Consider the following 72089-nt stretch of genomic DNA (forward strand, 5'->3'; position numbering starts at 1 on the left):
CTGGATTAGTCAGCTATTTATGCAAACTAGAAAGTTTCACTTTCATTTCAAGTTGTCAACTAGGGGAGAGGTAAATGCTAAATTATGTTCCCTTGAACCAAAGAACTACTTTAAATACATAGATTTGTTGGCATAACTGGCATTGAAAAGAGTGGGCCTGTCTATTTTACTTGAATGTGTTACTGCTGTTGAAAACCTCATTGGCCGTGGAAGGCATCAGCCTCTTAGCCAAACAAATCAGATAATTTTCATAATTTACAAAACAAAATAAACTTTTTCTTCGTCGCTTACCGACAGACTGACGTTTTTTTAGATTTTGCTTTGGTAACATTTTGTGAGTGAATGTGGGCTGCTGGAATAGGCTCCACATTGAGGAGATGCATAGCGGGAAGTTTGGACATGAAAATACAAGAAAGTGTATTTTCTTCTTTTTACTTCTTGTACTACTACCTTCACAGCAATTTTGAGCTCATCAGAATTATAAGAAGCTAGACATAACTATTATTTCTTCAAAATCTTTGAGTTATTTCACAATACCAATTGCTATTGGATTACATAGAGTTGAGGCTCAAAGTAACATAATTATATTCTAATTTCTCTCTCTGCTTAATGCAGAGGTATTCCTCTTTCATTTAAAGTAGGTATGTAAAAGTAAAACGTGTCATGGGGGAGTCAATAAGGACTGGGTTGCCTGTGCTGCACTGTCCTGATGGAGGTGGAAACAGCTAAATAAATGATCATTACTGCATTGCCCCACTGTGAACTTCTGTACTGATGCACAGAGGCTCTCACCCATCCACAGAAATGAGCACGCACACATACACCTCAGTAGTGGTGTATAAAGTACCCAAAAGCCATACTTGAGTAAAAGTACAAATACCTTACTGGAAAATTACTCAAGTAAAAGTAAAAGTCACCTTTCAAAATACTACTTGAGTGAAAACTATTAAAGTATTTGATCTTTACTGTACTTAAGTATCAAAATAAATGTTCTGATATTAAATGTACTTAAGTATTGAAAGTAAAAGTACAAGTAAATGCTGTTAATAAAAAAGCAAAGGGTCAGAATTTTGAAAATTATGAACTTTATTCAGACTAAAATAAGCAAACTTATAAACATGGGCTGATTTGAACACAACACAATAGGCAATACTAAAGCAGCACCGAAAGTAACAACCAAATCATTACTTAAAACTGAAAAATGTCCTGTTTATCTTCAATAGACGTTGGTTCTTCAAATTGTGAGAATTCAGTCTCACTCTTCTTGAGCTGAAGACTATGAAATAGTTTCAGCAACATGCACACACAATAACGTTACTAGCAGCTATCTTGCTCCACACTGCTACGTTACTGTTCTGTAGGCTATTTTAGATTGTCACCATCCTAACTGGCAAGATAGATACCTTGCCATCGATGGAATAAAGAATACGAATAAATAATCTTTAAAGGTTAAAAGCTAGCTTGAAACAGGCACGGCGCCAGAAATTCAGCTTCGGGTGGGCCATAACATTTTTGGGTGGCACTTCATAAACATAACGTCGTCAAAAACATGTTGACCCAATAACGTGTCTGATTGTCACTGCAAGTCTAGGTGGCACTGCGGCCCGAATCTATTTTCAAGCATCACGCGACTCTTCCATCACTTTGAAGACTTCTACAATGTTTCAAAACAAAACCATATGAGCCCAAGTAAATGTGCCACAGCAGTGGGCAAAATAAATAACCAAACGTCCTACCTTAAAACTTTGTCTTGATAGCAGGACTTCTTGCGATTATTCCATTTTAATCCAGACACGGTTTAACACAACCAGCACTGCTAGCGAGCCATGTTGATGATGTGCTAACATTTCACTGCTACTTCACATCTGTTTTCTTCTGTTTATTCAGACATTAGCCTACCCACATCCAAAATGTGTCACATATAACATGTACAGCCGCGGAAAAAATTAAGAGACCACTTCAAAATGATCAGTTTCTCTGGTTTTACTATTTATTGGTAAGTAAAATGTACATTTTTGTTTTATTCTATAACCTACTGGCAACATTCCTACCAAATTTCAAATAAAAATATTGTCATTTAGATCATTTATTTGCAGAAAAATGACAATTGGTCAAAATAGCAAAAATGATGCAGTGTCTTCAGATCTCAAATAATGCAAAGAAAACAAGCTCATATTCATTTTTAAACTACACAACACTAATGCTGACACTTAGGAAGAGTTCAGAAATCAATATTTGGTGGAATAACCTTGATTTAAAATCACAACTTTCATGTGTCTTGGCATGCTCTCCACCAGTCTTTCACATTGCCGTTGGGTGACTTTATGTTACTCCTGGCGCAAGAATTCAAGCAGCTCGGCTTCTTTTCATGGCTTGTGACCATCCATCTTCCTCTTGATCACATTTCAGAGGTTTTTTATGGGATTCAGGTCTCGAAATTGGGCTGGCCATGACAGGGTCCTGATCTGGTGGTACTCCATCCACACCTTTACTGGCCTGGCTGTGTGGCATGGAGCATTGCCCTGCTGGAAAAAACATTTCTCAGAGTTGGGGAATCTAAGAGGGTGCGTTGTGATGCAGACTTGCGGGCCATTTGCAATGAATTGATGGACTGTCAGCTCAATGAACTGAACACTCGATTCCACAGTGACACTTATGGGCTCATGGAATGCGCCAATCTGTTGTCAACTAGGCAAGTCGGCGGTGACTTTGCCAGCATCGTCGAACGCCTCAATGACGTTGGGAAGCGTTTCCACATCACCTTGACAGAAGCAGAGCTGACAGTCTTTATGCAAATGAAAGAGCGGGCAATTGACAGAGGAAATACTTTCCAAAGCCTGGTAGAGGTGTTGGACATTTGCAACCAAGATGTGTTCCCGAACATCCATGGCTTCCTGCGGGCTCTGATTACGCTCCCGATGACATCCTGCACTGTAGAGCGCGTCCCAACGTCATTGAGGCGTTCGACGATGCTGGCAAAGTCACCGGCGACTATCCTAGTTGACAACAGATTGGCGCATTCCATGAGCCCATAAGTGTCGCTGTGGAATCGAGTGTTCAGTTCATTGAGCTGACAGTCCATCAATTCATTGCAAATGGCCCGCAAGTCTGCATCACAACGCACCCTCTTAGATTTCCCCAATGAGGTCAGGACCACACTTCCCTCAAGTCGCCCTGGAAGTTTTCTTGAACGAGGGCGCACAGCAAATGAATCCCAACTATCGATGTCATTTTCTGCCATCATCGTATTGGTCTTTCCCAGCATCTTTGTGAAGGCGCTGTCTCCTGACCGCATGTCAGTGAAGGCTTGTTTCAGAGTTTCAATTAAATCAACTGTGTCAGACACAGATATGTTTACGGACTGCAGGCCCTTGGTGGCGAAGTCAGACTTACTGAACAACTCCTTGAAAAGCACGAGTAGGAATATGAATTTCTTGGTTCGAATTTGTTGTAGCAATGACTCGGCTTCAATTTCACTCTGCCCCTTCTCTGCATACTCTGCCAGTACTTCCAAAATGACGTCGTAGAGAGTGAAGACCTAGAATAAAGACGAGTACTTTAAGTAATCCCGAAGGAAATTAAGGAGTCTGTCAAATTAGGCCTACATAAACACACAAATAGGCCTACAAAACACACACAAAGACCTACACGTAATTGTACATTAGAGTAAACATTACTCACCTTACTCACAGCTGTTGAGGACCACCGGGTGTCACATCCTCTTTCCAGTTCAAGAGGTCTGTCGTCAGGTCGCATCTCTTTTTGCATATCCAAGAAGCGCGCATGTCGCTCGCAGCCACACATAAACGTGTGCAAGGTGTTCAGGGTGTCAAAGAACTTTGACGCGTCCGCTGATGTCCGTGCCACTGCTGCCAGGACCAAATTCAGTCTGTGCGAGTGACAGTGGACGTATTGCGCCTTTGGATAGGTTTCTTTGAGGATGGCTTGAACGCCTCCCCTGTGCCCAGCCATCACCGAAGCTCCATCGAAACCAAACCCAACACAAAGTCGGGGGTCCAATTCGAACGGCGTCAACACTTCCTTTATCTTCCTGGCTATTGCAGCAGCAGTCATGTCACCGGTGTCCACCAGCCCAACAACTCGTTCCCTCACGGTTCCCTTGTGCACGTATCTTAAACACACAGCCACTAGTTGTTTTTTAGATATGTCCTTGCACTCGTCAGCCAGAATGGCAAAGTATGTCCCCTCTGTACTAAGTTCATCCTTGATGCGGCGCAGAAGGAGGGTGGTTGCTGCATCCAATAACTCATTCTGTATGTCATGGCTGAGCATTTTCGCGTTGGCTGGGATCGTATCCATGCGCTCTTGGATTTCCGGACAGTGTCGGCAAAGCAATCTGATCAGTTCTCGAAAGTTTCCTACATTTGTGGATTCGTCGTCCGGGTTTTCTCTGTCTCCACGCAGAGGTATCTCTTGCTTGGCACAGGTCAGCAGCACGTCCAAGATAACTTTGATATGTGCGCGCTTTCGTTCAATAATGTCCCCTCCCACGTTGAGGATTTGATGAACGATCGTGCCACGTTCAGACAATGACGACTGTTTGAAGTTATTGAACTTCTCTACAGAGAACCTGTGCCCCTTGCTGTTCTGATGTTTGTAACAGGCCTGGTGCAGGTGTTTCCAGTCCTTGTATCCCTCTCTGAACTTCTCCTCTCTAGCCCCCACGCCAAAGTGCCGGCACATCTGGCAAAACACAGAGTCTTTCTGAATGCTGTATTCCAGGAATCTGAATTTTTCGTACCATTTTGGTGAAAAGCATCTGGCCTTGTTTCCAAACATTGTGTTTGGAAAGCTCCTCAGTCTCGGCTGTGTCGGAGGCTCGTCAATGGCAGAAAGGTCATCCACAGCAGCACTAGCGCTCGCACGATCCAGGGTCTCCGAATTAGCAATGCTAGCAGCAGCTTGTCCTGAAGCTCTGGATGGACCCTGGGTTGTGACAGTGACTTCACCGACTTTTGGCTCATTTTGTGGTTTGAGCGTTTTGAAGTATCGCAATAAAGTAGCCATAGGGCCTACTTGTTTGGCACTGAAATCAAAACACACTAAATATGCACACAGGAGAAATACCAACTTCCTAAAGCTCGACTGCTGCTCTGAGGTAGAACGCGGCAAAACATTCAAATGACGCTAATGACAAGACTTGGTCCAGGTCGCATAAGCATCACTTTTTTTAATACAAATTATATCCACACAATTCGTACATGCTTACAATTTCTTTGATCGTAGACTTGGAAAATATAATACATTGTATAATCTTGTATATATATTTTTTCCTTCTTTGAAAGATTCGGGTGGGCCTGGCCAGAAATGGGCGGGCCCAGGCCCACCCAGGCCCACCCATGGCGCCGTGCCTGGCTTGAATTATTATATACAGATCTGACCCAGCGGTGAAAGAAAATGACTAGTTTACAAGGTTGAGCTGGTGGCATTTAATGAAGAGGTCGTGGTGTTTCTAATTTTTTGATTTGAGACCTGCATGCTTTTGCTTCGATTATTGTTGCGTCCCCTTCGTTGTTGATATTAATGTTTTGGATACATCCCAATCATTTTTCCTTGAGCTGGAGGATATCGCGGAGATATTACTCCAAAAAGAATCACTGACACTGACAGATATAGCGCTTGTCTTCGTCCTAGCCATGCTTTTGGGTTGACAGTCCTAGGAGTTTTGTCCGAACTAAGGGGGCTTTTGCGAACGGTCAAAAGCGCATTAACGTGCGCTAGGACCACTGATTCACCAAACCTGCTTGCAGTCTGTGTTCTACCACAATCCCCGACGATGGTCTCATCACTCTCATGATACATTTTTTTTCTAAAGATGATTTGATTTTGTAACGAGTAACGAAGGTTTCAGGGGAAATGTATTGGAGTAAAAGTATCAGTTTTCTTTGCAAAATGTAGCGAAGTAAAAGTAAAAGTCAACAGGCATATAAGTAGTAAAGTAAAGTACAGATATCCCAAAAAACTGAAATAACTGTTGACCTCCTCACTACAGCTGAAGCTGAGATCCCACCTAAGGCTATTTACGGCCTATACATCATACATCATTATCATCACTACTCACTGCTAATTCTAAATTTTTCTACATAAAAAGAAAAAATGTTTTAATCCATTTTATGTTTATATACTCAACAGTGTAGAGTTCATGTCCTGTATTTTCTTCCTGAGACTAATGACAAACAGCTCAAAGTCAACAAGTCAAAACAAAGATTAGCCTATGCCGTATGAATAGCCTTGTTTCCACTATCGGGACAAACCTGGGCGAGTTAGTGTTTGCCAATGCCAGTTCCGTATCCATTGTCACTTCAAGGGCTTGATCGGGCCTTCTCTGGGCATTCTCAGGGTTTACAGTCAGGGGCTTTTGGTCCGCAGATTACCCTTGGGCCAAGCAGGGCTAACTGGTGCTTGAGGTGGTGTCAAGGTGAAAGGTAAGTCAGGTAAAATCAGTTAACTAGTCTATATAATGTACATGCTACCAAATAACCTTAACAGTTAATGAAAATGGAGAATCATTGGAGCTGGTTAGCACACAACATCAGATCTCTGCTTAATATTTGGGCTATCAAAAATGTGCAATGGCAGCTTGATCCATAGGGGAGACTGAATAACCAACACGATTATAACACTTTTGATAGGTGTCCGTTCACACTCAGTTGATGAGCATAAAAGCTAAGAAATGTAAAATTGCATGACTAACAGGGTATGCATCAATTACTACCCAAGTCTGTTACAACTTTAAAATCTCAATACATATATACAATCTATACAGATAGGCTCTGTAGGTTGTAGGAGCCTGGGACCCAACCTTAATCACATGATATGTCAACTTGAACTTCCCACTCGAAATGGTCCGAAAATCAGACCTTTTCTTTGAAAGTGCTACTATATGAAGAGAAAGAGAGAGAGAGAAAGGGAGAGCGAGATAGAGAGAGAGATGGAGAAAGAGAGGGAGACAGAGAGAGAGAGACAGGGGATGAAGGGTGGTGATAAGTGAGAGGCGAGAGGCAGAGGGAGACACACCAGGGGGCCCAGACTTGTGCATCTGATTCTGAAATCTGAGATCTGGCTTGGTCAAGGACGCATTAGCCATGGTTCCACTACTGGGCCAGTGTGAGCTAGGCTAATGGGGCCTCAAGCCGCAAGAACAAAAGAGACATTTTTACAAGCGACTTATGGGCAGGTTTTAGGGCAATACTGCTAGGCTATCAGGCCGATAGTAAAAAAGCAAATGTTTTTTGTTCTTGCGGCTTGAGGCCCCATTAGACCCGGTTGGCCTAAAGATAGCCTAGCTCACACTGGCCCAGTAGTGGAACCACGGCTAATGGGTCCTTGACCAGACGCTAGGGCCGGATTAAAAAGCCCAACGGGCCGTACTTTGCCCATGTCTGGTCTAGACCAAAGACTAAATACTGGTACTGTTTCATACTATATTGTACCATCACTTCATTGATTGAGTTATCAAGTTCACTCATGCCTCCTGAGTCTTTTTGGTAGAAGGATGTGCCCACTTTAAATGGCATTGCCTTTAAGTAATCTTACAGCATAATGTATAGTGAGGTATGGCTTCTTTGCATATCTGCTAGTGTTTTTGCAAGGCTTTATTTTAGATCATGTAAGAGGTGTCTTAATTGATCAGATTGACCTATAATTTAGTTGTTTATTGTTGAAGCAGATTTGGGCCTAGAGTCATGTTAAGGAATTATCCACTTAGGCTATATCATCTACCTATATGTCATATCTATCTTACAGAATTTGGATGTATAATTAAGCTTACATTACGCACAGTCTACTCTCAAGTCATACACACACACACTCACTGTAAATCACAGTGGGATGACATCTATTATACTTTAAACATTAGCATGGTAATTATTCTTTAAACAGTGAGGAATAAGGTAAGAGTAGGAAAAAAGATACAGGGGAGAGAGGGGGGGAGAGAGAGAGAGACAGTCTACGTACATAAACTGTCTGAACATTCCCTAAGTTTACTGAAGCGAGAGGCGGGATGTAGTCTAAAAGCAATCTGCCTGCATTTAGCTGGGGCTTATGTAACCCAGCTCCGTCTGAGGACTACATCTGTGCAAGTGATTGAACTGGAGTGGCTACAATGCTATTATTTTCTAAAACACTGCCTCTGTAAACCTCCTCTCTGCCTGTTACACAGTCACAAGTGCATTCACTCCAACTTTACTTTCATGGATGAAGATTTCACTTATCCTTTACTGTAAATCATTGACAATGCTGCCATGTACGTGAGAGCTGTTTAAAGCTATAAACCTAGTCCATGATCTTGTGATATTTTTTTTAGTCTGCTTTATTTTATTCTGCTCAATCTTTGTCATCAATATTTTCTTTGGAATTAGCATTAGAAATATTTTCACCCCGGAAATCACATTTCACATTCATCTGTTTGTTACAAGAAAGAGAGACTATTGAAGTAATGCTGATAAACAGCAGCATGTCTCCCAAATCAGACAGTGGAATATTAAGAACAAGAAAAATGCCCAAATATTTGTGGAAGCAAAAAATATAAAATACTGCACTATGAAATAAAAAATGATGATCTAGTGGTGAGAGAGCTAGTGGCTTGACTGTGAGGTTGGAAGTTTGAACCTGAGTTTCTTCCTTTCAAAAGTTATAACATCATACTATCACCACAGGAACATCATCAAACAGCAAATTCAGCCTAGCTAGCTTTGCCGGCAACAGCATGATTAGCAATTGCATAGTAATGTTGCCATGTGAAAGACTAGGACTGAATGAAGTGGAATGAACACGAATGTGTGTGTGTGTTTTTCTGATTCAGCTACTCAGTAGCTCAGTAGCTGCTACTGGGTGTAGGGCCCCATAAAGCTGAGGCATTCTCTTATGGGGAATTCAGAAAAACCTGCGGTGCAGCATTCAAGCTCACAACCGCATGGAAAGATTGGATTTTTGTTTTCATATTGCAGCACTAAACGGACAACAACAACAGTAATGTTCCTCTGTAGTGCTGAACTAATAAGTTCATTTACTGAGCGACTCTGGGCTTCACACTCAACTGAGCACAAAAGAGATAAAGAGGTGGGAGTTCAACTGAGAGAGAGATGGAGAGAGAGAGAGAGAAAGAAAGGGGGGAGGGTGTTCCCGGAAAAAAGGTTTGCTGAGAGATAAAATGCAATGTCATCTCTCCCAAAAGGTAAAAGAGAACAGCGATGGAAGAAAACTATGAATGATAAACTAAGGATATTAAAAGACATTTTCCTCAAAAGGGCAGCGCCGTCACTGTAATTTAAAGAGATTACAAAGGCTGGGGAATGCAGGGATGTAGTGGCGGCTCAGTGATAATGAGTGCGTTCAGTAACTTGCACACCCAGACAGGGATCAGCTTAGCACCCAGTGATGCTGTGCCAGAGGCAGCCTCTGTGTGGGGAGATTGTTATGACTTGAATTGGAGATGGGACAGCTATTTGGTCACATGCACAGGAGCACGGAGATAATGGGATGGCTCTTGATGAGGGTAACATCCTTTAAAACCAATGATATCAGTGTCCTCGATATCTTGCTCCACCATCAAACCTACCTGTACAAATCGTTGTCACTCAAGGGCCAGTAATTGGCTCTGAGCAAAATGTGCCGTGTTTCCATTGTCGCTGCCAAATGTGAGTCCCTGCCTGATGTGATCCGCATGCGTCACTTTGCGACACTATTGTAGTACAACGAGCCAGGTAATGCTGGTGGTGTAGGCTACAGCATGAAGTGGAATGACAAGCGCATTTGTTTACGTTTGAAATCCACCAAGGTTTATGATGTTAAGCTTCATGTTTATTGAACTATAAGTTAAGCAGTGCATTCATTACTAGTAACAGTAATACAACATAGCCCCATATGTTGACGTTGAGCCTTATGCTGATAACCGTTTATAATACAATTAAATATAACATTAAATGTACCGGTATTATGCGTTAAAACCAGCCCCATATGTTGACGTTGAGCCTTAGCTGTTCACCGTTTACAACACAATTAAATATACCAGTAAATATACCCACATTATGCGTGAAGACTAACCCCATATGTCGACGTTTAGCCTTATGCTGTAAACCGTTGACAAAATTATAAAACACTACGTTAAATAAACCTACATTATGCGTTAAGAGAAGCCAGATACGTTGATATTAAACCATATATGAGCATGAGCGTCTTGGATAGTTTGCTCCTGAGCCTTCTGCCATAAACCGTTTGTGTTTGCGCATGCGGACTCACATCAGGCAGGGACTCACATTTTGCAGCGACATCCATAATGAATTATGCAAAACCAGGATTCATCAAGGCGAAGAGGGAGCAGGGTGAGAGTTACCCAGGTAAGGTAACCTTTGGCCAGACGGGCACATTCCTGAAGAGAGTCAGTGCAGGGGAATGATTAGGGGTAGAATTGCAGTGCAGGAGTATATTAATGTCCTGCTTTGAGAGAGTGGATTTGTTCAATATAGCAACAAACTAATGCAGTATCACTGGGTGATTCACTGCCTTTACTACTATAATCTGTCATGACGTGCTAATGGTCCTTATTATGAAGAAAGCCTCCCATTTTATATCAGATCTGCTGCCTAGTTAGAGCCTTTTAAAAATGGACAAAAAAAATCACAATGGCATTCTCTGGATTTGAATGTGTTGTCGTGCTTTTTTGTGTATGTTTTCTCCAGTCTGAGGTTGTGTATTTATTTGTGCTCATAGCATATGTATTACCCATTTCCCTTTTATCACTTTGGCTTGCTTATCTGTCTTTTTTCCTGTTTTTTTTATTTTTATTCCTTTTACTCATACACATCCCTTTAATTTAGTGTTTATTTTTATGCTATTTTGTCTTTTATTTTTTCCACTTTATTTATATATATTTTTTTTCTATATGTAATATCAGTATATTTACCTTGACTGGGAAGCACTTTCCAAATCACTAAGGGCAGTATCAGTAGATCTATAGCAATATTGTAACAGTAGTTACGATCTTGTATCCCAAAAATGATTTCATAGCTGACACCCTTAATCTAAGATGACATTGTCAGCTGTGGATGTATAGCCTGCTATTTACTCTTTTTGGTATCCACATGCGTGGGCAGTTAAATAACTTTGAATTAAAACAGAATTTTTGAATAATAAAAACAATCTTTAAATAATCCTGGATCGTTTTAGTCATAATTCATGCATGGAAGGGTTAAATGTGCTGCACAAATAAAGTTGACTTGACTTGACATAAGCATCGGCTCTAATTGCCACACATCCCAAAGTTTATCACTGTGGTCAATAAACAGTAGTAGGAGGAGTAGATAAAAAGATGAAAGTGACTGTAATTTAAACGGCACAGATGGAAACCATGTGCCTTTGACCGAGTGTCTGTGACAAAGACTCTGCTGCTACTGTCAGGCCACCCGGCAATGCCAGAAGCTGACAAATAGTACCTTGTCCTAGCATGTCCTGGGTCTTAATTAGTAATTCTGGAGGAATCCATTTTGATTCTCAGCGGCCAAACACGCATTCCCCTTTGGAGTTATGCCCTAAGTTCCTCCTTCAGCGTGCCCAGAACACTACTGTCTTGGCTTGAATGAATGATTGACAGGAGGATTGAGTCCTGATTGCCTCTTTGGCAGCTGGTTTGTTTGCTTTTCCTCTCACATCCAGCTGTACAGACCCTGAAGCAAGTACAGGGAACAAGTTTTCATCCGAACATACTGTTTTTTCATGAACAGTAATTGTAAATGGGAGGCCAACTTTGTCAAAAATTAATCTGTTCTGAATTTGCATTTTTGCTGCGTCATTCCCACATGGCACAGTTTTACCTCACGGGCATCCAGATTTACAGACATTTGACATAAATAAAAGGTACAAAACATTACATAGCAGTCTGCCTTTGGTAAAGGCCCCGTCACACCATAATGTTTTGGTCAAAGTTCTCTGAACATCCTAATCGTTCAATTTCGATCGTTCTAGGGCGAGGTGGACACATCTGCCGTGTGACTAGCGTGGGACTGACACATGACTAGCGTGGGACTGAGGCATGAGGAGGGTGTGCTGACGTGTCATTTGTGCGCGACAAACGTAAGTTATAGCTTGGCCTCTGGAGATAAGACATGGTCAACTAGTCCCTGAGAAGCAGAGGTGCAGAGACATCACACATAATTAATGTCTTTATTGGGCGTGAAAGATCAGATCCCATGACCACCTGTGTACCACGAGGGCCCACGAATGACATCAGTGAGGGAAGGCTTTAAGGTGGTCATGGGATCTGTGATCTTCTACACCCAATAAATACTTTAATTATGTGTGATGTCTCTGCACCTCTGGTTCTCAGGGACTAGTTGACCATGTCTTATCTCCAGAGGCCAAGCTATAACTTACAATGTAGCATAGCTCACATTCCATTTGACCAGTTTGTGGCAAAGGCCGTAACTGCCTGTTCTTTCTAAGCTCTGGCCACAGAGAGACAATTGAAAGTTGGATGGCACAATAAACCAAATACACTATATTGAACTGAATTTATCTTACAACACTGAACATCGTACCTAGCCTGGATACCAGCCCGAATCCGCCCACAAAATTCAGGCTACATCGTACCGACAAGACGAAAACAAATTGTGAGGGGGGCTTCTGCTACTAGCGCTGCAAGTAAGAAGAATGCAAAGCCTCGTTCTTCAGCAATGTCTTAAGAAAGCAGGTAGAGAAGGAATACTTGCTTGATGTGAGGTGAAGTACATTCTATTGAAATGCTTGTGGAATATTTTTGGATTGCTGTTTAAAACTAGTAAGCTTGTTTTTAAGTACTGTTTAAGAACTTACAGCCGCGGAAAAAATTAAGAGACCACTTCAAAATTATCAGTTTCTCTGGTTTTACTATTTATAGGTATGTGTTAAAGTAAAATGTACATTTTAGTTTTATTCTATAACCTACTGGCAACATTCCTACCAAATTTCAAATAAAAATATTGTCATTTAGATCATTTATTTGCAGAAAAATGACAATTGGTCAAAATAGCAAAAAAGATGCAGTGTCTTCAGATCTCGAATAATGCAAAGAAAACAAGCTCATATTCATTTTTAAACTACACAATACTAATGCTTTAACTTAGGAAGAGTTCAGAAATCAATATTTGGTGGAATAACCTTGATTTAAAATCACAACTTTCATGTGTCTTGGCATGCTCTCCACCAGTCTTTCACATTGCCGTTGGGTGACTTTATGCTACTCCTGGCGCAAGAATTCAAGCAGCTCGGCTTCTTTTCATGGCTTGTGACCATCCATCTTCCTCTTGATCACATTTCAGAGTTTTTTTTATGGGATTCAGGTCTCGAAATTGGGCTGGCCATGACAGGGTCCTGATCTGGTGATACTCCATCCACACCTTTACTGGCCTGGCTGTGTGGCATGGAGCATTGCCCTGCTGGAAAAAACACTTCTCAGAGTTGGGGAACATTGTCAGAGCAAAAGGAAGCAAGTTTTTCTTCCGGGACAACGTTGTACTTTGCCTGGCTGAGGTTTGTAAAAGACCAAAAGGATTGAACCAAAGCGGACTGGAGGGTCTCCTAGTTCGTCTTCTCTGATGAGTCCAATTTTCAGCTTTGCCCAACACATGGTCGTCTGATGGTTAGACGGAGACCTGGAGAGGCCTACAAGCCACAGAGTCTTGCACCTACTGTGAAATTGGACTCATCAGAGAAGACGAACTAAGAGACCCTCCAGTCGGCTTTGGTTCAATCCTTATGGTCTTTTACAAACCTCAGCCAGGCAAAGTACAACGTTGTCCCGGAAGAAAAACCTGCTTCCTTTTGCTCTGACAATTGTCACATGATGGCTCTTTCATGTGACATGAACGGGAGTTCCACACGCAAGGTTGTATAAAATAATGACATTTATTAAAGTATAGTACAAACAGTCAGTGTAATTGTCTAAAATCAAAGTGTGGTGCAAGCGGGTGTCTCAGTAGTAGTGTACACATGTTAAGCAAACAAACATAACGACACGTCGAGGAGAGGGAGCCTTTCGCACACTGCTCCCAGGCCTTCTTATTCAGGAGCTCATCAAGGCCTCATTTGGCACACCTGCTTAGACTCTGCTACTCAGCTGTAGAGAATAGAGAACACTGATAGCAGGGGGCGGGGCAGACCAGGCTGGGTCGTGACACCCCCCCTCTTAAGACAGACGTCCCACCTTAGTGAGACGTCTACCACAAGAGTAAACAATCATAACAAACCACCAAAATAACTCCCATGTAACCCAATTAAACCATAACCTGAAAACACCTCAACCCACCACCAGTCTTTGTGCCCCACTACCCTCCATTTCCCCCAAACCTCCATAGCCCAGTACAGCCAGCAATCTCCCCGCACCTGGAAGAAGCACAATTAGGGACAGACTGGACAATAGACATACGGGAGGGAGACAAGACATGAGGAGACAAAGACATTAGGCAGGAGGCAGTCAGCCAATAACCAGGGCACGGGTAATGGCACCCCCATACCATTTTCCAAACCTTTTATATGGCAAATATCTAAGTTATTGGCCTGCTAAAACCCAAAAACTTTTTTCTTTTCGGCGCAGCCCGATAAAACCGTTTACAGATGGGCTGAGCGTGGCCCACAACACCTAGCTGTATTTCTGTACAGGAAAAAGTATGGTAACCCACACCATGAGTTGACAGAATTAATCCCTTTAACTCTTCCTTACACTCAGAAATGGGATTCAAAAAACAGTTCTTGTTGGCAAGAGTTTCCGAATTTTCCAGCCGGGGTCGCAATACCGCATCATCTGGACCAATCATATCCTCAGCTACTGCCACTAGATGAGGACTGACGGATCCACAATCAACAGCATCGAACCCAGCATGCTCACCATCAGACAAAGTGGCATTAAACAATTCAGCAAACTCATTGTCATCGTTCCGTGCCTCAAACAAATCAGCACGGGGGAGCGCAGACCGCAAAACAGGCAAACCTGGACAGCTCCGGCTCTCTGTATGATCTGCCTCCCGTGCGCGACCCACAGCCCGAATCACCGTACAAGCAGCAGAGACGTCGTTACCTTTTCCTGCACAGTCAGACCCCTCAGACCAAATAGGCTCAACCTCCACAACAGGTGGCACACAGGCGCAAACAACCGGACCAAAAAACCCAATAACCACGTCCACCGTCGGAACGTGCAATGAAGGAGGCACGGCCACGACAACACTATCCTTCACACACCTGACCATAGGCGACAGGCCAGCCCCAGAACCAGTTGGTGGAGGCGACGGCCGATAAAGTACACCCGAAAGTTTTCCCTCAGCCACAAACCTAAGCCTCTTTCTCTCCATGTCAGTTTTAGCAAGCTCCAGTGCATTTTTCATGTCGGCCTCACGTTCGTGAGCTTTTAACATGGTCAACTCGAACTGAAAGTCTTTTTCCCTCTCCTGCGCTTTAAATTTATATAGCTCACTTTGCAATTCTAATAAAGCCTTTTGCTCCTCAACTGACAAATGACTTATATCATTCACGTAAACCATTTCTAACGCGACCTGGTATTCCAATACAGTGGAGAAAAAAAATTAAGCCTACCAATACCCCCCAAGGAGCTGCCCGGCATCTAAAGCACAAAACCCCACACGCTAACTATTTCCACAGCCTTCAGTCTTCAGCGTGGCCGCCTGCGATTTGACTGCTATCCAGTCCCCCCACGTTCGCCACGCCAATTTAAACTACCTGTTTAACAAAAAACGTTTCATATTGATTTCTGAACTCTTCCTAAGTTAAAGCATTAGTATTGTGTAGTTTAAAAATGAATATGAGCTTGTTTTCTTTGCATTATTCGAGATCTGAAGACACTGCATCTTTTTTGCTATTTTGACCAATTGTCATTTTTCTGCAAATAAATGATCTAAATGACAATATTTTTATTTGAAATTTGGTAGGAATGTTGCCAGTAGGTTATAGAATAAAACAAAAATATACATTTTACTTTAACACATACCAATAAATAGTAAAACCAGAGAAACTGATAATTTTGAAGTGGTCTCTTAATTTTTTCCGCGGCTGTATTTATGTCTGTTTGTTTTGTGTATAGATTTTTGGTGTTTAAGCCAAATAACTACAAATATATATATTTTTGTACAAAAACCATCCTCTCGTACACCGTGTTTTTGCCTCTACACCACTATCTATAGTTGCCACATCCCAATAACGTGGGAGTGACCGAGCACTTTATATAAGCCGGAAATGTTTGCCTCCGGAGACCAGGTAAGCAGCTGTTGAGCTGGAATGTCTGGCAGTCAAGTGGGCACTTAACAGTTTAAAATATTGTTTAATAGGTAGAGATTTCACCCTGGAAACAGACCACTACGCCTTGCAGTGGCTGGGGCACATGAAGGACTCCAATGCATGGATTACGCGTTGGTTTTTGGCACTGCAGCCATACCGCTTGACAGTGCGAAAGAAAGAGACGTTACTCTCATTGCCCCACAGGAGCGGGATAGAGAGAGAGACATTGCACAGACATTGCATGCACACACGCACACACACACACACACAAGAAAGCTACTTAAAAAGCATCGGTTTATATACCCACATGCATGGACGGTCAAATGACGCTCATTGGACGCCATATGACGTTCGTTTGACGTAGGGGTCCGTTCATTGGTCGTTGACAGGTCGCCAGTGAGTTGTTCACTGCAAAGCAAACGATTAATAACAACCAAAAATCGCTAGGGTAACAACTGACTAGCGATAGCCAAACGTGTGCAATGTTAGTAAAACATTTCACAAACGCTCTTCAGCTTTCTCCAGCGTTTAAAATTAAACGTTGAAGAACGCTGGTCTCCATGAGAACTTTTGTGCATGTTCAAAAACTTTTTTGGACCATCGTTCTCTGCTGATCACAGACGATTACCGACGATACCAGCGTCCACACAACGCTCTTCTGGCGCTATACCAGCGACCATGGACGATTACCAACGTTTCCTCTGACGTCATAGAACGTTGACCAGAACGTTATGGTGTGACGGGGCCTTAAGCACAATCCAAATAACATAGAAAAATGCTGTGCTAATTGCCCTTAGAATGCATATTACCTATACGCAGGTAAACATACAGCCATCTTATTTAAGTATCTGTTATGTTTGCTTTGCTACATGGACAGGCTATCAAAAAGGGCTAACCAAATTGGAGATGCATTATTGTCTTCGTCAAATGGAATTTTTTTTGCTTAAGTTTAATTTCATTTTTTAGAGTGTACTTTGGACAATAATTCCAAAATGTTTGCACACACTAACTGAGTGGGCAGAAAGTCATTCTCACTTACTTAGTATCCAAAAGCGTCTGGCACCATGGAAAGCATCTGTCACACAGAATCCAACATCAACATGCTGGTCACTTGAGTCAAGGGAATGCTAGAGGGAATAAAAGATCTAAAATAAAAACTCTATGATGTCAATAATTAAGAACACTTGTGTCCTCTGGCGAAGTCCTGCCATACGTGTCAGCAACTTAGAGGAAGACTCCCTGCTCTTTCTATGCACCTGCTTTATCACTTGACATGGGACAGAGAAAGCGTCCAACTGCGCAGTAGACCCTTCCCTCTGAGGAGATCATATTTAGGATTTAGTTAGACTCAGGCCCGAGGCAATACAATGTTGTCTCTGCTCATGTGAGAATCTTTTCCCACCAATGTTCATTTGCTCTCTCATTGTAATGGGATTGCCACATCAATTAAGGCAGGAAATGCAAGAAACCACATGCAAATTGTGAAAAGTGCTTTTTTTCAAGCTCAAATTTGGGTCTCTTTAAAGCTGTGTACATACTCTGCATGCAGTGCTGGGAGTGTTCAAATCTGCTATTTCAGCTTTATGCTGCTGACTGTAATTGTGGTTTAATGGATGGAGGATCAGGCTTTCATTCTGAAAATGTGTCTTGGGATCAACCCTAACTCTTGAGATGAAGGTTCTCCATTTCCTCAGACAACCTCATCTGCTCCTTTTCACTCTCTCTCTCTTTCTCTCTCTTTCTCTCTCTCTCTCTCTCTTTCAATCTCTACTCATCACATTTCATGTACATACACTCACATTTATGCTGTGCTATAGCACAGAGTCAGCATGTTCATAAATATGTATTAGGCACTAAATCATCTTCAACAAACACACCCACACACACACACACTTACACACATAAAGACACACAGACACACACACACACAAACGCACACACACACTCACACACACAAACACACACACACACACACACACACACACACACACACACACACACACACACACACACACACACACACACACACACACACAAACATTCATTTGAACCCTTCTGCATCTGCTTGCCAGAACACTATTCATGTTGTAACCTTCTTTTTTAGTTTTATGGAAGTGAAAGACTGTGTATACTGACAAATACCTTTTTTTCCCTTTTAATCCTCTTCATCTGTCTTAGATTTGCACTTTCAATTCAAACAGGCTCCCATGGTAATTGCAGCACAAACACAAGCTGTAGAATACAAGAACAATAAGAGTTATCAATATTAGAGTTAAGACTAACGTATATTACAATTTGCTTTTCCAGTTTTGCTGATGCCTCCAGTTTTGGTACTGCAGAGAAACCAGAAAGCCACCATTGCTGTGCCTTATGTACAGTGTGAAATAGAGAAGTGTACGCATGCAGCACGTGCAAACAATCAAACTAAAATGACCACGAACGTGTGGTGCTTTCAGCTGTGGTGGAACAACCATATCTCTCTGTCAGAAAACAAGTAGACACATACACACAGACACAGACACACACACACACACACACACAAAACACACACACACACACACACACACACACACACACACACACACACACACACACACACACACACACACACACACACACTGTGATAGTATATGTATATACTATACTGTTTATAACTCCCTCCCCGAATATGCTATCCCTGCTGACAGTGTTTTTCATTGCACTGCATTAATAATAAAGAGATTTTATATCAGGTTCATCCAAAGGGACAGTACAGAAAATGCAAACATTCATCATGCAGCCAGTGGGCATGAAAGCCATTGTCTTTGTACCGACTGCTGCAGGGAAGGGGAGTCTACCGCAGGATGGTTCCTCATATCCAAAATAAATTAGATGAACACCAGATGAGGGTCAGAACAGCTTCAATTCTCCTCAGAACATTATAAGGACATTACAGTCGCTGTGTAGCTCAGTAGCTGAGAAATTGTGGTAACCCCAAAATGAGGGAACATTAGATTTTCCACAGTGTTTTCCCCCATTTCTGGGTGTAATTGTTTAACATAATCATTAGTCTTAGGTACTGCATCATAGTCTACAAAATACCACATTTGCATTGTGGTGCAGAGGAAACACTATCTTACATTGCTTCTCTCTCACTCACACAAACACACACACAGACAGAGAGAGAGGGAGAGATGGAGAGAAGTACGCATTTGCACACACAAACACACACACACATACAGAGAAAGAGAGAGAGAGAGAGAGAGAGAGAATCATAGGCCTACATTCACATTACACCAAGACATTTTCCAGTTCAGCTTACGCCTACCCGGGCCTAATATGGTGAGAATGCCTTGCTTCATCCCACACTGTGGGCCAGTACATATTAACTATTAAAAATAAATAATTTGTTTATGTCTTTCCCTTTCAGTAGCAATGAAGCCAGTGTTATTTTTTGTGTGGCTAACACATTCTCAGACATGTGCTACTGCATACAGTACACGTTGCTGATGTATTGATGTAATATGAAATGCATCAGAGATAACGACTGTTATGGGGGCCATGTCTGTGGCTGCGTATGTAGTTTCACTGCCTTACCAAGGATCCTGGCTGTATAATGATGCAGTCAGACTGCTTGGGTATTAGCCTGAGGTCATGGTTCACGGCTAGCAAGGTTGGCTGCTCTCTTCATTGACCACGCATGGTGTCAGAGGTGAGATGATGATTTAATGTGACTGGGAATGTGTCCATGTGTGAGGGGCACCGATGGCAAGTGAATGACCATGTGAGAACAAATGTTTGACCTTTTTAAGTAACACTGACATAAGAATATATTATAGAATGATTTCCACTCCTGTAAACAACACCACAAAGGTTAATATACTGTATAATGAACTGAAGTATGACTCAGTTATATAACTTGAGTTCATCTGCCTCTATTCTGGGTCTGAAAATTCACTGAAATAATGGAATACCATGAACAGTTCTTGATTACAGTGGTTGTTGAAAGATTTCCACCAAAAATAAGCAGTTATGTAAAACACAAAAATATCTTAATAGGCTCAAAATATCCTAATAATACCATGTACCATTTCATTTCCTCCTCTTCTATTGCAAGGTCTTTATCCACCCACACAAAACAGAAATACATCACAAATCCACTTTGATCAGAAGTATCAGTGGTTTAGGCATGTGGTTTTTGTGAGAAACATCTTAGTTAATGGAGTTTCTGATCAGCCCCCAACCTTCAGCCATAACTGACTGAATAACTCACAGACTGCTAGGAATGGATGACATTTGAATGTATAGTCATGCATTAGGGTATTCTTTGAATTCAATTCCATTTGTCTTACATGCTGTGTTAATATGTTGAGCTTTCGTTTCTGTCTGCTGAAAAGATTCAGGCACAGCATAAAGAATAAAGAGCTCTGAACCCATAGAGAAGTTAATAGAACAACGAAATACAGTCAGACTATGGCAGTGCCATCATTGGCTCTTTAACTTCACAACACCAGCTGTTGTCCTCTTACTAGCCACCATCAGACACCTCTGTGGGTGATTGACATGACTCATGTTGACAGCTGTCTCTGTGTTTAAAGGACACTCATCGGTCTGGTGTGGTTTCATGCACTGTTAAAGGATGCAGTAACAGAAGCAAGTATTGAGGAATGGGAGAGCGAGAGAGACAAAGAAAGAGAAAGAGAGGGGGGAGGTGGAGAGAGCAACAGAGCGGCATTCTAGAGCTCAGCTATGAGAGAGCAGGAGAGAGACGAGCAGACGAAGGGCAGAGCGCAAGAGAGAGAGAGAGAGAGAGAGAGAGAGAGAGGGGGGAGTGCACATCTGCATGATTGAGAAAGAGAGAGAAAGAGAGTCTGCTGGAGTCTGGGTCTGAGTACTGCAGGTATCTGGATCCAGCCGAACAGGAGAAGGAAGGCAGAAGGCAGAAGAGCAGAGAGCCCCACACACACAGCAGCAGCAGCAGCAGCAGCAGCAGCAGTGGAGTAGTCCACCCCCACTCTGCAGCCTTCACGGTTAAGAGGCCATTAGGACAACAACACCCTGAGGAGAAGAGAGGGAAGGAGAGGAGACAGAGAGAAGGGGCGAGAAAAAAAAGGATGAAGAGGAGAGCAGAGGGGGGAGAGCAAACACTTGCAATCTCAGTGGATACAGAGAACTTTCACGGAGTAGTGCTCAGAGAACCATGCGGCACTGGCGGTCTTTACCTTTTGCCTCAATAATTCATCTCACCTCGCACCCGTCTGCGCAAACCAACTTTTCCTTTTAGAAGTTTGAGGCCATTGCTGGGAACATTGTTTTGCTGTGTGGAATAGAGAGGCTGTGAGCTTGGCCAGTTTGAAGAAGGAAAAGAGGCAATACGGACTTAGAGCTCTGCACAAGTGTGTGAGTGTGTATGTGTGTGTGTGTGTATATGTGTGAGCTGAGAGAGAGTGTGTGCCCATGTATGTGTATGATCTTGCATGAATGAAATATGTGAGTATGTACTTATGAGTATGATCAAGTACGGTCAAGTAATTAAAGTAAACCCAGGTCAAAGGGAAGCCGTTTCACAGCTCTCAGAAAATGATTACCCTTTTTACCAAGACGTTACATCCCTCCTTCGCCAGAATTGTTCTTCTCTCTCCTTTTCTGCGGTAGAAGTCATCAATAATTGCTCAGGTTTCAGAACTAATTTAGACTCTAACAGTATCTCTCTGAAGGGACAACTCAACGCAACAAGGACTTGCAACAAGAATCTGCATCTTGTTTACACCTGCGTTTCCTGTTAAAAAGGGTTTCGCTTTTCGCCACTGCCTGAGACACTGTCCCTCAGTCAGGATGGCAGGCTGTACCAGCCGCTGTCGACAGGGGGTGCTCAAGTTCATGCAGTCTCTTCGGAGACTCGTCTTTGGGACGCTCAGCAAAGGTAGGCGACAGCGGCTTCCATTTTTCACCAGTGTCTCATCAGTGTCTCACCTGTGTCTCATCAGTGTCTCACCTGTGTCTCAAGCTTTGGTCTTTAGGTCTCAGGATGCTGTGAAAGTAGTGACAAATTACAAATTTCACAAATCTTACTTTAAAAGACAGTGCCGCTAGTCAGACTGCACCCAGCACCCACTGACACTATGCAACAGTGGTGGTGACACAGCAGCTTCCCTGGTCTCAGCTAATGTGCTCTGAGCGAGTCTGAGTGCCTTACACACTCGTCACATTTTCACAGGATGCAATAGCAAACCCCCAAGCTTAGTTAGTAGGGACCTTTCTGGGAATGACTCAACTCATTTAACCTCATCCATCTGTCTATTTGCCCAAAGGTGGAAAAGGACTAATCATCTGGACAGCACAAATCAAAGTACACTGGTGCCTTCTTTATCCAATAAATTCACTGACCATTCACTATTCAATATTTATTGTGATTAACATGTATGCAGTTTATCTGCATGTGTTAGACCTATTCCATATTTACTAAGTTAATTTGCATTCACATTTTTTGTTCTGTTTTTAAATACTGGATGTATACTGCACTGCCTTGCCTCGTTTTGATTTTTGTGCACCCGCAGTCCTACCAGTTTTATTCTTTTAGCTGCACTTATCCTCCAAGCTTGTCTCTACCCCTCTCCCCCTCTCACTGACTTTTACCCCCCCCCCCCCCCCCCCCCTTTTATCTTGCTTCATCACACAGACACTGGGCTGCTCTCGCAGCATCAGCAGAAAAGCACTGCATGGCGTGTCACCATGCCGACGCGACCTGGGGGTGGGGTGTGTGTGTGTGTGTGTGTGTGTGTGTGTGTGTGTGTGTGTGTGTGTGTGTGAGAGAGAGTGTGTGTGAGTGTGAGAGTCTGGTGTGGTTATGGTGGAGCTTAAAGGTGGTGTTATTGTTTATGAAGACAGCCAGAGAAATTACTTATTATTCAGTGTGATCCGTGTTAAGTATACATCCCTAAAGCTGTGTATAACTTTTAATGTTTACTTTAATTACAAATCTTCATATTGTCTTGACTCATGTGACCTGTTAATCCCTCCTTGGTGGGCAAACTAATCCAGATGACTTAATGACACTGTCAAGGCATGATGTTTTAGCTGCCACAGTAGGTGTAAAAAAAAAAAACAGGATGTTGCTATGGGGAATGTAGGTATTGGTGACATTTTCTCAGAGACCTTATTTCGCCTTTGCTGCACCGCACTGCTTCATTACCCATTGGGTGTGTGAATGTTTCGCTACATTAGTTCTGACCAGAGATCCATTTGGAGTGGCTTGTGTAATGGGCCGGAATACCCTGAAGTCTTGCATAGACCCAGGATTCTGAGCTGCATGTACACGATCATGTAAGGTCTACATGTGTGCGTCTGTGTCTGTGTATGTGTATGTATGAATGTGTTTTGATACTGACCCCAGTCCATAGAAAATAGCTACTGAAGTTGTTTTCTTGGGTAGGTTTCTTTTGTCTTGTGTTCAGTGATAAAGTCTAATGGAAATGTTGTGAAAGCACTGGATAATGGAGGCTGCAGTAGCGGTAGGTTTGTATGGTGCAAGGGTGTTGCTGCAGGAGAGGTAACTTTGTATGGTGGTATGGTGTTGTTTTCTGCCCTCTGTTCCTATTACAGTTGGCCTCGTGTGTGATTCATGAGGAATTGGCGTACAGTGTCACAGTATGTTTTCTTGTCATATTTTGAGCAGACCAGTACTTGCCTACTATGGTCTCTTATGCACTATTGATAGGTTTTACAACCACATGAGCAACTGCCCAGTCAGGCAATGCTAGGAAATCTCTAAAGGCTGAAAAAGCTAATTGACATATGAGTACTGTGTGGGTTAGAGTGATGGAGGTATGGAGAGTGCTTGGGTAAATCTTTGTCTGATGTTTCTAAATTATATTTTTACTCTCAGCTCTAACATTAAATTAAATGTTCTTATTCTCTATAATCCATATCTTTCTCAGCCGTTGTCTATTACCACAAAACTCCTACTGCCATGACATGAACAGTGAAGAATGCTGCTGAGTTCTGTTAATGGTTCTGCAGACTGGGTATGTCTGTGATCACTTAAGAACTTACTTCTTACAGCCTAAATGTTTTTTTTAAAGGCAGGACAAAACTGTATGTTTTCAAAATACATAGATGTTAGGAGAGCAAATTTCCAGTGTTAACCATGCGTGTGTGCTGGTGTCTAGACTGACAGAGACACTTTTCCATTCTGTTTTCTCCTGCCGACAGCCTTGCCCTCTAGAGCAAAATGAAAAAGCACTTGACATTTAAAGAAAAAATGCACTCAATCAATCTCCCTTCATCTGTGATGGTGGTGGTGATGGTGGATAGGGTCTGGTGGCTGGGGGGTTGTGCTTAAAACACTCTACCAATACAAGTGGGGAAACGATTCATTCAGGGGTATTATATATTTGTATACATTGTTGTTGGTGAGGCTCTGACATAAGGGATGGGTCGTATAACCTTTCTTTTTTCGTTTCTTTGACACAACATTTAAAACTGCTGTTATCAGCTTGTTTTGGTTTACAAAGGTTTCCTGTTGTTGTTGTTGTTGTTGTTGTTGTTGTTGTTGTTGTGGTTAACTTAAGACTCTGTGTAGCAGTTAGTTAGAACATAAATGACAGATGACACTGGCATTTAAATCCCATTACTTCAAATTGCTTTTGAAATGACAAAAATGAACACCATAATTTATCAGCATTCACACAGATCGTCTAGGGCAACTGCAGACTTTGCCAGGGATAATCCATGCCAGCATGTTTACCAAGCCATCTCATAGCTTAGAAATTTTAGAGCAGATGCATTGTGAACTGCTATTTACTTCTGATCAGGGAACAGTGTGTTCATGCTGTCATGCTGTATGTATGTATGTATGTATGTATGTATGTATGTATGTATGTATGTATGTATGTATGTATGTATGGATGGATGGATGGATGGATGGATGGATGGATGGATGGATGTATGGATGCAGGTATGGATGTAGGTATGTATGGATGTATGTATGGATGTACTGTATGTATGGATGTGTGAGTTACGTATGTCTGTTATATTAGTAAGCACAAGTTTGCCCTTCTCTCTCTAGCACGCTAATGCGCATGTGTGTGTGTGTGTGTGTGTGTGTGTGTGTGTGTGTGTGTGTAAGCATGTCTGAGTGCATTAGCACTACTGCAGTATCAGCACCTCATGATGTTATACTACTCCCATGGTTCTTTAAGTCAGCACTTCAGGGTACCTTCAGGTGTATTCATCTCTATTCATTCATTTCTCTCTCTCTCTCTCTCTCTCTCTCTCTCTCTCTCTCTCTGTGTGGGTATGTGTGGGTGTGTGTGTGTGTGTGTGTCTGTGTGTGTCTGTGTGTGTGTGTTTGTGAGAGAGAGAGAGAGAGAGAATGAGAGAACTAGAGTGAAGCTGAGAGAGATGGAATGAGAAAGCGAGAGAGAAAGAGCATACTATCATTGCTACATTGCAGATATGCTATCGGTGGAAGCTCCTCTTATATAACTCCTTTGCTCTTTTGGTCTAATAGTGATAAAGTGCCAAACTATTAACTGCTCTAGAACTCACATTGAATATAATCTTCCTGTCATCCCTTTTGCCCTCTTCTGGCGCCAGAGGGAGAAAAAAAGAAAGAAAGAACAACCCACATGCCCAATTCTGCCTCCCAGGCTTTTGGCCCGCGTCTGAGGGCACGCTCTGAGTTGAATCGGTGGCTTTTGAATGGCAACTCTACATTGAATGCACCACCACTGAGGCTTCTGCCACTGGAACCAAATGCTCCATTCCAATGGCTCCGACGCAATGCTAGATCCTCTGACAGCAACCTGCCCACTCCTTTTGTCCTCCCGGCCCACTGCCCTGGCTCTGGCTCTGCCACAGCCTTCTTCCCTCTGAGCTTCAAACGCCCAAATCCTCACCGCTTCCAGGCTTACTGCAGGCACTCCGCACCCCCGGGGCGCACTCTGAGTCTGGATGGTACAGAGCCGTGTGGGTAGTGATGGATTATTAGACTAGATTAATCGTGGCACTCTACTGGTGTATTATGTAGCGGCCGAACTGTCTTGTTCCTGTATTGCTATATCAGGTCAGGTACAACTGTTCAAAAAAGTAAGTTAGTGGTAACATTGCAACAAAAATGGAATTTCCTTCAAAGGCTGGCAGCTCCTGACAAGCCGAAGTTCGTGTCCCTGTAATGAAACCCTCCAAACCAGGTCATGGTTATGCAGAGCTGTGGGAGGACAGCTCTCTCCCACTGACATGCTTCTATTATTAAACTAGAGTAGTTGTGGCATTGCACCAGTGAATAAGGTGGGGTGGAACTGCTAAGCTCCTGGATGAATGTGTTGGGTCGGATACAACTGTTCCAAAAAGTAGCAGGTTAAGTGGTTTCATGCGACAAAAAGGGATTTCCAACACAGCTCTTCGGATGTAATGAAGTCAAACAGTAAGTCAGTCAAACTGAACTTGTTAAATGATGCTGAGGAGACAAAACAGCATTATGTTCCTTTGTCCACTCTTCCCTATTTAACACAGGCTTTACAGATGGTGGTCTGAACTCCTCAGTTAATTTGGAACTGTACCAGTAGTTCTGATGCAAGGTGCGAAATGAGCTGAGCAGAGCAGTACTAAACGAAACGACTGAAGATCACTGTCTTCACAGTAATTATCCAGGAGCCCTAACCCTAGCGGCTATAAACATTGATAGTTTCCATAATGGTTTGGCACCCGTGTGAATATTTTTGCTCTGGCCAGGACTTAGATAAGGCCTTTCAAGCCTTCATAGTGCTGTAGTTCAGGGCTTTTATAGTGTGATGTGATCAAGTATTTAAATTGCTATTAAGTTTCTCATGATGCTGTTTCGTGACGCAGAAAAGTGGGCCAGCCGTAATATTCAAGACCACCATAAAATGATTGCCACCCTCAGGGTTTAAGCACTTGGACTGCTGCCATTACCCCGAAAGGCTAACAGTGCATTTCAAAAGCTGCCACGCATCGCAGCTATGTGCTAAAAGCCCAGCGAAGCATTTTTTTGTTAGCACCACACAAATAAAGTGGAACATCATTTGGGCTAAACCGCCCAGGGGCTCCATAAGCCTGCGTTGCTTTTTCAACAAGTCATCTATTCCGCAAACAGCACGCTTGGCAGCTCCACACAGTTTGACAATAGAAAGGACTGACAAAAAAGGGATTAACTCTTTCCCTCTCTCTCTTTCTCTCTCTCTTGCTCTCTCACCCTTTGATTTCTTCTGTCTTTTATTGGTTTGTCACCCTCTCGCCTTGGCGTGATTGGATTTACACTTCTTTTTTTTTATTCTTCTTTTGTCTTAGCATTACATAAATGTGCGAGTGCCAGATTTTCTTCCAGTAAGATCTTATGTAAATGTAACATTAGACATGTCTTGCACTGAACCTCATTATGCGGTTGCCTTACTCCTCCACACATCTACCACCTCCTTCTTTTCATGCAAAACAAAGTAAATTGTTGCTGTGCATGTCACTACTTGGTTATGTTTATGGCTATGTTGCACTTTATATGCATGCTGTTGGGAGGAGACAAGTATATATCTGTGTTTTCGCTGGCATGTGTATGCTTGAATGTATGTCAGTGTCTGCACACGTGTGTGTGTGTGCGAGTGTGTGTGTGTGTGTGTGTGTGTGTGTGTGTGTGTGTGTGCGCGTGCGTGTGCATGTGTGTGTGTGTGTGTGTGTGTATCAGCTTCAGGGCCTGCTGCTGCATTCTCCAGAGCCTCATGGCATTTTTTACTACTCTATAGTGTACAGAATCCAATTTCAATTTCAAAGAAAGAAAGTAATAAAGAACAAAAAACCATAGAGATCGGGGTGAGAAAGCGCTCAGCATTCTGACATCCATATACATATTTGTAGCTCTTTACGGTGTTGTTGTGACCTTTACATGAACTCATTAAAGTGTTATTTTAAAGCATTTTTTATGAGATGTCCTCAACAAAGTGTTTTTGAACCATATATCTACCTCTGCAGAATACTGTAAATGTGTGTAACGGAGCATATAGGTGTACTTTTCTATGTGTGTATGCTTGTGTGTGAGTTTGTGTTGTGTGTGCGTATGCATGTGTTTACATGCGTGTCGGTCCTCTGCTTTACTGTTCAGAGAGAATTCCTCTGTTCTCGATTGTACATCACATACCATTCGTACATTCAACTTTTTTCATCCTTCTCAGGAACTCATGTTATAACACTGTGAGGTGTTCTTTAATTGGGGTATGAGGATTGCCATGCTATGTGTTTAGTATGCATACAGACAGTGTCATGTGAATGAAAAAAACCCCGCTACATTTCTCTTGGCAGAAAACAAAAATGTGACTGAAGTAGAGAGTAGGGATAGAGAGAAGGTGAGTGCATATGACAGTGAGAGCCTAACTTGTTGGCATGAGAAGGAGGAAGAGGAGTTACAGATTCCTTTTCAGTGCACTGGTCTCGCCTTCTCCCCTGTTTGAGTCCTGTGCAATGGGGGGTGAGGGGGTAGAAGGTGGGCGGTGTTGTTGATGCATAAACATACACACATGCTCTTCACACATGCGTGCAAGCAAGCACTCACGCACACATGCACTTCACAAACCCACATTTCCTGCCAAGTCAGCACTGTAGGGAGAAAGGGATCATACACTGAGGGCAGTGAGGGTGTGAATCTGCCTGCTTGTTTCACTGGGTCACACTCTCAAAAGTAGTTCTCTGTCTGGAAGAAAAGTTTTTGCAGCAGCCAGACTGCTAGCAAAAGAAATATTCAAATGTACAAACAGTAGCTTGAATCTCTTCACGGGTAAAATCCCCATTTGTAGAAAGCGAGACTGACTGACTAGAATCAGCAGACTGGTTGCAGAAGTATAGTTGAATATGAAATGCCTATTGGAGAAAACCATCACATTCAACCTTAACATTGTATGGCATGTAGGCCAGAACTCTGGCAGTTTCAGTTCAGTTTCTCCAGACATGGATCTGTGACTTGGGGTTGTGCGTCTATGTTAAGCCAATCTCTACCCGTCCGGTGCACACCCTGCAAATCATACATTCATGCATCCTTACAGCCCAATTCACTCTTATATTCTCAAATGTTCTTCTTAATTTCTGCCTCCATGACCCACATTCCTCTTTCTCTCTCTCTCTCTCTCTTTCTCTCTTGTTGATCTCTCTTTCTCTTATTCCTTACTCCTTTACTCTACTTTAATTTCTCTCTCTCTGTCTCTCTCTCTCTCTGTTCTTCTCTCTTTCTATTTCCCTTCCTCTCGCTCCCTTTCTCCCTCCCTCTCTGAATAGAAACAGATCGAAACTGACAGTGTGCCTCACCACTTTAAATTTTTAACTCAGCTCTCCTCTCTTTCTGACGTAATCTCCTGCCTCTGGTGTTTTATTTTTATCCCCCACCAGCTCCCATTTCCCGCCATGACCCAAGTCAGTCCTCTCCAACAGACCCTGGGTCCTGACTCAGCACTCCTGTCTGTGGGACACCTTAGGCCTTCTGGCCCTCCATCTCCATTCACACTCATGCGATCACCACCAGTCACACTCATGCTATCACCACCAATCACACTCATGCTATCACCACCAGTCAAACTCATACCATCCACATCAGTGGAGCTGAATCTTTGTGGTGTTTGATGAGTGTGGAGAAGCTAGAGTTGTCAGTGAGGTGGTGGAGTTCTGGGTCTTATTTATGTTGGGAGACTGTTGTCGATGGGCTTCATGAGTCATATCTAGCTCATCATTTGTATGTCACTAGAATAATTACATATATTATTGTTCTGTTGACTACAAATTAAATACTAGAGCGCCGGTGCAGCGCCTTGTTCCCTTTTTTCTAGCCGTAGGCTTCTTATTGTGACCCCCAGAGAGACAGGCATCACTGATACCACACTGTGAGAAAAAGAAGGCAGGTCTTACTTCGACATAAGAAAGACAGTGATGGTGATGAGTACACTTACTAACAGGAGCTAATACACAGGTATCAAACAGCAATACATGATAACACCAGACAGAAGAGACATGACTCACATTACTAGGAGTACGTCAGATTAACAGACACTCTGGCTGAATGCAGTCTATCGCCCAAAGCATCCTGGTAAACCCCCAGCATGCCTCACACCTCCCCCGCCCCCCAGTGGTTGACTGTCCCATGAAACCCGTGCACCCAACACAAAGTCTGGGGGAATGCTGACGCTGTGTCTGAGTCAGTCCTGGGCTCAGAGGTCGGAGAGGCAGTGATGGTGCAGAAGCATCCCCTATCGCTGGTTGCTACCCCTCTGGTTGCTGACGGCGGCGGGGGCAATGTGGAGGATACCCCTTGGATAGCGTCGGCAATGATGAGGACCCCTGCGCTGGTGGTGTTGATGCAGAGGACCCCTGCGCTGGTGGTGTTGATGCAGAGGACCCCTGCGCTGGTGGTGTTGATGCAGAGGACCCCTGCGCTGGTGGTGTTGATGCAGAGGACCCCTGCGCTGGTGGTGTTGATGCAGAGGACCCCTGCGCTGGTGGTGTTGATGCAGAGGACCCCTGCGCTGGTGGTGTTGATGCAGAGGACCCCTGCGCTGGTGGTGTTGATGCAGAGGACCCATGCGCTGGTAGCAGTGCAGCAGTTCCCTTTGGCTGGTGATGATGGCGGCGGTGGCAGCAATTCTGAGGCTTGCTCTCAGCTTGCGGCAGCTTCAACGGCGGCAGCTTCAACGGCGGCAGCTTCAACGGCGGCAGCAGCGCTGATGCAGAGGTTCCCCTGGACTGGCAGATGTGTTGCAGGGAGTCTCTTGGCTGACAGCCTCTCTTTGCCAGCAGTGTGGAGTGCCATGGCTTTAGTGCTCAGAAATAGCCTGTTTCCGAACACATCCACCATGGTCCCCCACCTGGCCAGCAGATCCAGCCCAACAATGCAGGGGTCGTGGATGTTGGATAGCCAGAATTAGTGGTGACCCTTTTTGCCAGCAACCGTCATCTGCAGCAACTTCTTTCCCTGAACCTGTGTGGTGCGGTGAGGTGCGGTGAATCTGTCTGCAGTCTCCCATGACTGTGGTTATGTGGAGCGTGTTTGCCCTCAAGCCCTGCGGTCTTAGCTCACTTGTTCCAGGCAGTGTTATGGAATGGGCCAGGGAGTTGTTGGACCCGGCAGGAGTTGCTCCCCTAACTCTGCCTTGGCCAGTGTGCTCCTGGAATCACTCTGGCTGCAGCCCCCGAAAGAATGATCAGAGCAAAAGCTCTTCCTTCTTGATGTCATCGCCATGCCAGGCATACAGGCTAAGATCAACATCATAAGCGCCCAGGCTCTCTTTCTCACTCTGGCAGCAGGGCACCAGTTTATCTTTGGCATCATCATCTGCAAAGAGCTGCAGACCGAACACCCAGAGAAACACCCCAGCACACCACAATATATTCCTATGCACCATGTATGCACTTTGTACGTTTAAATGTTTTACTTGTCCAATAAACTTTACTTGTACAGTAAAGTTTTGTACAGTATTGTACAGTAAAGTATTGATTTTGCATCGTGGTTAATACTTCACAAACTGATGAAATGATAGACGGTTTCCATTAAATTATAGTGTAACTGTTGTGCATGTGTGTACACAACCAAGAAATAATTTGCTAATGTGTGTATGTCTGAGCGAATGTGTATTTGTGTGTGTGTTTTTTAGTGTGTCTGTTTGTGTGTGTGTATGTCTAAGTGAACGTGTGTTTCAGTTTGTGTGGTTGTGTGAATGTGTTTGGCTGTGGAGGGGTGGTTGTTTATATGGAGTGACCAGTTTTGCTGTAAAGTGCAAATGTTCCCAAAAGGGTTTAATGCCAATATAGAAAACCGCTGCCCTCTTTTGGACATAAACCATAATGCAACCTGAGCTTCAATATTTTCACCAGTAGGGGGAGTCATACATCTACTTTACAATAGAAAACAGTGGCTCAGCAATACATTAGAACAAGTACACTTCTAGTCCCCTTCATGGAAATGCATTTAAATGTCTGAGTGATGATTCCAGAACATTTCTGGATTGATAAGCAGTTATTTTATTGAATAGAGGCTAAGAGACTGAATGACATGTTGAATGAAAAATAGTAGAATAAATATGTAGAATACAAAATAGAAACCAGTAGAAGTAAGCCATTAGAATTAGTCTTTCAGATAGATTAAAAGGAACTGCAACAGTCCAGATTAACAAGTCTATAACTACTGAGTTCCTGTTAGTTTTTCCACTGTTCCCGCAAGACATCAGCCAAGTTTTCAGGGAGCTATATTTTTTTACTTGTTTGTTTTTTGTTGAGCCCCTTTGTTCACCACTGTCATTCATTTTTCAAAATTTCACTTAATTTTTTAAATTACAACTAGCACTGCTGTGCAGTAGCCTATTTTTTCCATGTTTAACAAATAGAAACATGGTCAGGCTGGCACAATCTCACACATTTCCCATTGCATTGCATTTGTAATGTGTTTCACATTTTATTATGACATGCGTTATTTGTGTGGCTCATTTGCTTATGATCAGTTTCAGTCATTGACCAAGCTGTTCTTAAACATGTGATCTGTTTGTAGTGTAGTAGACACTGCATATATCCAGTAGGAAATGCACTGCACTAAGAGTCAGGGTTTATTTTAAATAATGACCGCCGGACTATACATTACTCCTTACATATTTAGAACAAGCACACATACTAATGCCAAGTAAAAACTAAATGTACCAGATCTGAAATGTACAAGATCATAGACTTTCATTGACATGTCATCAGTTAATCATAGACATATTGATACCTGCAGATATTTTACATAATGCAAGTTTGAGATGGACCTAAAATGTTTTCGGATCAGAGGAACTTGTTTGATGCAGCCCAAAACGATGGTGCAACTAGGTTCCTGTGGGAAAACATGCATACAAAGAGCATTCTATATCCAAGTTTTAATTAAGCAGGGAAATGTTTTCTGATTTAGTTAGCAGGTACAGCACGCAATGGTACCAGTCTGCTCAGGGATAGAGGGACCACCTCTGCTCAATACAACCACCCTTGCACTCATTGCACTTTGTTTTTACGCTTATGGTGCTCTTTGGTTGAATTGAATTGAGATGAATTCAGTTGAACACAAGTTGGTTAGACTGAACTGCTTACGGATTAGACAGGGTAGATAATGAAGGGAGTAGACAGAGCCAGACTCAGAGAGGAAAAGAAAGAAATAGATGAGAAAGAGAAAGGGAGAAGAGAAGAGGGGTGAATGTGGGATGGAAAGAGATGGAGAGAGAAAGAGAACAAGAAGACAAGACCACTCCGCTCTCGCCGCATTGAAAAATAATTAGGATCTCTTTTAAATGTCTCATTAATCCCACCAGATAGAAGAGGAGCCCGCTCGGGAACCCCCTAGTAAAACATCCCTTCTTCTCACCCCGGAGTCCCTCTCTCATGTCTCAAACCACCCTACACTGTCTCCCTCTTCAATAAAGCTGCTTTATCTTCTCTCTGCTTCACTCACAAACCTCTATGGAATGCAAACGGTTGTAATCACCGGAGAAGGGGCATAAGCTATGGAGGATAATTCATGCAGACAAGAATCACTCTGACTGACAGCTCTTGTTTGTGTTTGTGCAGGTAGAGAGCATCCCGGAATAAACAGCCAAATGTCAACAAATGCGGAGGTATTAAGCAGCTTACCGAAACCCAACTCAAACAGACTCCACACGCAGCATGGGGGGCTCAGTAAACAGACTGACGGCTAGAAATGTATGAGACATCTGGAAATGCTAGCGAGGACAGGCTGGTCTGTCAATAGAGAGGCAACCTTGATTGCAGAATTTAGGTTGGTTCATTTTGTATCCGGTTACATAATGAAGCTGTAACAAGAAAAAGCTGCCTCGCTGATGCTGTGAACTGTTGAGTCACGCGGCGAGCATCTCCTTAGCTCAACGTGATGGGGATGCGTGATGACCATGGCTAAACGAATGGGTTTACAGCCAATCAAGGAAGGGTGTCAAGGGAAATATGTTCAGGTTATTGTAGTGGTGAAATGGTAGTGTCATACATAAATTATGCCAAACATGAAGCATGAAATGAGGTAGCCCAAGGGGTGTAACATTCCCACCCTGTAATTGTTGATGAAGGCCAACTCTGTTGGCTGCTTGATCAAAAGGCAGGGGATTGGAACATGAACCAAGGCACTAGGCTCAATTGCTATAGATGAAAGTTATCCTCTCTGTAAACTGTACTACTTGGATAATGTTTGTGTTGTGTGGTTGGCATTGAGTGTATGTTCACATGCCAGGACTACTAACACAGCAGTTCTAAATGTAGATGACGTGGATGAGTGTAATGCCAGGATATCATTAGCTTACGTTAGCTGAGGTGTTTGGTGGTGGGACTGACTAGATAGCTGTGGCACCGGTTCTGTTTTGAAACTTTGTGCCATATTACAGTAGTACAGTATATCTCTTATAACAAATAAATATAACCACTGTCATGTTTAAATCTTAGATACAATCTTAATCTAACTCTAATCTTGAGTATAAGTATAATCTTAATCTTATACTTCAGATAATGTACTTACAGGTCTGTGGTGTGCATCTCCTACATTATCTGAAGTTTACTGTAAACCAAATTTAAAAACTAGGCTAATGGGCAGACTATAGATATCATAGTATGGTCACCATAATGTTGCTAATTGGTTAGGATGAAACTTTCACTGGTGTTCTCTTACGTCTCACAACAATAACCATCAGTGCAGCAGCCAACAGAGTTACAGAGACACCAACTCCAGCAATCACCTGGGGAAACTGAGGAAAGAAAAGTCCAAGAGAGATGGGATAGAAATAGAGAGAAAGAGAGGGATGGAGAGAGAAAGTACGTAAGTAACGTCTATTTGTATAGCGCTTTTCACAGACATGAATCACAAAGTGCTGTACAAGAGCAGGTACACAAACTAAATAAACAATACCCAATAACAAATAAACTGCACACTTGGCACATACTGGTTACGTGAATACCTGTCTTAACAGACTTGTCTTTAGCTCCCAGTCTACAGAATCAGCAAACCTGGAATGGGCAGAGAATTCCAAAGTTTAGGGGCTATGGCTTTGAAAGCTCCATCACCACGGGGTCTTCAGGTGAGTGTGTGGGACAGACAGAAGATGTAGCTTATTTGACCCAAGAGAGCGAGCTGACGTGTGAGGGTGAAGTAGATGAGCCACATAATGCAGGAGCTCGGCTGTGCAATGCTTTGTAATTTAGAGTGAGAATTTGAAAGTGAATCCTCAACACAACAGGGAGCCAGTGAGGAGATATGAGCGTAGAGATGTGAGAGCCTTTGTTTGAGCATCTATTGGTCTTGAAGCAGCATTCTGAATTGCCTGCAGACGATCAAGGGCAGACTTTAGCGAGTAGAACTTTGCATTTCAGTAGTCTACACGAGATGAGATGAAGGCATGTGCAAGCATCTCTAGTTCTGTGTTTGAAACTACAGATCTCAGTTTCATTATAATTCTTAGGTAGAAAAAACAAGATCTGGTCAGCTTCTTACAGAAACATGGGGGTTGAATGTCAAGGACTGATCAAATATAAACCCTACATTATTCAGGTTAGAGAACCTCCGAATCAGAATCAAATAGAACCTCTGTCTTATCACCAGTGAGCTGTAAGACATTTTTCGAGATATATCTTAGGTGAACCCCTGAGCCCCTTAAACCATGGTCATTCCTGAAATACAGAATTATTTTGACATCTGTGTGTGTGTGTGTGTGTGTGTGTGTGTGTGTGTGTGTGTGTGTTTGTGTGCAGGGCTGGACTGGGACAAAAAAATCGGCCCGGGCATTTTGAACCAGACCGGCCCACTTAATTCGATAACACACCTTTTGGTCTCTCGAATGTCTACAGGCTTTTAAGCTAGCAAGGCGTCTGCCCTATAGTCTACTAAATAATAAGAAGAAATGGGACGCCCTACTTTTAGGCAGGACGGCCTAAAGACGCCCTATTTTTCTCCCGTTTTAACTGTTAACTTCGCTGAATGTGATCAAAATTCACCGTTTCAGTCGCTTCAGTGCTTAGCGAAGTCTAGAATCATATGCCCTGCCAATTAGAAAATAGCATTGCTGTATTCCCGCTACAACAAAGTTACATCATGATTCCAACGAAACATTGATTCATGGGCTCGCAGAAGCTACAGAAGACAGCTGTCTCACCGCACGTCTCTGAACCTTCTACTTTATGAGTTCAACAAGAGTTTGTGTGTTAAGGTGGTGGTCTTAATTAATCTAAATTCAATACAATACAATATACATCATACACTTTAAAGCTTTGTTCAGAATACGGAGGTCTAAGATCGGTCGATATTTTCCGTCCTTTTTTGGAACCAGAAAATAGCGACTGAAGAACAGACTGTATTGCTCCCTTTCCTAGAAGGGAGTCTATATCCTCCTGTAGGAAACGCGCTTGATGAGGTGGCACTAACGTTGGCTGTCGCCACCAGCATCACTGTCATCCACGGGAGCTGATGATGGCCCTGCCGTGGCAAACATTTCCGATATTTTGGCACATTTGGCATTGTTGGCTTGAAGAGCAAGCCTCTTCTTATCTTGCAGTTTCTCCGCACCCTCTTTTCGCTTTCTCTCCATTTTGGACTGGAGGATTCTAACGAAACGTGCGTTTCTGTGCACCGACCAAGCTAAAGGTAGAAGGTGTTTGGTGATATGATTGGACGAGCCCCTAGTTACTAAAGAAGACAGCCAATGGACCGCAGACTAGCGTGTGCGTGTCAAGCATGTCAAGGCCAAGGGCCACGCTAAGTTTGTTGACCGTCCTAATGCATTATGTAGGCAGGTCCAAATCAAAAGGGGTTGGTGATGGGTCAGCCCAGGGGATGTGATTGGGCCAGCCCAGTGTCAATAGGGCCGCTAATGAACTACTTTTGTGGGCCAGCCGGTCAGACCATTATATGGGGAAAAAAAATAAAAAATAAAAATTCTGGACTGTCGGCCCATATTGCACCTCGCAACTGTCCCTTGTTGCTGTAGCCGGTGAGGGAACAGGAACTCTCCCTTGGTGCTGTAGCTGGTGAGGGAACAGGAACTCTCCCTTGGTGCTGTAGCTGGTGAGGGAACAGGAACTCTCCCTTGGTGCTGTGTAGGTGGTGAGGGAACAGGAACTCTCCCTTGGTGCTGTAGCTAATGAGGGAACAGGAACTCTCCCTTGGTGCTGTAGCTGGTGAGGGAACAGGAACTCTCCCTTGGTACTGTAGCCGGTGAGGGAACAGGAACTCTCCCTTGGTGCTGTGTAGGTGGTGAGGGAACAGGAACTCTCCCTTGGTGCTGTAGCTGGTGAGGGAACAGGAACTCTCCCTTGGTGCTGTAGCCGGTGAGGGAACAGGAACTCTCCCTTGGTGCTGTGTAGGTGGTGAGGGAACAGGAACTCTCCCTTGGTGCTGTAGCTGGTGAGGGAACAGGAACTCTCCCTTGGTGCTGTAGCTGGTGAGGGAACAGGATCTCCTTTGGTGCTGTAGCTAATGAGGGAACAGGAACTCTCCCTGGGTGCTGTAGCCGGTTAGGGAACAGGAACTCTCCTTTGGAGAGTGAGATGAGGTGTAGCTGGTGTGCAGCCTCACCTCATCTCACCTGTCTGATGCCCTTTTGATCCATGCCTGTGTTCACTGGAGGGATTCAAGGCAAAGGGCTCTCTGTGTCTGTGTCTGTGTGTGTGTGTGTGTGTGTGTGTGTGTGTGTGTGTGTGTGTGTGTGTGTGTGTGTGTGTGTGTGTGTGTGTGTGTGTGTGTGTGTGTGTGTGTGTGTGTGTGTGTGTGTGTGTGTGTGTGTGTGTGTGTGTGCTGAGGTCATGGATTTCAAGGTAAAACATGAGGACAGGCGATAGGGATGGACAGATGAAAGTCAGACAGGCAGCAGAGGGGATCAAAGAGGAAGAGGGAGACCTGGGACTCCTGCAGTGAGGCTTGTTATGGATGATGTCCACACTGATGGAGGAGTCTTTATTCTCTCTCTCTCTCTCTCTCTTTTTTTAATCATTTCTTCTACTCTAAACTAAGGCTCACACCCTTTCCATCATCATAACTGTTCTCTCTTCTTTTTTTCTCCCCACAAGCATCTAGCATATATCTACCTCCCTCCCTCCCTCCCTCTCTCTCTCTGTCTCTCTCTCAGGCGGTTGTGTCTGAATGTGAGGAGTGAGGAGAAAACAAATCTTCTCTCTGCCCCCCCCCCCCTATCCCTAGTACGCTATTCTCTTCTACACTTTGTTCAGTAAAGGACTTCTCAGTTAATCAATTGTGTGTGTGAGGGTTTTGCGCCTCGCAATAGAGGGTGATGTGGATTAATTGAGTGCATTGTAGTAGACGATAATTAAGAGGAGTAATTGGAAATCCTCTCCCTCCTCTGTCTCGATATCAGTCAGTAGGCTTCCACTGCCGTAGATAGAGGGGACTCCAATTTCCACAGGAGAATAATTTATTTTACATTGGCTGTATTTGAAGGTATACATGCATGAATAGACTGGCATAATTAATTATCATTTGATAGTATGGCTTGTCGTTTTGTAAGTGAAATACACAAGTGTTTCATAATAACATTAATCACAGAGTTTGGACTTCAGTGAGGTTCTTTATTTAATCCATCGAGTTCCTCAAAGGAGTAAGATTTGGTTATGGGTGAGAATCCCATATGAAGACAATGTGATATAAACCACACCGATTACTGTTTTTAGTGATATTTCTGTTTATGTTTGTAGGATCTATCAAGACAATATTACATCAGGGTTGGAAATACACTTGGGACATTGGATACAGCAATGCAAACACAGCAATCAAACACTGTTCAAAAAATACACAATGCATTGTTAGGTGAGGCAAAGGCAGCAGGTTTTTTAAGTTATTAAAAAGACAGCACTGTGGTCTATTTAGACTAAGACTACCTGAACCTCTTACAATTCCTTCCCAATCACCTACCTTGTAAGCCATAAGACCCCCACCGCCTTTTTCCCCCTCCTATTTCTGAGAGTCTCACTGTATCTGTGTGGAGCAAAAAAATCCATAACACTGTCAGAGAGAGAGGGGAAGAGATAGAGAGAGAGAGAGAGAGAGAGAGAGAGAGAGAGAGAGAGAGAGAGGAGAGGAACAGCTCAGAGAGAGACATAAAGAAAAAGTGAGAGAAGCACAGAGATACATAGAGAGAGAGAAAGAGAGAGGGAGAGAGAGGGAGAGAGAGGGAGGGAAAGAGAAGTCGAGGTGCAGAAAACTGTGGGGAATAGCTGGTTGGAAGAACAGACTTCACAGAGAGGAAGAGAGAAATAAATGTAAAAAAATAACAGAGGGAAAGATAGAGTGCAGGTGGAGATTTGAGATTTTTATCTAATATATATTTTTTACAACAAAGGGAGGTTGCCTCAAAGTCAGTAGCACAGGTGTGGGAGAGAACAAGTGATCGACCGAGTCAGCATTCACTCACTCGCCTTGCGTTGCTCACACGTACTTCAGAAGCGCACGAGGACTAGACTCCAGAGGGAGGATACGTACTGTATTGAAGAAGAAAAGAGAGGAAGACTCCAGAAGATGGGGGTAGTTTTGGGCACTTTCTCAATGCACACTAAACAGGTCAACTACAGGAAAGGTAGGGATGGCCTGGAAACTGAGAATGAATGCAATGTGTCTGTGTGAAAGTGGGATGTTGCTGTGTGTGTATCTTGCGCGTCTGCCTTTGTTTGTTTGTTTTGGATTGTGTATATCATGGTTGTTGCTCGTCTGTTTAGTAGTTACTATGTCTTTCTGTCTATCCATCCAAATCTCCTCTGTGAGTGGTCTTCATAATCTACTGTGATGTAACTGTTGATGACCAGCTGACCCAACTGTGATGGTCGGTTTTAAATGGCTATTAGTTGCATGGCTGTAACATGAGGAAATATCATGTCCCCAGGTTTAGTTAAAGATGCAAATGGATTGAAACCTTCTTGCAACATGACTTCATATTTTGTATACATTGAAGGATGTCAATGATAAACATGACAATACTGGGTTTAGGAATCGGGAAAAAATAAATGTTTGTGTGTGTGTGTGAGTAAGTGTTGGTCTGTGTGAGTGAGTGTGTGTGTGTGTGTGTGTGTGTGTGTGTCTGTGTGAGTGAGTGTGTGTGTGTGTGTGTGTGTGTATGTGTTTGTGTGTGTGAGAGTGTGCGTGTGTGCATGTGTGTATTTGAGTATGTGTGTGTACACGTGTGGGCATGCGTGTCTGTCTCTAAGCTTCTGCTAATTTTGTCTGTGTGACAGCCAAAGCTTACTCAACGTAAAGCACTTTGGGTTTGAAAAGTACTGCGTGGTGGCTCTTTCCAAAACTATTATCTCCTCATGCGTAGAACTAGCCGGAAGCTGGATTTAATGACAAGGGAGAGGAGAAAGAGGGGGCGATTGAAATTACCCGAAAAAATGGAAGCAGGAGTCTGTGAGGAAAAGATAAGAGGGACAGATAGAGGAAGAGGAATGAGCAAGAGGAGGCGGATGGTTGCGCATCCATAATTATTCATGTCTTTATGTTTAATTAATCTCTACTCTATGCCAAGTTTCCATTTTTACTCTATCATAAACTGTAAACGTCTACAGTTATCTTACCAATGTGAAACTCTGTTGTTGTTTTATGTATATGAAAAAACTAGCTTGTGCAATGAAACTACATGTCAGGCACAATTGTACACAGACATAAACACAATTTTGTTGAATGCATTTGCCATTTTGTTGAAATGACCATCTGTGTAAACACCATCACACACTCAACCCTCCTTGTACACAGTCAAAGAGATGGGCAAAAAAGCTGAAATTGAGAAATGGGTTCATACACACATGTGAACCTATACAGATGTGGACACATGCACAGAGGTAGACACACTCACTATCTTTCTCTCTCTCTCTCTCTGCCTAGCTGTCTCTTTACCTCTGTGTAGCCTTTTTCCAGACACACCACGTGCATGCACATGAACACACACACACACACACACACACACACACACACACACACACACACACACACACACACACACACACACACACACACACACACACACACACACATACCATGCCAAATGGATTAGGAGGTCTGAGGGAAAAGACAAAAAAGCCACGAGTGTTTGAAGCCTATGCTGAAATACCCCAGAGTACCCACAGCTTGTGAGTCAGACTCGGATTCAGGCCTGCAGCTCAGTGCATTTGGCCCGCTTTGATTTCCATGAGAATTGGGCAGCACCATCAGGGGGTTGTGTTTGGATGTGTAGGTTGTGAGGAGCACTGCAGTTTGTTGCAGTGGCAGACAGAGAGCGCTGTTCTCACAGTGTTCCAGATTTCCTCTCTCTCTCTCTCTCTCTCTCTCTCTTCCCCCTCTCTCTCTGAGGCAGTGAAAGGTGTAAGAGATTCCTCCTACCTGCAAGGCTGCTGAGGTGCAAAGACCTGCTGCTTCGGAGTGGGACCCTGTTAAATGCAACTGGACTGAGCCTCAGAGAATAGAAGCCCTCCAGGGCCTTTGGGTTTAGTATAATTTGTTCTCGTAATGAGGCCATGCAGAGACGTTTTGACGTTGGCTCTTTCTCTCCCGGCTTCGCTCCCATGCCACCTTACCCTCTATAGCGTTCCCATCCTGTGAACCCATCAATAATTACCTCGAATACACGTGCCCTGGGGCTGCGACAAACCACTAAACTAATGAGCAGAAATAAGCAACAAACCAGGGAACCAAAAATATGGCCTGTGTTTGTATAGCAGAAGAGAAGTGGGCAGAGGAGGTCTCTGGTGAATCAGTTAATTGTGATTTAAGACTTTTAAAACATGCAGTAATGTAGTTTTGCAGTTGTTTTAGTTTAAAAAGTCTTTTGATAATTCATACAAAACTAAAATGTCTGGGATGGACAACAGATGAAAAGATCTTTCAGACAAAAGGATTTGAAGACTGTAGAATGAAAAGGCTTGGCGTTTAGTCTAGACTTTAATATATCTTAAAGGTACAATGTGCGGTTTTAGGGAATTAAGTATTTTTTCATTGGTGTATAATAACCTGGTACTACGAATTGTTGTGTTCCATTAGGTTAGAATGAGCCCTTCCCAGCAAACAAAATAACGTCTCCTTGACGTCCTCTAATGGTCCTCTCCGAGCGTTCCCTAAACGTAAATGTGTATGGTTCCCTTGACAGCCTGGGGACGCTCTGCAGGACGTTCCAAGAAAGTCCCAACGACATTGAGGGGACATCTGGGAAACGTTTTCTAGACGCCCTGTGGACATTATTTAAGGACGTTCAAAGGACGCACCACGAACATAGTAGGGACGTTGGGGTAACGACCATTTTAGCAATGCTAGATGTGCTTTTGACAACCTTTAGTCGCCTTATATGGCACTTATTATTATTTGTTGTTGTTTCTGTCGCTTACTTCTACTCGACTACTACCATTTTTAATTTCTCCAAGCTAAAAGAAAGACATATTCAGGATAAAATGTGGTAATATTTATAATTTCATATAGTTTCAATATTAATAATAAAAAACACAAGTTCAACGTTAGAATTCCTCTGCCACTTCCCCAAAGGATAATGTAGTTCAACAGTCAGCCAAACTCGATTTTACGAGCCAGGTAACTAGCGCCTTGCTCCTTTATTGATTATCAAGTGAAATTTATGAGTGAAACTGTAATACACAAAAACGGAAAATACTTCAACTAAACACCACAAGTTACTATTATATTCGTTACACCAAGAATCAGAGCAACAACAGATTACAGCACAGCCGGCTAACAAGGGCTAACTGTTTCCCGCAGAGGACCAAAGGTAAATGTTATGGGTATGTTTTTGAAGGACGTTCTGTGGACGTGTGCCGAGGGGCCAAATCTGAACGTTCCCTAAAAGTCCGTTTTACGGCTCATTGCGAACGTCACACTAGGACCAAATGTAGACTTGCTACGAACGTCAACAACGTCCTGGTAACGTCCGCTAGTGAACGTTGTGGCAGGAACCAATCGGGGACATCGCAAATGTCCTGTTAACGTCCGGGGGACGTCCCCTGTTTGCTGGGTTCATATCCTCGTAGGCAGTGGGTCCTTTATGTCCACCATATTGTGCTGCCATGTTCCTATGGTGGCCCAAAATGGACAAAACAGACACTGTGCTTTACAATGAAGTGGCAGCTCTCCCGGAAGAGAAGGAGAAGAGGTATCAGTAATTGCTGGTGATGGCTAACAAGTTTGAGAACGTTGTTTTCAAATGTTTTCAAAGTGACACTGAAGTCGCATGTTTTAGTGACTAGTGACTATGTTATGGCAGAGATAGTGACACACACACTCTGAATTCAATCACTGCATCTTCCCCATCCAGGGTAGTGTTACACACAGTGAAGCACACTAACACGGAGCAGTGAGCTGCTTTTTAGCGCCCGGGGAGCAGTGATCGGGATTAGGCGCCTTGCTCAAGGGCACCTCAGCCCTGGATGTGGGCATGGGACTGCAGTGCTCGACCACTTCCCCCATCCACCTTTTTCCTACTGGTCGGGGATTGAACAGGCAACCTTCCGGTTTCCAGCCCAACACCCTAACCAGTAAGCCACGGTTGCCCCTTAATCCAATCTAAATGCAGTTTGTTGTTTGATAGATTTAACTATTGCATGGCCATGGGTCTATGTTGAAAGATGTCTAATTGCTACCAGAATTGCTAATTTTTAGTCCAGCCCAACACCCTAACCAGTAGGCCATGGTTGCCCCTTAATCCAATCTAAATGCAGTTTGTTGTTTGATAGATTTAACTATTGCATGGCCATGGGTCTATGTTGAAAAATATCTAATTGCTACCAGAATTGCTAATTACTAAACCAAAACATTGTGCAGTGCTAATCAAAAGCGAGTATTTTATACATTTGAACCTCTTTCATTTGAACCTACATTTAATGTTTCTCACATTAACAATGTACCTCGGAAAGGTTTCTGACAATCAGTATTTAAATGACTTTAATCTGAACAACTACTTGAAGGAGACTGATAATACAGATATAGTTTTTTCAAAAGTGACATTTAGTACAAGCGACTCAATTCTGCAGGGCAATGAACGCTTTTGCTAAAGTTGGTAAGATAGGCTATGATGGCAAATATAGAGGTAACTCCAACATTAGCAGGCCCAAATGTTGTAGCCTTGACAAGTACTACACTATCAATACCATACTGAGAAAGTGGCTTAATGAGTTTTGTTAAATTTCATAATGTCATCAATAATGACCTCAAATACACGGAAGGGTATGGTTAACTTGTATATGCCTTAACCGAGGTAACAATAACTGAACATTAGCCTTTTCTATGCAAGGTAACTTTAGATCATCTCCACACTTGACGGACTATTCTATGTGGTGGTGGAAGGTGACATAATTTTGGAAGTAGCTGCTGGCACCAGACAGTCACCAAAGGTTGTACTATGTGCTTGGAAAGGAAGTTGTTCAAGAGTGCTATCAAGTTGGTTGCAATCTACAACCTCACCACTAGATGCCACTACAAACTCTACACTGTACCTTTAAATGGGTCACAAGGGTTCATTTTGTACCCTTTTAGTCAGTCCAGGTAGTAATTAATTGTGGGTGTATCATTATCTGAACTGCTGCAATCTGCCACAACATCATTACTACAATGATGTCTGTTTTCTGACTCAGTGGTTTCAAAGTTGCATCCACTGATTAGAAAATACACATTCTCATATGGACAGAAAAGGAGGACGGAAAAACATTATAAAGCACTTACATTTATGCTATATATCCTCACCATCTGCATAGAGTAGTATGTGTATGAATGAGATAATTAAGGGAGAGGATTATGTCTTTATGGCTTGAAGATTAATTCTGCCTCAACAGCTGTTCTTCACTGATTCAGAGTTGTCCATACAGCGATACTTCTGGAAACACCATAACAACAGGGTAGAGAAAAATAACTGAACGAGAGAGAGAGAGAGGTGAGATGTAAGAAAGAGAGATTTTAGTAAAAAGACAGGGAGTGAGTTGGAAAGAAAGGTTAAAGGAAAATAACAGAGAAAGAATGTTAGAAATGGAGATAGATGAGACAGGGAGAAAATAAAAAGAGTCAGTAAAGAGGTAGAAGAGAGAGGACCCAGGAGAGAGCGAGAGAGAGAGAGAGAGTGGGAGGGGCAGAGTGAAATAAGGGGCAGCTGGTACGCACTTGAGGAGTGAAATTGCACGCTATTTTCTCCTCAGCCCAAACTGATAGCAAGAGAAAGAGAGAGCGTCTGTATGTGACAGGGAGCAGAGGATAAAGACTTACGTTTGTGGGTGAGTGGTTTGTGAAGAACGACGAAGGACGAGAAAACAACAAAGAGAGGAGTGTAGAGGGGAGAGAGAGAGAGAGTGAGTGAGGCAGGGAGTCTCCGAGAGAGAGTGCGAAAGACAGAAAGGAGAAAGAAGAGAAGAGGGAAACCAAGGTACTGTTGGGATACACAAGTTACTACGGCGACAACATGGGTGCAGTAGTGGGCACACTTACCATGCAGACCAGCAAGCAGAGGCGGCCATCCAGAGGTAATGACAACAACGCGCGTACACACACACACACACACACACACACACACAGAGGGGAAGATTGAGGGAGGGAGAGAGAGGAAGAGAGAGAGACTTGTCGGAAAGGCAATCTCAAATACTTCTGAACATTTTACTTCCATGTCTACAAATAGGCATTCTATTTAATCTTTCCTGTGTGATACCTTCAAATGTCCCATCACAAACACACAGACACAATTACAATAAAACTGAAAAAGAAGCATCTGCAGGAGCGCAGACACATGTTAGCACGTGCTGATTTTAGAAACACTGCTCACACCTGCTAACTACAGGGGAGGTGATTTTCACACAGTGGTGCTTGAGCAAGTCTGAGAGAGAAGAAAACACTGAGTGGGAGACAGAATAGAAAGAGGGAAGAGTGAGAGCGTTCTAAGCAATATGTATGCACTGCTGGTTATCTTCTATAAGCTCTTGGCATAGGTCAGCATCAGCTGCACCCCTATAGATATATCATATGTGTATATGTGTGTCTCTGGCTCATTGTATCTGACAGTGGTCTCAAGAAGATTTCTGTGCACCTTTGTTTGTTCAGATTCATGTCTTGGGTATTGTGTATATTGCTGTGTCGTCTATGCACATATACGTAGGTCTGTGTGTAAATATGATAGCACACCCACACGCAGACCTATATTAGATCAGCTTGTGTTCAGTGTGCGTATGTGTGTGTGTGTGCGCACGTTTACATTTCAGTGGTAGCATTAGCACCCTGCTCACATAGCATCTCTCTTCCTGTTCACATGCTTGAGAGCCCGGTTGTCATGGAGACTGGTTTGTGAGAGCAAAAAAAAAAGAAAAAAGGAAAACAGGAACAAAAGTGAATGATGCTGGTGGGGCCGAGTGGAGAGCAACAGCTACATCCTTCATGCAGACACATTAAAACTGTAAACACACGCACACACACACGCACACACACACGCACACACACACACACACACACACACACACACACACACACACACACAAACACAAGCTCTTGCGTCACACAATCAAAAAGAAAAAAACATACACGTCTGACTCACACCATGACTGAAAACATATTTTCAAAACCCATTTGCTTTGAATAACTCTGATGGTTTGTGTCTGTACAAAATGTGAGTAATGTCTGACATTTGCCTCTTATAAACCTAGTGACCAACCCTGAGACAACTGAGAAAAGAGGACTCAGGTGAGAGAATAAACAGCGGACAAACATAATGTGCTGTAGTGGGAAAGGTCATCTGATCCATTTATGGTCTTCTTTACCTTCTCTTAGCAAATGGAATATATTTACATGCATTTGTCCCTCCCCTCAGACTCTTTAAAGTAAAAAAGGACTAAATAGGTTTATTTTTTTTTCTTTGACAGAAATCACTGTTTGCATGCTGATGTAATACATGCCAAAGAATTTGAAAGCAGATTTTCGGTGAATGCACTACTACACGACATACCTCTAGCAGTGCCTTGGTGCGTTGTCCTATAATAACAAGCCAAAGAACCAGTATAAGTTATAAATTGCAACCTAGTTCACCAAGAAACCTGACTGGTTTACTTTGAAAATGCCATGGTCGCCTGAAGTGTAGATGTGAGAAGGTAGCATGTTGTGGAAGTTGGAGGTGTTGTGTTGTAGTGTACAGCAAACGTGCATTATATCACATAGTTACAGAAGAAGTTAGGTTTGGTCTGCTTACAGATGTCCGTATCCTTAGCAACTGTGCTATCCTCAAACAACCTAAGGTCTCAAACATTCACACTTCCAACACAGTTCTTCTCTGTTTTCATAATTTTTTTTTTTTTACTTTTTTGCTCCCAAAACCTAGACTTAATGTTTATATGAGCTCTAAAAGCCATAATGTGTGAGGTTTGATGTATTAAACTGTTGATGAAACAGAAATCTAAATAATAAGTAGGGCTCATTATGTAATGGCTTCAGAGGCAGTGCAGCATGTATAATTTGAAACCCTGGATGAAGCCTCTTGGTGAGAGGAACCTATTAAAATAGGGTTGGCATGTCATTTTAAAATATCCCTCGACTAATTTAGAACCTGCTTAGAAAGTGCTGCTCCTTCTGGATTAAGTGCCCTGTGATGTGCTGAGGCATGAACGCACCAAAGGCAAACTTCCGGAAACAGACACACCAAATAAGTCCAACTGAAAGCTGAACCAACAGAAAGCCAGATTCTTCTTATGTCGACTTATGTAAGGACCATGGAGCCTAAGCAGCTCAGGAAAGAGGAAGAAAAAAAAACACTACCTATTCGCCTCTGTCAAGCTGGAGAACCATGGCACGCTTCTGATGGAAACGAATGGGGTCATGACGAACACACGAGTCAGCTTTTTGACAGAGAGAGAGAGAGAGAGAGAGCGCTTTGGGAGCTGCGGGGGCCGGGAGCGCGAGTGAGAGTGAGATATTCTCCCAACTGGTTAGCAGGTGCTGGTGAATATTAAACAGGGGCTGTGAGGTCACTGCCTCCTGCTGTTCAACTCCCCTGAGCCTCCTGTGAGATGGACCAGAGTCAGCGATGGCTCAGTCTAGACAGATGGGATGCTCACGGTCGCCAAGCGCAATAACATCCGTTCGCTGCAACCGCATCACTGTTGCCTGGTGTTTAGTGGCCAATTATGTGCAGGTGTCAAACCAGTGGTTAATGAAATGGAGGGTAACAATTGGCCACAATGACAAATACTAAGTCACTGATGTGAGAAACCCTGCTTAAATCAGAGGACTGTTCATGAAGAGTAGCCTATAGTCTTCATGAATGGCAAAGGGTAAAAAGACATTCAAAATTATGATGAATTATTACGACAAATATCGCTTGAAAAAATGCTGCTGAAGGATTCATGTGATTTTGTTGAAACCTAGGATTTTCTCCTCACTGACACAGAGGTATCTATAACCCAGATCTCATTCAAGATGCGATGTAGTCTACCTCTCTGTAGAACTCCTTTGATGCTGATCTAACACAGCAGATATTTCACATATTCCATACATTACCCTTATTCCATATAGACATCATCACACAATATGACAGCTTGTTTGTACGCACTTGGCACAGGGTTGTGAATAAATTAATGAATCATCTAATGCTGTCAGGGGAAAATACAGGTGAAATCATCTGAAGCTGTTAGTAGAACATACAGGTGAAATCAATCCTACCACTCACCACTGATTTATTTACTCACACAGTTTGCATTGAAGACAAAGTGCAGAGTTGAGTTTTTCTCTCTCTCAGATAGAAGACAACTAATGGGCAATCCATTTCCAACAAACTAGTTTCCTTATTTTCTCATTTTCCACACCTCTCTAAAAATATGTAATTCTAACACACAGTCAAATATCTTTCTGGCACACGTCCCCCCTGTGTTTGTATTTGGCCCTCTTATGGCTCACTGCTGGAGACTCAGAGCAGGAAGGTTCAGCTTAAAATGATGAACGTCTTTCTTTCTCCACCCTGCTGTGCAACGTTAGCCTGGGCTCTCTGCTCAGCGGTCGGAGTTGCTCTAAATATTTGATGGCCTCAAATCTTAAATCTGAAATCCTGAAATCCTGCTCCCTGCCTTCCTCCAGCCGTTCCCTATCTTTTGTAAATCCTGTTTCTTGACTTCTTCCTGTGTAATTATGGCTCTACACTGTGCCTCTCGGGGTCTGTCGATCAATCTCTTCCCCTTTTTCATTGTTCTCAACTTTTTCTAATCTGTTCATCCATGTTTTTTTTTTCTGCACTTTTCTTTCATCTCTCTCCAGTAGCAGTATCTCCACTTTATCCTTCACACCCACCTTTCACATCGCCTCCTTTTTTTCTAACTTCACATCTGTCAGTTTTCTCCTCGAAGTGTTAATAAGTGTGAAGTGATAATAAAGTGCAATGATTCGCATATTTCATGGACGCTCGCTGTTCTACTGGGAAAAAATGTCTTTGCTTTAAGAAAGAGTGGTTCTATATCACAGTGAGAAAAATAAACCGTTCTTCCCTGACGTCCTCCTGTAGGCAAACGTCAAGAAAGAAATGCATTCAAAACAAATGTCTGAATAAGATTAGGAAGAGAATAATAATAACTATTAGGGTCCTTAACTGTAACTGAAATACTTTGTGTACTTAAAAAACCAAATGGCAGATGCCCTCTCATGGGTAACTGCTCAGATGTTTACAATTTTCCTCCAGATTAGCGCAGAGCCGGGGGACACTGTGCATGTGTGCATGATGGGCACTATCGGTGATGGGCCCTGCTCTCCCAGAGCTAAAACTGCCAAAGCCTACAGACAGAATCACTGCTTTGCCCACAGCACACGGGAAACAGCACACAGCCCACAGCAGCAAACCAAATGAGCTGCTTTTTCCAGGTCAACCGCTGAACCTCAATTTATGCCCTTGCCTCTATGATGGTCAAGCAACTAATATGTATCAGATATTGGTTTGGTAAGGCTACAATGCAGCTGCGTTCTTTTTCCCTGTGGCTCTAATGGATAGACTAATATTTGATCATTCAATGTTGGTACTCCTGTTCAATTCCATTCCCATCCATAACACATATCTCATGCAACGTGCAATGTAGTCTACCTCTCCCTTGATGCTCCAGCTGTTCTTTTCCAAAGACTGTTTTTTTGAGGTTCTTGTGTGATTACGGCTCTACTGTGCCTCTCAGGGTCTGTCGATCGGTTCTTGTTCTTGACTTTTTCTGATTTAGTTTGAAATCTGTTTATCCATCTTCTTTTTTCTGCTCTTCTCTTTTATCTCTCTCCGGTAGCTGTGTCTCTACTTTACACTGCATGCAATTCTTTATTCTATTCAGAGCATCCGGAAAGTTCTCAGACCATTTTGAGTTTTCACATCTGCTCTGGGTCATCCTACTTCTATTCGTAGTCCTTGAGATGCTTCTATTGGAGTCCACCTGTGCCTAATTTAATTAATTGGACATAATAAGGAAAGGCACGTGCCTGTCTACATAAGGTCTCACAGTTGATTAGTCCGAGAGGCACGGTGGCTCAGGTGCTCACACTCCCGCCTCACAGCAAGAAGGTCATGAGTTCGATTCAAGCATGGGGCGCTGTTGGCTCTGGGGGGCAGGTCCTCCCCAGTGCTCAGGTGGGCTATCTTCCGGGCCTTTCTGTGTGAAGTATGCATGTTCTCCCCACGTTAACAAGGGGTTTCCTCCACTAAGAACCCCTACAGAAAAAACATGCAAAAGAACAGAACACTCTCCTGTCCATCCCTGACCAAGACGGACAGTTCACTTCATGTGGTACATGGGCGCTTAACAGCTGCCCACTGCTCCTGGGGTCCTGGAGGAAGGACAGTCCCGGATGGGAAAATGCAAAGCAGAAATACATAGCGACCTCAGGCCTGCATGTGTGTGTCCTGTCTCCCCTCCATATATCCACGTGTGTGTTGCAGTGTGGCTTTGTGCCATTAAAATCTGACAATTATTATTATATATTATGATTGTGTTTGTCAGAGTGAAAACCAGGCCATGAGGTCAAGATAATTGTCTGCGGCATTGAAAGTGCCCAAGAGCATGGTGGCCTCAATCATTCTCGTTTGGAAGAGATTTGGAACCGCCTTTCGAGATCTGGCCGCCCAGCCAAATTGAGCAGTTGGGGATAAAGGGCCTTGGTCATACAGGTAACCAAGAGATATTTTGTGGAGATAGGCGACCCTTACAGAAAAACAACCATCATGCCACGGTAATCGTAGGACCCGAATCCACAACACTCAAAACATGTTTCTACAATGTGGGTTTTCAGACAAGAACATGATACAAAAACCAGCAAAACCAGTGTGGAAACACAACATTGATAGTCCAAGAACTTAAGAAAACCAGGGGGTTTAAATATACAGTACTTAACGAGAAAACAAGAGACAGGCGGAACCAATCAGGAAGTGACACAAAGGGTGTGAACAGAGACACAATAAACAGTAGGAAGTAACCAAGGAAGTACGCCGCACACAAAAATACCACAAAATTGGAGTCAACAAGAAACACAGGGAAAAGTGCAGACTGTGACTCATCAGGGCAGCACTCCACCATTCAGGCCTTTATGGTAGAGCAGCCAGACGAAAGCTATTCCTCACTAAAAGGCTCATGACAGCACACTGGGGGTTTGGCCAAAAGCACCCGAATGACTCAGACCAAGAGAAGCAAACTTCTCTGGTCTGATGTAACAAAGGTTGAACTATTTGGCCACAATTCCCAATGGTGTGTGTGAAGGACACTAGGACCTAAGAAACACCCCATTAATACCATTCCTATTGTCAAACACGGTGGTGGCAGCATGATGCTGTGGGGATGTTTTTCTGTGACAGGGACTGGGAGACATGATAGAGGGAAAGTGGAAACAGGAAAATATAGTTAAATCCTGAGTGAAAACCCTTTACAGAGTGCTCAGGATCTCATTTTAACAAGACAACAACCTGAGGTATTCCACCAAGAAAACACAGGAGTGGCTTTGTAGAAGACTCTGTTAAAGTCCTGACCTGAACCCAATAGAGCATCTCTGGAGAGACCTGAAATGGCTGTGCACCGACGCTCCTCACCAATCCAAAAGAATGGTGCCAGAGAGGATCGTTCCCAAGAAGACTTGAGGCTGTCATTGCTGCCAAAGGTGCTTTTAACCAAGAACTAAGTGGAGGGTCTTAATACTTGCGTAAAAGGGATATTTCAGTCTTAAATTTAAATACAATTTTTGCTTTGTCATTGTGAAGTATTGTGTGTAGATTAATGAGAAACAAAATGTGCTAAACTTTGGGATGGACAGGAATTAAGTACTTTGTGAGAGTGACACAAAGAAGGGACCAAAGTCCAATTCCCTGATGGCAAAAGAAAATGACATATGTTCCATCTGATCCTAGCTGGGTGGTGAGAAAGACCCAGGGAGAATAGGGCTGTGCTGAAACAGGTGTGTTGACAGATTCTATAAATCACTAGGTAAGGTGCGTTGGCAGGAACCCAGCGGATGATGACCAGCCGTCCAGGCGAGAATGTTGAACATGGCTCAGAGTTATTGGCCAGAAAAAGCCTCATCCCTGGTCATCAGGTGCACTGTAAACCCAGACAGTTCTACTAACTCATTAACATTATGTATTCAGTACTTAAAACCTGGTATTTAGTTGACCCAACATAAAATGTATGAGTTTTCTGAGCAAGTGCATACGTTTTAATTGTGTTGAATGTATTTGTTTGAGTTAACATTGCCTGATAACTCAAAAAATGTTAGTATCTGACGTCATCAACGTCGTTGAGAACACCATTGCAAAGCTCTTGTGATGAGAGACGGACACAGCAGACTTAAGGTAGAGGAGTCGTTTAGTAATCCAGAGGTTGGAAGGTTGCTAGTTCGATTCCCCATTCCTCCTTACCAAGTGTATAAGTGTGAACCCCTAAACTGCTCATGATCTATAAATGCAAAATTCCTTGTCAATCGCTTTGGATAAAAGCGTCTGCTAAATCGTAAATGTAAATGCAGTGGCAACACTGGGAAGGCGGTCGACCAATGACAGTTCTCTCTACAGTAAGAGCTTGCGCAAGAAGTTGGAACGTAAGGAAGATACCCTTTAAAAAACTTGTAAGGGCGTAATAACTAGTTTGAGAAAGACCCAGAGAAACACAAATATCTGACGAGGCTAAATCCTTTACGATTTTGGAATAATATGAGCTCAGAGAACTCAAAAATTATGAAAATGATAACACAAAAAATCTAAATAGCCGATGCATAATTTTTGAGTTAAGTTTACTTAAAAAAATAAATATATGTAGTCAAATTTTCTTATGTAATCGGTTACATCAAAAGTTTTGAGTTCTCTGAACTTGTTCAGGTTTACAGTGTATGGTGTGACTGAAATAGGCTGGTTGCAGGGCTTATGGGAGTAAGCTCAGTGGCATGGTGTCTATCTGTCTGTGGTGAAGGATGATGGCCTCCCCCTGGGCTTCACTTTTACATCTTTTCATCTGCTCGGGCCAAATTCGTTTATCTTTTATTCCTACGTAGGTATCTGTCCAACTCATGCCTCATCTTTTCTGCAGGGCTGACAGCTGCAAGACCTCTGCGCGGCCGTGTGTGTATGTGTATGTGTGTGTGTGTGTGTGTGTGTGTGTGTGTGTGTGTGTGTGTGAGTGTGTGAGAAAGAGAGAGAGAGAGAGAGAGAGAGAGAGAACCAGAAAGAACCAGAAAGCTCTTTGGCAATTTGGCAAGGTTTAAAGGTCACAGTCATCACATTCACAGTCTGATTGCCCTCTCCTGTCTTCTCTCATTATATTTCCCCATAGATCACTTGATTTGAATATTTTCTTGCATAATTGCGGTTTATATGACCGGGTAACTGCTGTCCTGTTGGGCAGCTGTCCTGATTAAATCTTTCCATGGCCAAGGAGCTGCCAGACTAGTGAGCTACTGTGAGTAAATGTCATAGTCATCTGAGGTGAACAGTGCCTGTTTTCTCTTCAAGTCATTATTTACTGTCAACCGACACACACGAGCAACACAGGGGATGTTGAATTCTGATGTCAGTTCTACATGCAGCACGCCAAGGATCTAGAAATCACTTTATTCCTTTCTGAGAAAGCTAGAACTGTCATCTGACAAAGGACTCATTAAGTGTTTGTTTGAGAAAAAGACATGCATTAGATTACATCTTCACTTATTCATTTCATTCTGTGTCAGATTATGTACAGTATTTTTTTTTATTATTTCTTTCACATTATGTATTTCCATTAGACATTTTCCACTGCCTGGGAATAAAATGCATTTTCTAGGAAGTAAATAGAGGTTCCCACTCTGGGACTCTCTACTAGATTTCTGTGCTGATAAAACGGATGAGAAATTGATGAGAATGAGAAATCTGATTTTCATGGACAATTACCGTCCATGTGATGAGATGCTGTGTCTGTTTCGTGAGAGAGAAAAAAAACAAGTCTACTGTTGTGCCCTGAGGGCTAACCCTGGGTTCTGTCCACAGACAAGATTGACGATGACCTGGAGATGACCACGCCGTGCCACCGGCCAGAGGGGCTGGAGCAGCTAGAGTCGCAGACCAACTTTACCAAACGGGAGCTGCAGGTCCTCTACCGGGGCTTCAAAAACGTGAGCGCTCCCTGCATGGCGGCCTCTGTTTGATAGCTCACTCCTCTAGCTGCCTACTCCAAAACTATCTGCTACTGTGCTTTCCATCCAGTTTCACCAGTTAGCTGCTGCCCCCCCCCCCCCCCCACCCTTACCGGCACAGCGCTTTCCCCACTTCCATAGCCACTTTGAAGCGAGCCCCCCATGTTCTATATTTGGCTCAGCTCATCTTTGTCTGTGAAAAGCAGATACCCATTTAGCCTTGGCCATTTCACCTCCTATGCTGCTAATCTGACTACACCAGCCCCTGCAGCAGAGATCAACCCTGTCTGTCATATTCCATAATGAGAACAATTACATGCTGCATTACACACTTCACGTCAAAACCACACAAATGAGAAAAAACACTGGTGTTTGCCAATAAGGGCTGCTCTCTCTACACACACACACTCACACACACACTCACACACACACACACACACACACACACACACACACACACACACACACACACACACACACACACACACACACACACACACTGGTGTTTGGGAGCAAAGTCCAAACTAAATAGTTGGTGCGTCATAGCAACGATTGAGATGATTTTTGAAGTGCTACCGAGGCTTTATTGACAAGCGAAATAATTGTTTTTCTTTCCCTCTTAGTCTGTACTTGGTTAACAACAAATGGAACAGCAAAATGCAATATTATGTAATAGCACTAATTTTTTTACATTGACGTATTTTACACTCATAACTAACCCACAATGACTATTAACGTGTATGTCAATATGGATTATTGAGGTTTCTTGAGGTCTTTGAAGCCAACGTCTTTGTAAATCGAATTAGTGCTGAGAGACACATATGGACAGTTGCTGTTAATTGAATATCACATGCAAAAAACAGACAGATGTTCTCCCTCGTGGAGAGATAAGAGTTGAGAGAGTGGTGAAATTAATGATCTTTGACTCTTTTTCCCATCAGGAGTGTCCTAGTGGAGTTGTGAACGAGGAGACGTTTAAACACATCTATGCACAGTTCTTTCCACATGGAGGTACACAAAGTCCATTCTCAACCTTAAATTAAGTCCATTCTCAACCTGCTTGAGCACAGGGGAACATACAAGTGGCATTCAAAAAAAGCTCACAAAGGGGTTATAAGGCATTCATATCGCCTCATAGTGTGTATTTGAAGTCTCTATAATGTTTGTAATATAACACAGGAAATGTGGAACATGAAACACTGGAATGTAAAGCTTTACAACACAAAGTAACATAATGCATTATATTACACATGTCTGCAGTTCTTAACTTCCTTATGATTCCATCATGTTTTGTAAACAAGTCATATATAAATGACAATGCATGTCCATCCAGCCATACCATTGTTTTCCTTTTAAATATAAACATATTCTTATGATGTGATATATTGAAATAATAAATGCATTAAACAATTACACTATGGTTGTTTCTGCTTCACAAAAGTGTTACCCAAAATGGCCTTCCCTTAGTTTAACTTTGAGTCATAGCAGGCCTTGTACATCCAGGCCATTCGCTAGAAGCACATTTATCATTTGTCTGTGTTACCTTGTAAGGCAACCCTATGATGTATGGTGGCATCTTGAGGACCATATTTCAGTGGCAAGTAAATAAATGTTCAAGACCAAGGTCAAAGTGTAGAACTTTAACTGATATTTTTTTTCATGCACTTTGTGCTGTAAGTCTTGTTTAATGATTTAATGATTTACAGCATTCTTGTGTGATTTCTCTCTTGTAACAGACGCCAGCACATACGCCCATTACCTTTTTAATGCATTCGATACAACAAAGAATGGATCCATCAAGTTTGAGGTACAGCACCAATTTTCCCAACAGCATTGAGTTCTTAACTCTTGCCTTGTGGTCTGTTCTTCTATAGAGCATTTACTGTCATGTCCTCCATCTTTCTCCTTCTGCTAGGATTTTGTGATGGGACTGTCCCTCCTGCTGCGTGGATCGACAAGGGAGAAACTTGAATGGACATTTAATTTATATGACATCAATAAGGACGGTTACATAAGCAGAGAGGTAAAATATGTTGTCCTGATGTGCATTATTTTGCCAGTTTCTCTCTCTCTCTCTCTCTCTCTCTCCCCCTCTCTCTCTGTGTGTGTGTGTGTGTGTGTGTGTGTGTGTGTGTGTGTGTGTGTGTGTGTCTGTGTGTGTGTGTGTGTGTGTGTGTGTGTGTGTGTGTGTGATGTGTGTGTGTGTGTGTGTGTGTGTGTGTGTGTGTGTGTGTGTGTGTGTGTGTGTGTGTGTGTGTGTGTGTGTGTGTGTGTGTGTGTCTGTGTGTGTGTGTGTGTGTGTGTGTGTGTGTGTGTGTGTGTGTGTGTGTGTGTGTGTGTGTGTACGCGTCTCTCTCTCTCTTGCTCTGTTTGTGTACTATGTGATGAGGCTGCTTTAAAAAGGATTGTATTTTTTGTTCCACAGGAGATGACAGAGATTGTGAGAGCAATTTATGATATGATGGGGAAGTATACTTACCCTGCAATGAAAGGTGATGATCCCAAACAACATGTGGATGCTTTCTTTCAGGTCAGTACATTTATTTCATGCAGTATAAAAGTATGTTGTAAATATGTTGTGGACGAAAGCCCGACACACACAGAATTTAAGCATCCATGACTATTTGTGTCTGTATCCACAGAAAATGGACAAAAATAAAGACGGGGTTGTAACTCTAGAGGAGTTTGTCCTCGCATGTCAAGAGGTGAGTAAATCTTTGTTTGGTGGTGTTTTCCCAGAAGGCAGAGAGAGAGAGAGAGAGAGAGAGAGAGAGAGAGAGAGAGAGGACTGCACTTCCATACATTTGCAAACAGATATCCCACAATACCCATCCCCATCCGGATGTCTTAGTTAGTTATATACAACTATGACACCTTGTGGAACTGAAGTGAACTGCATTGTCTGATGTTTCATTTTTCCTCAGGATGAAACCATGATGAGGTCGATGCAGCTCTTTGAGAATGTTATCTAGAGGCAGGTGGAGGGGATGAAGATGGAAAGCAACTGGACATCGAACTGACAGAAGCAAAGAAGTGCCCACAGAGAATATATTTTTTGCGTTTCTGTGTGTGTGTGTGTGTGTGTGTGTGTGTGTGTGTGTGTGTGTGTGTGTGTGTGTGAGAGAGAGAGAGAGAAAGAGAGAGAACATGTTAGATGAGAGAGAGAGAGAAAGAGAGAGTGTGAGAGAGAGATAAATGGGGGTTCTTATTTGCTGTCAATTCGTCATTTAAATTAATTTACATTTCTAGCCTCTACCAGATGAAATGTATACATTTGCAATTCTTTAGGTTATTTCATGGAGGATACACCGTCTTTGTAGAACCCTTTTGACCCCTCTGTCTCATATTTACTGAGTCATATTTCTTCAAAATGGCCTGAAATTCCTTCCACTTGGTAGAAACTGTTGCCTCCTCTTGGACAGATAATGGAACGGCAATTTAAAAGCTCCCCCCGCTGGTAAAAAAACAGAGCTACAGTGGAAAATATATTGGCCTTTGGCTCACTCCCGAAACCGCATGTTTTTAAGTGAAAAAACGTCCTTTAAGTTGTCTGACGACCTCTTAATGATATGAAATATTTATTTAATATTTTATTTATGTGTGTAATATACTGTGCACATTTTCCATTTGGTCTCATCCTGACAGTGTATATAGTTTGTTGGTTGTCCAAATTGTGTATTGTATGTTCATGGCATGTATTAAGTGTCATGGTATTATTGTTGTTTTGTGTTGTTGTGTCCTGCTGTTTGACTGTCTGCCGGTTTTTCTGTCTGTCCATTTGTCATTGTTCTATGCCTCATCTGAAGCTAAGTGGCTCATATCTTAAGACAGATCTGACAGATTAGACTCTTTGAAGCATTCATTTTTTAAATGGATTGCTAGCACTACAGTGCATGAAGAAAGAAAGGGAAATAATTGGTCTGAATAGTACCCCCTGAAATTCTGTCTGATATACAGGTTTCTAGCAGAAGGGCAAGAGAGCTACAGACTTTTTGAGAGAGAAAGAGTGAGAGAGGGAGAGAATTTCATATTATGAAACTGTGAGATGAGAGGCATAATACCCCAATTGTAGAAGAGTGATCTTAATCATCTTATTTGACCACCACTCTCTCCATATGTGTAATTTTGCCACCTTTCCTCTATGTCCATCTGAGGTAAGGGGAGACAGAAGAGAACAGAGACACATTTTAGTGATCCAAACAGATCACTGTAACTAAAAGCCATTCCTGACTTACACTCTTATTCATCGCAGGTATCAGAATTCTGTCAGTGTGTATGTGTATCACTGTGTACATACAGGTTTTTCTGTATTATTCTGCTTTGACAGATTAAGAATAAAGATTTAATTTACAGATCTAACACAATACATAGAGATGTCCTTTTGTTGTGCTGGACGACACTCAATGAACATTCTGTATTTTGCAATCTGACATTGTATAACACATATTTCTCTGTACACACAGCGTTTCATGAAGCAGATAAACAAAGGCTGTGTAACAGCTTCTCTGGTGACATGCTGTACAGAGCTATGATTGATATTGAAGAATAAACCTTTCAAGAGAAAACAGAAATCAGCTACATGTCTTTATGACCTTCACCTGTATGACTGCATCAAAATCTAAAATGTAGTACATTTGACTTGCCACACAGAGAAAGCAAAGGGGTTTCCATTGTGATATGTAATAACAGTTAATGGGGTTGGATAAGACAGTGGGTGAGATTACCTTCTTGTAGCTACAAGCAGTGAACGTCTAAATGTATTAAACTACAGTCACTGGAGGAATCTATTGTTCCTCTGTTATGAAGTTTTGGAGACTATTAAATTAAAGGGATTTGTGCACTGATGTGATGTAAAGTGATATGATGTAATTTGATGTTTATATGGATTGCTAGCACAACAGTGCATGAAGAAAGAAAGGGAAAGAATTGGTATGAAAAGTACCCCCTGAAATTCTGATATACAGGTTTCTAGCAGAGGGGCAAGAGAGCTACAGACTTTTTGAGAGAGAAAGAGAGAGAGAGTGAGAGAATTTCATATTATGAAACTGTGAGATGAGAGGCATAATACACCAATTGTAGAAGAGTGATCTTAATCATCTTATTTGACCACCACTCTCTCCATATGTGTAATCATGCCACCTTTCCTCTATGTCCATCTGAGGTAAGGGGAAACAGAACAGAGACACATTTTAGTGATCCAAACAGATCACTGTAACTAAAAGCCATTCCTGACTTACACTCATATTCATCGCAGGTATCAGAATTCTGTCAGTGTGTGTGTGTATCACTGTGTACATACAGGTTTTTCTGTATTATTCAGCTTTGACAGATTTAGAATAAAGATTTATTTTACAGATCTAACACAATACATGGAAATGTCCTTTTGTTTGTGCCGGACGACACTCAATGAACATTCTGTATTTTGCACTCTGACATTGTATAACACATATTTCTCTGTACACACAGCGTTTCATGAAGCAGATAAACGTGCTGTATAGAGCTATGATTGATATTGAAGAATAAACCTTTCAAGAGAAAACAGAAATCAGTTACATGTCTTTATGACCTTCATCTGTATGACTGCATCAAAATCTAAAATGTAGTACATTTGACTTGGCACACAGAGAAAGCAAAGGGGTTTCCATTGTGATATGTAATAACAGTTAATGGGGTTGGATAAGACAGTGGGTGAGATTACCTCCTTGTAGCTACAAGCAGTGAAAGTCTAAATGTATTAAACTACAGTCACTGGAGGAATCTATTGTTCCTCTGTTATGAAGTTTTGGAGACTATTAAATTAAAGGGATTTGTGCACTGATGTGATGTAAAGTGATATGATGTAATTTGATGTGAAATGGCTGAGTGTGCTGAGAATAAGAATACAGATCTTTGAGAATTGTGTCCATTCAATTGATTAAAAAAAGACCTGGAACATTTAGAATGCTGTTTGCTAATAGTCACTCCATGACAGTACCTTTTAACCTATTCAGTTATGGAATCAGTATAACCTAATGGTCTCTGTTTCTTAAGCTGTGGCTGTAAAAGTAAAGGATTGGTAAAGCTCTTATCTCACAGCACGGAAGACATCTATAAAAAGAAGTAAGCTAAAAGCCAAAGGACCTCTGTAAAATAGTTTGAAAACTGTCATTAAGAACAATAAATGATAAGAAAGAAAGCGCTCAAATCATAGGATGCAGGAAATCATGAAATATGTACACATTGTTAAAATCCCTCACGTTCTGGAGCTAAGTTGTTTATATTATTCCGAAAATTCAGTGAAAGATTAACACTGACAGTTTAAACACATTATCCCAAATCCACAACACATTCTGTAGAAAGCTTTCTAAATGCAATAATGTTTATAGAGCTGCCGCAAAAGTACATTTCTAAACCTGATTGTTAAAATCCTTGATTGTGATTGGCTAAAAGCCGTTGTAAAATCCAGCATTACCTTACAATTTGACCTGATTACATTCCATATTACTGCGCAGCGAATGGCAAGGCATTCATATAGCGCATTTCATACCCAGTGTTCCATCTGGCTGTTGCGTTGCTTCAAGGGTTGCGTGGCAACGATTTATTTAGGAACTATAATTTTTAGTGGCGGAAGAATGACGGTTTATCATTAAACTATTGTTTCTTAAATTGAATTGTCTTTATTTATGAAACCATATCAATTATGTGTAGTAACAGGTTTAGAAAAGCAATAAGCCCCGCGAGTCCGTGCTTTGCGCTGATTTTAGAACAGGTAAGGGGGTTTAACGGCACTCCGCTTCGCGTCGTGCCTAACAACTCCCTTACCTGTTCTAAAATCAGCGCAAAGCACGGCCTCTTGGGGCTTATTGCTTAATTATCATTGTGATGTCAGAGGAATGACATAGACTTTCCAGGTTGACAAAATCTTGTGTAAATGATGAGGTAACATTACGTTGCCATCAAATATGCCCCAGCCACAGTTATTTTGATATCACCAAACGTCCACTTCCAGCCAACAGAGACTTACGCCTTCTAAAAAACGTTACTTTCGCCACATGGACTTTATGCACAGTACAGCACAAGACAGAACTTCGCTGGTCATACAGAAGATGGCGCTGGAATTTCACTTTTTGGCGTATCCAGTCTCCTTGTGCCTCCAGTAGAGCCGATTTAGCAGATGACGCCACCCTCTGCCCAGTCCCCACTCAGTCGAGGTCCAAGAGGTCATGGGACTTCCTGGCTGTATCAATTAGCAGGAATGGGAGTGCTTATTAATGACCGCTCCCTCAAATGCCTCCCTCCACACTGCAAGGGAAGGACCTTCCTCTGCCTCTTTGCATCTACGAGACTATTTGGTGAACTAAACGGTGTGAGACTGCAGTTGCAATCAATAACAACACCAGAAGACTATGCGTGGGAATGTGTGGGGCGGTGGGGGGTTCACCTGGCAAGTGCCGTAAAAGCTCCGCGCAGAGCAGAAGCAGGTTAAATCACTTGATAATGGACGCTGCGGGCTCGCCTGTCCCTCCGTGCGCCCATTTGAGACGGGTCAATTCCTGGGAGTCAGCACTCAGCTGGGATTGGGGGGCGGGGTGGCTAACGGATAGCATGAAGGCAATTTTTCCGATCCCAGAGGACTCCCCTGATCTCTGTCTGCGTGAAGACCTAAGTGCTTCCGTGCTGCGGCAGGCATAATCATCTGCCTGAGTTGAGGGCCTGTGTGGGTTTGTTGTTTTCTGAGTATGATCCATGGCGGAAGCCTTTGTTTGTTTTACCAGGAGAAAAGGCCCTGGAGAGAATGAGCATCTCCAAAAGAGGTAGAGGAGTAGGTAAACGTCAAATATATTTGAAGAAATAAACATATGGAGAGAGCACAAACAAAACTAAGCATATTTTTTGTTTGCAGCGAAAGGCAACGTTTTGAAAGGCAAACACTCCAGAAGTAAACATTTCTTAGAGAAAACGTGAGAACATTTTATTATTTTTTCATTACAGTATTTACATATTTACCAAATACAAACTATGATACATGGATTTGGATGCAATAATACTCGTTTTAATTAATTTAAATGAGTCTATGGAAGACCTGGAGGGTTTTTACAAGTGATCATTTTTAATAATTATTACTGTTTACATGTGAAACCCACGGACCATTCTGCATGTGCTCATTTCTTCTGCACTGCCTGAATTAGTAACCCAAGACACTAGTGTAATGTTGATAAATGTGAAATACTCACATATCAGACATTTAATTTCACAGGCATCACTACCAGTAGCCATTTTCTCTCTGATCCTTCTTTTAATCTTGTTGCTTTCTGTGTGCATCCCTGACATCTTCTAACCCAGATATATTTGTAACAGTTAAAAGCCCTTGAGTTTTTAAAGTATTGATTAAAGTGTAACTTCACCCCCAGTTCGAGCCTAACTCTACCCACTGCCTAATTTAGAAAAAGACTTTAGTGGGCAAGGGGGCTGGGGAGGGGGTGCTTGAATGAGACTCACACTCACAGGTGGAGACTGGGAGAATTAGGTTAATCATTTCATGACAGAGAGATGTTAACTATGTCATCATTGGCCTTGCAAGGTTCAGGATGATTTTAAACAGTAGATGGCGTGTTGAGCCACTTTCAACCCATAAAATGCAGATTTGTATAAAAATGGTAATTATGTCAATACTAACACCAACATTGATGTGTTTCATCACAGTAAAGTCATATAATTTAGTTCACAGCTCATAGTATACTGTGTATTATCTCTTTAATCATTAACAGGTGTTGATGTATGTGTTATCTATGGTTAAGGTTTGCAACATGCACACATGTGCATGAGATGCAAAACAAATATGAGCGCAATTGTGCAGATATGGATGAATGGATATGTGTGTGTGTGTGTGTGTGTGTGTGTGTGTGTGTGTGTGTGTGTGTGTGTGTGTGTGTGTGTGTGTGTATGTATGCACATTTGTGTATTATGTGTAATTTCATTTGATCTTGCTTGTTTTCATAACAGACATTTAAGAGGAGAGAAGAATGTTTCTTTGCTGTTTCTTTTTCCATTTTAAAATGTGGTGACAAAGAACACAGTAAGATAAACACCATACATTACAAACAAATATGCCTTCCTTTACAAATAACCATTCTTCCTGTTTAATTCCCCCCTCTCATTACATGTCTCAGTACTGGCCTCTGTTTAGACTGTGGCAGAGCTTTCGAGGTAGAGCACATATGGAACAGTCGAAGAGCAGATCAGTGCGTCTGTGATCTGTCAGTCGGTCAATATGCCACTCTTAGGGTGGGAGCCAGCACATGGCAACATGAGCTATGCCTCTCCACAGGTCTCCGTGGCAGCTTCCATGCTGGGCCTGTGCGTGTGTGTGTGTATGTGTGTGTGTGTGATCTGGGAGAGAACATATCCATGATTTCACTTCACTGAACACTATGAGCGTGGAGTCTTTTCCAAATCCTGATTTGGGTTTCAGTTCCACTGCATCAAAGTGCCCCATCTAGTTGTTTGTTTGGAAACCAATCTCTTTGATCAACAGTTAAAAGGAAAGGTTTGTCTTGGTAACTGTTGGTCCTTTAGCAACAAACGCCATTTAACGTAATGGTCCATCTGTCAACCAGGAAAACCCCAATGGCCTATCTGCAAAGCCGTTCTGGGAATTACTGGCGTTCCTTTCCTCATACCAGGCCAGTGAGGGTTCCGAGCTTGCTGCCGTCCTCAGAGACCCAGGGCTGCAGGTTCTGCAGGGCGAACAGGGAGGAGTTGTGGATGCAGAGCGGGTCGGCCGGAACCGAGTCACTCAGGGACTTCTGGAAGGCCTCGTGCTGGAGCTGCATCATCAGCCGATTGGCCTGCTGTCGCTCCGCCTCCCGCTCCTCCGCCGTCTGTCGTCTGGCAAAGTCGATAGAGAGTAGGGGGAGAGGAGAAGGATGTTTGTCAGAAAAGAAATATTGTGGTCAAACTGAATGACTAAGGCGAGGTGAATACCAAGTAGATTAGTTCACTTTGAAGCAGAACATTACACAAGTCTAGATCAAAGAGTGTCCAACAGATGCGGGGCCAATGACTGGCAAGAGCCCCGGAAACATGGAATACACTGAGTCACAACCTCATAAAAAGAGAGGCACATATCTATAATCAACCTAATGAGCTGAGAATTATACAATTTAGAATTAGAAAATGATCTCATAATCCAGCTAAAAAAAGTTTGCATATAATGTGTGGTAGAGAAGATAGCCTATTCTCTCTTTATATTCCTTTAAAATATATCTATTTCACAAGTTCTATACACATTATTTAATTAACTATATCTGTTATTATTACATTGTATTGCATTTTATTTCTTGTGATTTCCAGGCATTGTAGGCCTATAGCCTGGGAAAGAAATGGATATCAAACGCGTGGTGCTGACCAACGTAAACTAGTGCACGCCACTCCTCTGTATTGGCCGATTAGGTTTGAGCGATGACAACTGCTGCTGACAAATTTGTGCTAATCGTTTGGCGTAATTTAATGACACACTTGTCGTTATAGTTAGTTCTATAATATTATCGTAGGCCTACCACGTCGAGACACCACTCAGATTGTAAGGCTCGCTCAGTAGTTTAATGCTCTCCTAAATAACGTTATATGTCTACCGACCTAACTCACTGGGAGACATTCTTCATTTTAATTTAAAAGCGCAGTGTCATTTGCTCGCATTGTGTCAATCGGTTAGCCGAGCATACCGTTAATATTTTATCAGCTAGTTGAAGTGTTTAATCTGCACTGCCATCAAACCGTCTACTCGGAATGACACAAACTCTCTGATCTATTCGCCAGCGCAGAGATCGTGCGCCGAGGTATGTTCGAGGAGTGCGAGGATGGTCTCTAGGTATGCCGGATGTTTGCAGCTTGTCTTCATCTCTGCCCCATATTCCTGCTCTGTTAGGGGCAGGGCCAATACTATTTCGTGACTTCATATTTCACTTTTCTTTTTACGGTTCCTATGTTTTATAATAGATAAAAAGGTAGGCCTATACAGTAGTAGGTCTATATCCATGCCCATTTGAAAAGAGTTGAACCATTTTGGTACCATTTGTAATTTCCTTTGTCGAAAGTAGGGTTATGAGGGAGGTAAATGAGGATCCGGGCTAATAGAAGTACTTTGTCATAATGATATTTAAATAATCATTTTTGGTTAAGTTACAAACAAAAATCCACTGTAATTTCACCTTTGTACAAACACAGCTTTGATGTATCTCCTATGTGTAGTCTTTAATAAACATTAGTGGAAAACACTGTTCTGAATCCAACTCCAGTTAATAAAACTGGGTGGTATTGGACAGTCACCTAATTCCATTTCATCTTGTTTTTAGTGGAGGCTAGTATTAGTTGTGTTTGTGTATTTTAACAGAGTAAACTCATTATTTCTCCATGGTTTGAACGTAGAAATATTGTTTTAATATAATAATGGTGCTGTTCTTCCCTCGGCTATTTCCTTGACACAAACACACACACAATAACTGTATTAAGTTATACCTGTTTGCCATTTCTACTCTTTTCAGCTGAAGGATATGCAATCCTCTACAAGCTATGTTGTGGGTATTTCAAATTATGTGACCATTACTTGCAAAAAACGTCAGTTAAAGCAGTTAGGCATTAAAGTTGAATGAAATAATTATGAAAAAATATTGAATAAGTGAATTAGAGCTTTGTCATTCAATAATTTCAACTGTGGAGATGGCAATTCATCACTTCATTATGAAAGCAAACAATTTAGTATTCACTGGAATGCCAGCTGGCCAGTGCCATTTGCAAAACTGCATTACCGTTTATTGCTTAATGTGTTGGTTAACCCCACAAACAGACCTCACCAGCAGAACCACTACCAAAAGAACAAATAGAGTTGCATTAAAATAAATGTCCACCTTATATTATGGGGTATTTTTCTTTTTCTCAAAGTCACAATCCATTAAGAAACACTGACACACCTGTGCGAGAGTGCACACGCAAACACACACACGCGCACACACACACACACACACACACACACACACACACACACACACACACACACACACACACACACACACACACACACACACACACACATAATTTGTCAAAATGAATTCTCTTCCATTTTCAAACACATCTCACCTCCATTTGGTTCTTCTGTTCTGGAACCAGGTCTTGACCTGGGCATCGGTCATCTTGAGGGTCTTGGCAAGAGTGGCCCGTTCTGCGCTGGCCAGGTACTTCTGCCTGTGAAAGCGCTTCTCCAGCTCACAGATCTGCACCCGGGAGAAGGACGTCCTGGGCTTCTTCCGCTTGGGCGGTGTCCTGTTCTGGTATGGATGGCCTATACGTCGAGCCACTGTGAAAGGTGTGAGGGCAGCTAAGTAACAAAAAGAAAACAAAACGCATGCATGTCAAATATTTGATGGAATAAACCAGGCAAAAACTAAAAGTAAAAAGAAACGTTTCACAGACATATTGTATTTCTACCATTTTACCAAATTGAAATATTTAAAGTCATGATAATTGACAGGAAGATTATGGTGAAATAAGGTGTTCTCTTTCTGTACTGTTTTTGCAAACAACATTTTAAAACAGTGAACCCTGAAATGTTATCTCTACCACTTTGATCTTAATTCAAAATACGTGTCACTATTTTATCGTGTTTAACATCATATGGGCATTTCATATACATGTTTTTGTTAAGTGAGAAAGGTGATATTATATGCCTGAGCTGTCTTTGGGAGGGTAGGTACCTTCTACCCTGTTTCCGTCACCAAAGCAGTATTGCTTTATTAAGCCAAAGCCTCAAAGCTGAATTCCCAACAAGAAGTTTGTCGGGCAGTTGTAACTAATGACTAATATTGGGTGTATTCCTGACTTATTCATTAAGTCAAACTCCTCACTCAAAAGTCCTGGGATCTCAGAAACCGCCCATAGGCAACCATTAATAACCCTCTTGAAATATTAATGCCATTTTATAACTCCATTGCGTTTTCAACTGGCTGGAGGATAAAAAGGGCTTGTGATGAATGTGACAGCTCTCTGTGAAGAACAGAAGGAAGCCAGTAAGTGACATTGGGGATTTCAACAGATAAGCTGGCCCTCTCTAGTTGTCAAGTGTATTTTCTAGCCAATCAGTGGGCTCAATTCTAAATGCAACACCAGACAAATATTGCTCATATTTCATTGTCCCAGCAGAATTACCTATATGGACACACATTCTCAAAAGTTTAAGCCACAAAATTCACTTCAAGTCTCATTTGTGGTCTCTTCAGAGCGGGCTTGACAAGTAATGGAATTAGGTCCTATGTGAATATGCTGAGGTATTTATTTTGTAACTTTAACCATGAGTGTTCCCTTCACTTGTTTGTGCAAGTGTTATGCAATTATTCTTTTTAATCATTCATTTAAGTCTCATAAAGTGGTGATTATCCCTTTCCTGAGAAGTAAATATCTTGCTGATGAAATGGTGAAATGTATCTTGGAGATGTCTAATGGATTGAAATATGTTCAAAGACAATATGTTGTCTTAAGATTGGGCACGTATAATAAATTGGGACATATGTTGTCTGGTTACTGGCCCTGTCGTTATATGTGGCGAAAATGTATCGCAAATGGGTATATGTTTCCACTCCATGAATTCCTTTCACGGCGATAGCTAGTTTTACACGTTATCGCTATCAACAGAAGCTGTAACAGGCGGCTCGACGTAATTGGACGGGGTCGAGTTACGGGAGACAGACGGCTCTTTAAATCAAGTTCCCAACGTTCCACACACATTTCAAACACGAGTATGTGATTTTAGCCTTTGTGAATGGAACGGACAGGTTCCCAACGCCGTCATTTTACAGCGATGAGTAGACTCCGTAGCGTAGTTGTCGTCAAAGTGAAACTCCCGTCAGTGAAATATAAAGGGCCTCCAAGAGTCGATGCCTATGACGAGGAGAATGATCACGTTGACAAAAAAAAACACATGAGCAGCTGTAAATAAAAAGTACTTCTATGTGATTATTTTGGGTTTAATATTTTTTTATTAAATAGGATAAAACTGAGTAGTTCATGATTTGGAAAAGTGGATAACGGCAAATAATTAATATAGGCTAGTAATTAATTTTAGTTTCCACCGATAAACTGACTTCATAAAATAATTTTACCCAATCTGAAACAGTTGACATTGTGGGATTTAAATTAGGACAACATTTATTTTCCTCATTTTCTATCGACTTATCGATATATTTTTTGTTTTTTGTTTTATATGTGAATATGTTTATGTTATAGGCCTATGTTTCTATGCTATAGATATTTTTCAATATTGATCTCCTCGTTAGAAATATAATTTTTAAACGAACTTCAGCTAGTTAAACACCTACAAAATAATAAGTAATAGGCCTAGTATTAACCAAAGTTTAAAAAAAAAAATAACTACTAATATAGGCATCGTGGCAATGAACAACATCAGTCGACCTTGTGCGACAAAACATTGGGGCCACCCAGGGCGTCATTTAGTCATTAGATGTGTTGCCTCTGCATCATTTCCTTCACCTGTCACGATGGACTTTTTTATTTTTTTACAACTTTAAACTACTGTAAGTTGGTACCTGAATATAAGACCTAAAGCCAATTGTTACCTATTTTTGCACTGTTTACAGAAAGTTTATTTTCCTGCAAAAAAAGAGTTCTTATTGGGTGTCAATCTACATATTTAATAGGTCCTCCTGATAGCTCCATAGGACATCCACATTTGAAACACATTTTATACAGCTACATTACTAAAAATGTCCACATCTGAGCCACATTTTACCTGCGAAACGTTCCTTCGCAAACCTCTGGCTGCTCTCCATCCAAGGGAAACTGATGCTTCCAAGCCCCGGCACTGCACTTGCCATGGGTGGTGGTACGGCCGCGGTCAGCGGCCTGTGCGCTGGGACCCTTATCACTCCACCGTGCGCAAGGGTCAGGTTGACTCCGTACGAACCAGCTTCTTCATACATGCCATGAAAAGAGCCCGACAATGTCGTGTAAGGTGCCGCGCCAGCCCCGCTAGGGCTGCCCAAGTGATAGGTTCCTCCATTTGTTGTGGTGCCAATCTCCACATTGTTTCGTAAGGTGTTCTGCTGGGAGCTGTCTTGGTCAGTCCCGCTGAGGATTTGATCAATACCGAAGCTGATAGGTTCGTGTTGGGAGGGCTGCGGAGTCGGGCTGGTGCCACTTGGGCTGGGACTGGCTCGGTCCATCCTCACTCCCTTCCCTCTCTGATTTTACCGAAATTGATCCACTGACAGGTCGCTGAAAGGTCCACGGTAGAGCCAGCTGGTAAATACGGATGAGACACAAAGAAAAGTTGCGATCTTACTTTAAAATAGTTTCCAAGTCATGTATTGTCGTTTGTCTTTCACTTTGATGAAATCCAGGGAAGCCGAACGCAGTTTCTATGCTCGTTCGCGAAAAGTTGTCATTCTGTGAATTAATTAAGGCCTCACGTGCTGCCGGCTGTCTTTCTCGGCAGCTCTGGCTCAGTCGGTTTTTCTGTTTCCTCTTTCGATTGGTCAGAACTCCCTCCCCTCGTCCCATTGGTTGATATTGTGTGTGAACTAGCGAAGCAGAGGGTGCGTTTCAAAGTGACATCAGTTTTGTATGCTACATGAAGCATCTCGTAGGAGCCTTCAAACCTCATATGTAACACAGTCTAGACCATTTTTGCTCATCTTGTCTGAAATAAATTAAGCGTCATCTATTCACTAGTATATAAGCAGAGGCAGTAAACAAACGGATGAGTAAAAAGGCATCATTAATAAACAAACAACAAACAAAACAAACCATTAATGCCAATAAACCTGTTATTTATCTGCAAATAAGCACTCCAAATGTGCCCACCTGTACATGATGTAACAATTCAATAGAAACAGTCGGCCTATGTACAGTGTAAGAGACAGGCGTGCTTTGCAAGTGTGTGTATCATCCAGTTTCCAAACATGAAACCAATGCACTTATGGCGAGGTGTAACCTAATGTGTGGAGCTTTTTTGAGAGTAGCCTAATTTGATAAATCCTTTTGCTATCGATCTTCGATGAGAAATTTGAGCTGTATTAAAAGTGTAGGGCACCATTTACTGACGCTTGAAGGCATGTATAAACTGCCAAAGTTTCGCCTACAGCGACTGACCCATACTGTGTTTAATATGCGCGTCACTCTTCAAATTTAGTTTTATTTAGTGGTTAGTTTATTTAACTGGTTGCCTAATAAATGTAATAGCACGCGTATTTATTATTGCACTGTGCCATGGGTAGTTAAGGGGATTTCAGTGATGCAGGACAAGCAGCGCACCAAAGTTCGTGCACTCATGCTGCAGATAATGAAATAGGTATATAGCCTACTTTCAAGAAATACGGCAGAACGACCATAATTATTGGAGGCACATAGTAATCTCATACATTAGACTATACGTGGTCGTATACCTCTTGGTATTCATAAACCTATTGCGTTCTATTGAGGCGATTGCCTCTCTTTGTAAAGGTTTGTGTACCATACACCTCTGCCACATATGCATTCCCATCCCAAAATATTAAATGTAACAATGCAGACGTCATATTAGGGTATTTTGTATTGACCCATTTGGCATTTTAAGACTAAACGCAGCTCAGGGGAGAAATACCGACAAGCTTTTAGCATCCCTCAAGTTGAATACATACTACAAAATGTGCACATTGGATAATTGAAATGGATCTATCATATTTGAACTATTTGCCTAAAGCTCCATGACTTAGAAATCATGGAATAGGCAGGATTGTTTAACATTTGTTAAAGAACAAATTAATCGCTGAATAGCCAACCACACTCTTTGCATTGTATGTAGGTTAAGATCTGTGAGTCTCATTAAAAACACATCCCTAGTAATGTTTATTAATGACAATTCAATTTGCTCAGGAAGTGTTTAGAATCTAGTGTTATGGTAACATCTCCATGGTGTTTAGGCTTACATTTCATATACCTATTTGTTTCTGCTTTGTCATGATCCGGTCTAACTGATGACTTAAGACAACGACTTTTCAAGATACTGCATGTTTTTGATAGCATACGTAGTTGTATTGAATGAACATAGCCGTAAGCAGGTTTTTGGATGGCGGTCTGGTCTGAAGCCGCTGTCTATCGTATCCCAGAGAAGCAACATTTATTTGGGCCTAGAGATGTTCCACTGCGACCGCTGGATTTAATTCACAGGGTCGGGACACCCGATCTGCTGACAACGGAT

At 42.4% G+C, this 72089-nt stretch overlaps 2 protein-coding genes across 3 annotated transcripts; one reads left to right on the plus strand and one right to left on the minus strand.

Moving 5' to 3' along the window:
• Positions 1-22092: 22092 nt before the first annotated feature.
• On the plus strand, positions 22093-57875 carry kcnip1b (Kv channel interacting protein 1 b; the record flags this gene model as incomplete). 2 transcript variants are annotated; one of them, XM_080860652.1, is made up of 8 exons in its annotated part: positions 22093-22180; positions 54720-54844; positions 55807-55876; positions 56602-56672; positions 56781-56888; positions 57291-57395; positions 57508-57570; positions 57790-57875. In XM_080860652.1, 8 exons carry the CDS (start codon positions 22093-22095, stop codon positions 57835-57837), a joined length of 678 nt encoding a protein of 225 aa, XP_080716778.1. In that variant the 3' UTR covers positions 57838-57875. The 2 variants fall into 2 exon arrangements, with proteins under 2 accessions (XP_080716778.1, XP_080716779.1); XM_080860653.1 differs by lacking the exon at positions 22093-22180 and adding an exon at positions 45548-45753.
• Positions 57876-64518: 6643 nt separating this feature from the next.
• tlx3b (T cell leukemia homeobox 3b) lies at positions 64519-70074 on the minus strand (the record flags this gene model as incomplete). The annotated part of the gene is made up of 3 exons (XM_080833906.1): positions 64519-64732; positions 66980-67217; positions 69642-70074. The coding sequence occupies 3 exons, from the start codon at positions 70072-70074 to the stop codon at positions 64519-64521; spliced, it is 885 nt and encodes a 294-aa protein (XP_080690032.1).
• Between the last annotated feature and the right edge of the window lie 2015 nt (positions 70075-72089).

The sequence above is a fragment of the Sprattus sprattus genome, assembly GCF_963457725.1.
Source record: "Sprattus sprattus genome assembly, chromosome: 1".
Lineage (NCBI taxonomy): Eukaryota > Metazoa > Chordata > Actinopteri > Clupeiformes > Clupeidae > Sprattus > Sprattus sprattus.